Source organism: Neofelis nebulosa, chromosome 4 (genome assembly GCF_028018385.1).
Source record: "Neofelis nebulosa isolate mNeoNeb1 chromosome 4, mNeoNeb1.pri, whole genome shotgun sequence".
Classification (NCBI taxonomy): domain Eukaryota; kingdom Metazoa; phylum Chordata; class Mammalia; order Carnivora; family Felidae; genus Neofelis; species Neofelis nebulosa.
The window spans coordinates 159,081,563-159,153,651 of NC_080785.1; the positions used below are offsets into that span (position 1 = coordinate 159,081,563).

The 72,089-nt window shown below is 41.0% G+C and overlaps 2 protein-coding genes and 3 pseudogenes across 2 annotated transcripts; 3 read left to right on the plus strand and 2 right to left on the minus strand.

The window, feature by feature from the left end:
* The first annotated feature begins 13,475 nt into the window (after nt 1-13,475).
* Nucleotides 13,476-16,718, plus strand: LOC131510482 (olfactory receptor-like protein OLF4; annotated as a pseudogene).
* A 6,259-nt stretch (nt 16,719-22,977) lies between these two features.
* On the minus strand, nt 22,978-23,963 carry LOC131510484 (olfactory receptor-like protein OLF4). The gene has a single exon (XM_058727675.1). The coding sequence runs from the start codon at nt 23,929-23,931 to the stop codon at nt 22,978-22,980; it is 954 nt and encodes a 317-aa protein (XP_058583658.1). The 5' UTR covers nt 23,932-23,963.
* Nucleotides 23,964-34,189: 10,226 nt separating this feature from the next.
* On the plus strand, nt 34,190-34,419 carry LOC131510489 (NADH dehydrogenase [ubiquinone] 1 subunit C1, mitochondrial-like; annotated as a pseudogene).
* Nucleotides 34,420-35,923: 1,504 nt separating this feature from the next.
* LOC131508623 (olfactory receptor 7A10-like) lies at nt 35,924-39,766 on the minus strand (annotated as a pseudogene).
* Nucleotides 39,767-52,769: 13,003 nt separating this feature from the next.
* Nucleotides 52,770-53,639, plus strand: LOC131508624 (olfactory receptor 7A5-like). The gene is made up of 2 exons (XM_058723587.1): nt 52,770-53,117; nt 53,403-53,639. Exons 1-2 carry the CDS (start codon nt 52,770-52,772, stop codon nt 53,637-53,639), a joined length of 585 nt encoding a protein of 194 aa, XP_058579570.1.
* Nucleotides 53,640-72,089: the final 18,450 nt, after the last annotated feature.

Here is a 72,089-nt window from a genome sequence, read left to right on the forward strand (position 1 = left end):
CTCAAATAAGAAAATTCCACATATGAGTGAAATCATATGGTATTTGTCTTTCTCTGACTGACTTATTTCACTTAGTGTTATCCTCTCTAGCTCCATCCAAGTCATTGCAAATGGAAAAGTTTCATTCTTTTCTATGCCTGAGTAATATTCCATTATACACACACACACACACACACACACACACACACACACACCCCTCTTCTTTATCCATTCATCAGTTGATGGATACTTGTGTTGCTTCCATAATTTGGCTATTGTAGCTAAAACTCTTTGGGTAAATACCTAGTAGTGTAATTGCTGGATCATAGGGTAGTTCTACTTATAACTCTTTTGAGGGCTCTCCATACTGTTTTCCACGGTGGCTGCAACAGTTTGCATTCCCACCAACAATGCAAGTGAGTTCCCCTCTCCCCACATCCTCACCAATGCCTGTTGTTTCTTGTGTTGATGAACTACAAAAGACCCCGAATGGCCAAAGTGACCTTGAAAAAGAAAAGCAAAGCTGGAGGCACCACAATTACAGACTTCAAGTTATATTACAAAGCTGTAGTGATCAATACAGCATGGTACTGGCACAAAAGCAGACACGTAGACAATGGGACAGAATAGAAAACCCAGAAACGGACCCACAACCTGTGGTCAGTCTTTGACACAGCAGGAAAGAAAATGCAATGGGAATGAGAGAGTCTCTTCAACAAATGTTGCTGTGAAAACTGGACAGCAACATGCTAAAGAATGAAACTGGGCCACTTTCTTACACCACATGCAAAAGTAAATTCAAAATTGATGAGAGACCGATACGTGAGACAGGAAACCATCAAAATCACAGAGGAGAACCCAGGGAGTAATCCCCTTTGACATCAGCCTTAGCAACTTCTTTCTAGATGTGTCTCCTGAGGCAAGGGAGACAGAAGCGGAAATAAACTATTACGACTTCATTAAAAAAAAAAAAAGATAAGTGCCCCCTTAATCTCCTTTATCTTTCTCACCCATCCCCCTGCACAACTCTTCTGAGGAAGCCATCATTTATTCTCTATATTCCAAGAGTCTGTTTCTTTTGTCTCTTTTTTTTCTGTTTTTTAAATTCTACTTATCAGTGAGATCATGTGGTATTTGTCTTTCTGACTGGCTTATGTCAATTAGCCTTATACCTTTTAGGTCCATCTGTGAAAATGACATGATCTCAATCTTTTTTTGTAAATGAGTAATACTCCATTGTATACTATATACCACATCCTCTTTACCCATTCATCTATTGATGGACACTGGGTTGTTTGCATATCTCAGCTATTATAAATAATGCTGCAAAAAACACAGGGGTGCATATATCTTTTCCTATTAATGTTTATGTTTTCTTTGGGTGAATATCCAGTAGTGCATTTACAGGATCATATGTTAGTTCTATTTTTAATCAATATTTCATTCCACGAGGCCTCACCAATATACATTTTCACCAACAGTACACAAGGGTTTCAATTTCTCCCACCATCACTAATCTTTCTCTCTTACTGTAAGTTGATTAGCAATCCTGTTCAATCTGCCACCTTAATTCTCCCTCACTGTAAAAAATAACATGTTGATAGGTTCCTGGGGATTAGGGAGTGCACATATTTGAGAGGCCCTAATTTTGCTTTCTAAAAAGTGTTTTCAGAAGTGTATTAATTTGTGTCACCCAAGGATCTGTATATGAACGAAGCAAACAGAATTTACACAGCCTCTAAAATGAGTGGGTGCATTATTCCCTCAAAATGAGACGCAATGATGATCTTTGGTGCGGAAGACCGAAACTTCCTATGCCTATCTCTAACACAGGATCCCAGGCTTGCTCATCAAAGAGTGGTCTATAGACCAGGATTCATGCATCAATGTCATCTAGAAGCTTGTTCTAAAGGCAGAATCTCTGGGCCACCGGGACTTGTGATTCAGCTCCTGCATTTGTAGTGGGATCGTGTAGAATCATGGACACCTTGCAGACCAGGTGAAGTTGGAGAAGTGTTGGTCTAGAATAGGTGTTCTCACTTATTAACTTTGACATCTGGGACAGCATAATTCTATTTGTGGAGGGTGTTTTCTTGTGGACGTGGGTGTTGAGAGCATCAGGCATTACCAGCCATGCCCAGGGGAAAATTCATTTCTGGTTGAGGACCACTGTCCCCAAGCTTGAGAACTAGAAGCATCCTGACAGAATCACACTCATGGCCCATCGTATACTTGAGCAATGACTTTGGGCAGATCACTAGATGCCACCAAGTGCTATTCCTGCATGGAGAAGGGAGTTCAGAAACGTTGTTCTTCAGGGATAACATGTTTACAGAAAACTGAATCAAATAATCCCCATAAGGTGCTCATTACAAGTGATAGCACATACAAAGACCTAAGGATATATCTTATAATTAACAAACACTTTATAAGTGGGACCAAGGGACAGCTTTTAGCTTGAGATAAAGTAAGAAATTCTTAATTGTAATGGCAAACGTATCTTGAACCCAATGTGCGTAGTGCCCAAGGTTTATTATCAGAAGAACCAAGTTCTCCACCTCATTTAAAAGAAGAATAAACATGTCTGGAGATCTCTGGGTCCCCACCACAAGTCAGTGCCTTGAAGATAAAGAGACCTAGCCCTAGCGGGTTCCTCAGTCTTAGACCTGGAGGAAACTATAACTGGGAGCTGAGATGAGGTGCTAGGAGATTATCAGGAAGGAGGCAAGTTCAAAGAAAAGGAGTGAAAAAAAATCCACCACAGTTTCACCTTGAGACTGTCGATCATTTTATATCACAACCTGCATCATTCCTCCTGATGATGTGGACTCTAACAGTGTTCAGTTTCAGCCTCTGGCTATTGACACGGTGCTCTGGCTATTGAAAGCCCAGGCACTCACCTGTGCCCATGTGCCTGTGGACATTCCCATGCACATTCCCTGGCAGCCTATGCTGTGACTGCACTGGCCCTTGGGTTCTTATTGTAAGTGCAAGAAACACCTCAGGAACACCCATCAGAGAACTCTAAAAATGCAACGTTTATTACTCAGGGATCCTGGAGAGCCCGTGGGACACCCTAAGGCCATTTGAGGAGGTGTCAGTGGGAGAGGGAGACATTGAGAGGGAGGGAGAGAGAGAAAGAGAGAGAGAGAGAGAGAGAGAGAGAGAGAGAGAGAGAGAGAGAACTGCTGAGGCATCTGGTTTATTGAGGTCCATGGCCAGAGTGACTAGGGTTTTGTGTCTCACACCTTAGTGGACAATTATATATGAGTAGATTTTGACTACTGAAGGGGAAAAGCAGGTTGATTCATGGGAAGTTATTTGAGCTCGCCAGGGCTTTCTAAACAGGTACTTCATGGCAGGGGCAGTCTAAGTAATTGTATCACACACCTGACAATATATTTATTCAACATGGTTGTCTTTGAAATGGATGCCTCAGAAATCAAAAGCTTAATTTCAGGCACTTACTCTTACCATGCTACTGTATTTCATAACCGGTCTTCTGGTTTATTCTGTTATTCAGCTCAGTGTCCAGAGAGCCTACCATAGCCACTGGCAAACCTGATTAGCATAAGGTAACTCCCAGTCGAGTCTTCGGGGAAAGACACACTTGAATAAACAGATCAACCTGTTATTTCCTTAGTGTCAGGATGACATAAATATGAGGCCAAATTTCAGAACACGCATTTTGTTACTAAACAAAATTTTCTTTTCTTTTATTTTTTTCCTTTTCTCTTTTCTTCTTTCCTTTTTTCTTTTCTTTTCTTTATTTTCTTCCCTTCCCTTCCCTTCCCTTCCCTTCCCTTCCCTTCCCTTCCCTTCCTTTCCTTTCCTTTACCATCAGAGTTCAGGCTGTGCATCTATGTATTAAAGATTCGTGTCCACAACTGATGGGGCTTATTCATTGAGGTACAGGATTGCTTAATGTCTTCTATGTTTTATCACTGAATTCTCTTCCTGTTCCTATTTGAGAACTTCCAATGTTACCTGCTAATATGACTCTTTATGGTGTATATGAAATAATTTCTTTTCTTAATATTTGTCATAAATGCTAAGGGATCCAAATGAACACCATCAACATCATCCATTTCGTACCTCCATCTTGCCCTGAAATCTCTCCCACATGCATGACCAGAGGATGCTTCACACGAGAGCTGGATGTCCTGCTGGCGTGTGGGTCAGGGTCCCCAGTTCTTCTGCACAAACGTGCATGTCCTTCAAACTCTCCCAGTAACCCTGAGGGGAGCCCACATGTAGTCACTTGTTCATAAAGTCATGGGAAGTAAACTTGCATCTCAGGATGATCATGACTGCTCTTCTTGATTGTCAAATCATATGTCACAAATCAAAAGCAGCACATGTTCTGATCGCCTCAGTCTGTTCGTTTGGATTATTGTGTCAGTCAGCTATTGCTGTATAACAGGCTGTCCTCGTCAAACAGGATATCATGATGATGCAAGGTCACGAAGCACAATGGTGAAGAAAGAATTCTTGAGACATTTTATGGTGCACAATTATGCTTTTATTATGGCTTGTGGACAGAATCTGTGGGCAGAAAGAGCTACACTTGGATTGTGAAGAGTGACTGATGATATACTTTTAAGTTTGTGGAGAGGGGGAGTAGAGATAAGGAAATTTCTAAGGAATTTCTGTAAGCTGAAAGTGAGGTTGACAGGACCTTGGTGGTCCGGCTCTTTTCAAGATAAGGTTGCTGTCAATCTCTAATAAAACATAAACATGAAGGCAGCCATGAGTTCCTGTAGAAGTGTCACACTTTACATGTCTTATGGATTTATCAGTGGGCTGCAAGTTGACATTGACTTTTAGCTACATTTCTCTTGCTTTTGTTCTTCTCATCAATAGTAGCTTTACAGTCAAATGGCATTATATTCTTGGAAGCATTTCTGAACTCTGCTGGGCTCCTTATAAGTCTAGAGTCGGGTGTGAATCTCTCTGTTGTGTTTCTAAGGCTCATCCATGATGCTGTGTGTGGTTGTAGTGCTCTTCTGTCTTCAACCAATTTATAATCTTATTACTAAATTTTTATTTTTATTTTTTTAAATGTGAAATTTATTGTCAAATTGGTTTCCATACAACATCCAGTGCTCATCCCAAAAGGTGCCCTCCTCAATGCCCACCCCCACCCACCCTCCCTCCTACCCCCCATCAACCCTCAGTTTATTCTCAGTTTTTAAGAGTCTCTTATGGTTTGCCTCCCTCCTGCTCTAACTTTTTTACCCCTTCCCCTCCCCCATAGTCTTCTGTTAAGTTTCTCAGGATCCACATAAGAGTGAAAACATATGGTGTCTGTCTTTCTCTGTATGACTTATTTCACTTAGCATCACACTCTCCAGTTCCATCCATGTTGCTACAAAAGACCATATTTCATTCTTTCTCATTGCCATGTAGTATTCCATTGTGTGTATACATTTACTACATTTTTATATGTAAGTTATTCTTCTATTTATAAATTAAGTGAAATTATCATGTGTATTCTTGTTTTTAACTTTATTTTTTATTTTTTTAAAATTTACATCCAAATTAGTATATAGTGCAACAATGATTTCAGGAGTAGATTCCTTAGTGCCCCTTACCCATTTAGTCCATCCGCCCTCCCATGACTCCTCCATTAACCCTCAGATTGTTCTCCACATTTATGAGTCTCTTCTGTTTTGTCCCCCTCCCTGTTTTTATATTATTTTTGTTTCCCTTCCCTTATGTTCATCTGTTTTGTCTCTTAAAGTCCTCATATGAGTGAAGTCATATGATTTTTGTCTTTCTCTGACTAATTTCATTTAGCATAATACCCTCCAGTTCCATCCACATAGTTGCAAATGGCAAGATTTTGTTCTTTGTGATTGCCAAGTAATACTCCATTATATATATATATATATATATATATATATATATATATATATACCACATCTTCTTTATCCATTTATCCATCAATGGACATTTGGGCTCTTTCCATACTTTGGCTGTTGTTGATAGTGTTTCTATAAACCTGGGGGTGCATGTGTCCCTTCAAAACAGCACACCTGTATCCCTTGGATAAATGCCTGATAGTGCAATTGCTGGGTTGTAGGGTAGTTCTATTTGGTTTTTTGAGGAGCCTCCAGACTGTTTTCCAGAGTGGCTGCACCAGCTTGCGTTCCCAATCATGTGTATTCTTTGAATTTAATTCCACTGCCTTAACACTTGTTTTCCTTCCCTGTTAGAAGCTATCTCCCAAACCTGTAATGGAGAGTCAGCTTCTGTGCTCTCAATCCTACCCATAGCCCTGCACCATAGAGATTTTCCCAATTAATTAAATTATTAGCATATAATGACGCTCAATAATCTGTATTAAAGTATACAGCTAAACATAACTTCCTATGAATCTTGTAAGGCAAGAATGAAATGCATGGAAGTTAATTTTTTACTCCAAAGAAAACATTCAAGTGTAGTGGTTGTGTCTTAAGTGTTTGTGTGCATATACTTTTTTTTTTCAAGTAAGCTCAATCAGATGTGTACACCCACATATGATTTATGATTTTATCTTTTAAGTTGAAAGAAGACTTGAGAGAAAGTTAGAGAGGATAGAGAAAAGATTGGATGCTTGAATAAACATAAGATAAAAGGATGCAGAAATAAAGGCAAAAGTTTCCATTGCAATGGGTGACCTCAATTTTTGTTTTTAAATGTGTTTAATTCAAGTTAGTTAACATGCAGTGTAGTCTTGGTTTCAGGAGTAGAACCCAGTGATTCATCACTTACATATAACACCCAGTGCGCATCCCCAAAAGTGCCCTCCTTGATACATATCACCCATCTAACCCACCCCCCATCCACCTCCCCTCCAGCAACTTTCAGTTTGTTCTCTGTCTTTACAAGTCTCTTATGGTTTGCCTCCTTCCCTATTTTTATGTTATTTTTCCTTCCCTTCCCCTATGATCATTTTTTTTTAAATAATTTATTGTCAAATTGGTTTCCATACAACACCCAGTGCTCATCCCAACAGGTGCCCTCCTCAATGCCCATCACCCACTTTCCCCTCTCCCCAACCCCCATCGACCTTTGGTTTGTTCTCAGTATTTAAGAGTCTCTTAGAATTTTCCTCCCCCCAGATGGCTATCCAGGGGAATTCTACCAAAGATTAAAAAAGGATTAACACCTATTCTTTTGAAGCTGTTCCAAAAAATAGAAATGGAAGGAAAACTTCCAACCTCATTCTTTGAGGCCAGCATTACCTCGGTTCCAAAACCAGACAAAGAACCCACTAAAAAGGAGATTTACATACCAAACTCCCTGATGAACATGAATACAAAAATTCCCGATAAAATACTAACAAACCAAATCCAACAACACATTAAAAGAATTATTCATCAGTATCAAGTGGGATTTATCCCGGGAGGCAGGGCTGGTTCAATATCCACAAATCAATCAGTATAATGCATCACCTTAATAAAAGAAAGGATAAGAACCACATGATCCTCTCAATAGATGCCAAAACAACATTTGACAAAATAACTCATCCTTTTTCCTACGGATGGGTAATTCCCCAACCAAGGCCATTACCCCTTTGGAATGCATTATGGTTCATATTCTTTTGCACGAAGGCTTGGCCCCAATACAAATTGGAAGAGGGAACCTGGTCACCAGAGGGAAATATCAATGACAATACTATCCTACAAGTGGACATGTTTTGCAAATGTGAAGGGAAATGGGGAGAATTCCCCTATGTTCATTGTTCTTGGGCCTTAAGGAAAAAATTGAGATATATGTAAGCAACGTAAGGTGGATCATCATTTAATGGCAACCCTTTCTAGAGCCCAGCAATCAGGAGGGGACACAATTAAGGGCCCCTCACCTGTACCCAAAACAGACCTAGAGAAGGAAGAAGGGAACTCTCCCTCCTCCTCCTCCTCCTCCTCCTTGGGTCCTCAATCTACATATAAAAAAATGCAACTCTGTTCCCTGCTACCCACCTTATCCAGGCCCTCCCCATAATGTAACAGGCATGTTTCCCTTACAAGAAGCTAGAATGCCAGAAGAAAAAACCTTTACATTACAAGGTTTAAGACAGGTAAAAGGAGATCTAGGTACATTTTCTGACTGAATAAGTATATAAAGTCTTTTCAGAATATTATGTATGTTTTTGAGTTGACCTGGAAAGACATAATGCTTTTGTTAAACCAGACTCTTAGTGAGATAGATGCTTTATAAAAAAAAAAACAACTAAGGAAATCTAAGATTTGGCCCTTAAATTATGTTAAATTAGCCACTATTTTACAAACAAAAAATGAGAGCCAGAGGGCCTTCCTGAAAAGGTTGAGGGAGGTTCTCATTAAATATATGGCTATCTCCCCTGACACCACTAAGGCTGAGATGATTAAAAGGACAAATTTGTCGCTCACTGAGCCCTACTTATTCAGAGAAAATGCAAAAGTTGGCTGTTGGCCTTGAAGGGACCCTGGAGGAGCTCTTATGAGCTGCCAATTGGGTATATTACAACCAAGATCAAGAGGAGAATAAAAAAAAAAAACAAACAGAAAAGGAGGCTTAAAAAAATCTGAGGCCTTAGTTGTGGCCTTAGGTACTATGTGAGATCGGGCTTCCCGAGGTCCTGGCACCAAGTGCCATTTATATGGCCGCTGAGAGCACTAAAATGAGAATGTCTTCAGAGGGGACAACCAAAATGAAAACCCCAAAAGCCATGCCCCTTATGTGGAGACAATCACTGGAGATCTGAATACCCTGGGGGACCTCTGTCTGTGAGGGCTCAGATAACAATGTCCCTGGAAGGGATTAACCGGGGCCTGGGGCTCTTCACGGTGCCCCCCCCCCCCCAACCCAAGTGTCTATCAGAAACCCAGAACCTCGAGTAACTCTAAATATAGAAGGGAAGGAAAACTAGTTGATTTCCTTCTCGACACCAGAGCGACCTTTTCTGTCCTCCTTTCCACTCCAGGCCAACTATCCAAATGCAGCAGGACGATTAGAGGCATCTTCGAGAAACTTCTAACTAAAATTTTCTCTTAGCCCTTGGGATATATATGAAAAAATGTAATTTTTTCTCATTCTTTCCTGATAATGCCAGAGAGCCTTACTCCCTTGCTAGAAGGGGACATTAGAAGTAAATTAGAGACTATGGTGCTACCAACTCCAGGACAGATAAACAATTATGTGAGTTTTTGAAAATTACTGGATATTGTAGGCTGTAGATACCAGGGTTCAGGAAAATAGTTTGCCTGCTATATCAATTATTAAAGGAGACTCAAGCTGACCTACTGTCCCCCCAAAAATAATAAACTGGGGTCTAACTCCTAGACACTGTCTCCAGCCGTTGGAATGGTTACAAACAGAGCAGGACAATTACTCTTACAAAGATCTCAGAGCTAAAAGAGCATTAAAACACAGCATCAAGCCTTTTATTTAGGGAGGGACAAAACATCTCAAATGGCCCAAAGGATGTTTACCCTAATGATGTCTCATCCCCAAAATTTGTCAAGGACGGTTCTGCAAGCAGGATCATCCTGTGAAGTATGTCTTAGAAACACTCCTGTCAACCACAAACTTGTTATCCCAGGCAATCAAGAAACTGGAGGCTGTCCAGGAAAGACTGACAACTAAGTTTCACTCATATGCCAAGGTCAAAAAAAAATTCCAACATCTGTTGGTATGAGTTAATACTTTTACTAATTGGGCAAAGGCTTTCCCCTATGAGACAGGAAAGGCACAAAAAGTAATAAAACTTCTGCTTTATCAAATAATGCCTAGGTTTGACTTACCTAAATATTTACAAATTAATAATGGTCAATGGCTGCCTTGACTCTTTCTCTGGTAGCACTCCTGGCTCTTGGAAAAGTTTTACATCTCAAAATAAAGCAGACTGTCTGTTTACACTCAGAAAAGCTCTAAATAACACCTCACAAGCATTAGATGCTTTAAAAATTGTTTTTAAATTAAGTTAAGTCCAAACTCTTGGAAATAGAGCCACCGTTGATTACTTACTGCTCCTGCTTCTCCATCACCTGGGTCATGAGAGATTCCCTGACATGTGTTGTTTACAAAGGTTGTCTGACAGGTTTGGAAACCATAGACATGATCTTAAGATGCCATCTTGTTGGTCAGTATAATTTTTCCTTTGTGTTTTTCTCTGTGTCTGCTAATGCCTGCCAGCCTTCCTGCAGAACCATACTATGGGCCATTCCACCGACCCCTTGGGTAGACTCCAACTGCTGTACCCCCCACACCATCCCTTATCAGCCTGAAGAAGCCAGAACAGTCGTTGCCCCTGTTCCCTAACAGCGGTTCCAGGCCCTGTTCCAGCAGAGAAATAAATAGGGAAAGGGTTAACATTAGGCAGGGAGAGAGAAGGGACCTTCAGGGAGGCAGAGGGCAGCTGCAGGTGGGAGGCTGAAGAAGCGGATGGGGTTCTCCCCTTATGAAATCCTTTATGGGCGCCCCTCCCCCATTATCAAGGGCATGGGGGAGGGATCTAAATGAGATAGACCAACTAGCCCTGAGACAACAGATGCGAGGCCTTGGCTCTATCCTAACCACCTTACACCCCTGGGTCAGGGAGCGATTATCTGAATCTGACCACAGACGCTCATCCCTTTAAACCAGGAGATGCAATAGGGATAAAGGAGTGAAATGTCCAACCGCTAAAACCCCTCGGGAGGGGCCCGTTCACTGTCATTTTGTCCACCCCTACCGCAGTAAAGGTGGCCAACGTGTGTCCCTGGATTCACTACAGCAGAGTGAAGCCGGCATCTCAAAACTGGGAGTGCATTCCTGACCCATCAATGCTGTGCAAACTGACCATACGGAAGATTCTGCAACTCCAGAGGCTCCAGGAGACTGCAGCCCTGCTTTAGTCACTCCAGAAGCTGACCTACACATGGCAGAAGCTTGAGGAATCGGCAGTCTGGAGAAACAAAAGACCGTCGTTATTTTCTGTATGTTTCCTTGTTGTGATGCACTGTCATGCCTCGTTTCTCACTATTATCATGATTCTTGCTCTACTCTTTGCCATAGGATTGGCCGAGGCCACCCCGGCCAGCTGGAAACGTGGTGAGAGGTTTCTGTGAACACTCACCCTCCCTTTGTGGATCGGATACTTCGCTGGTACCAACACGGGGAAACAATGGCCATAGAGACTAGAAAATTGGATCCCCACAAACCTTATAGTAAAACAGGGTTTGGCTTCTCAGAAGCTCAATTATTGGGAAAAAGTGTCCTGCCTGGTGGGGAAAAAGTTCATTGTCGTCTCTTAAAAACTTAACATGAGTAAGCCAAAGATTTTATAACTCAACTGTCCGGAAAACCCAATGGTGGGGGACCCCAGATCACCTTGAGCCAGATCCCCACCCCTTGTCTAACTTCTCTCATCTCTGAGACGCCTGGGACAAGGTCAATACAGCTATCAAATGGCGGGTCCCAGGTGGACTAGCCTGGATATGTGGAAGGAAAGCCTATATATATAGTACTTCCCTCAGTCTGGTCAGGATCATACACTCTGGGAACTCTTCATCCATCTTTCTTCATGCTCCCACTTGCCAGAAGGAAACATTTGGGAGTCCAAGTGTATGGGGACAGGGAGATTCAAAGAAAGCGGTATGCTTTACAAATTGGCAACTAAAAAGATGATGAATGGCCTCCTGAGCATATAATCCAATATTATGGCCCTGCCACCTGGACAGAGGGTGGGTCCTGGGGCCACTGTGCTCCCATTTACATGCTAAACCGCATAATCAGACTACAAGCAGTTATAAAAGTTATAACCAATGAAACTGCCAGAGCTCTTAACTTACTAGCTAAGCAACAAACCAAAATGCACAATGCCATTATCAGAATCACATGGCCTTAGATTACCTGCTTGCTTCCGAGAGAGGTGTTTGTGGAAGATTTAACCTTAGCAACTGCTGCCTACAGATAGATGAGGGAAAAGTCATAGAGGAGATCACAGATCAAATAAAAACGTTGCTAATGTCCCTGTCCAGACCCCGGAAAAGTTGGGACCCCGGGGAGTTATTTGGAGGATGTTTTTCAACTCTCAGTGTATTCAAAACCCTCATGGGAATCTATCCTCCTAATTTTGGGAGAATGCTTAATCTTACCCCTGGTTGTACGGATGCTTACCCCTGGATGCTTAGCTCCCCTGGTTGTACGGTCTGCCTCCAGTCTCATTGAAGCCATGATTTAGAAAGGACGGCCACTCATGTAATACTGTTATAAAAATATTAACCTCTAAACCAAGATGATGCTCTTTGTCCCAAAATAGGGGGGGTCTGAGCATCAAAGGGGGGGATGTGGTAGGGTCCCCTCCCTAAGGAGAGAAGAAAAAAGAGAGAAAGGGAAAAAAACAAGATAGCCTGGCCATGTGCCTACGTGACAATATCCCTCATGACCTTGTGAACTGAGACTACTTAATCAGACTACATGTTTTTGTATGTTACCATATACAGGAGACAAAGAAATAAAAATATATTAAAAAAAACTATGCCACGGGACGTTGGGGGCTCAGTTCTTTGGGTACAAACCCAACTGAGCAGTGCCGGCCAGAATCGAGTTGCCTCCTGGAAAGAAAAGCCTTGGAGTCATGACTTTCTGTGCGAGAATCCTGCTACGTTATTTCACTCAGTATAGCACCCTATACTCTCCATCCATGTTGTTGCAAATGGCAAAGTCTCATTCCTTTTTACGGATGAGTAATATTCAATTTTTTGTATATAAATATATAAATATATTTGCCAATCTACTTTACACATTCATCTGTCACTGGACGCTTCCAAAGAGTGGCTAGTGTAAACAATGGTGTAATAAACATGGGGTGCGTATATATTTTCGAATTAGTGTTTTTGTTGTCTTTGGGTAAATATCCAGCAACAGAATTACATGATCATGTAATTGCTTTGAGGAGCCTCGATACTGTTTTCCACAGTGGCCGCACCAGTTAGCATTCCCACCAACGTGAATGAGTGTTCCCTCTTCTCCACATCCTCACCAACATTTGTGTCTTGTCTTCTTATACTAGCCATTCTGACTGGTGTGCGGCGATAGTCTTCTTCTTTGGGGTGTCACATAAAGGGAATTGTTTTATTTCCTTTTCAGATCATTCATTCTTTGTATGTAAATATGCAATTGATTTTTTGAGGGTTGGCTGTGTACCCAGTTTCTTGGCTGAATTAATTTATTGGAGGTGCTAGTTTTTTGGTGTTATCTTCAGGATTTTCTACATACAAGATCACATCATCTACATGCATAACTTTATTTCTTTCTAACCATTTTGGATACCTTTTCTTTCTTTAATTGCTCTGGCTAGAACTTCCAGTGTTGAGTAGAAGTTGTGAAAGCGGGCATCCTTTCCTTGCTTCTGATCATACAGGAAAATGCTCACTGTATCACCCTTGAGCACATGTTTGCTGTGGGGTTTTCATACAGGGCTTTATGTTGAGATAGTTTCCTTCTATTCCTAGATTTTAGTGTTTTTAACATGTTCCATTTACAAATGTAAAAATTAATTTCCTGACTGCAAAATATAAACAATGATGTATCTTCCAGATTAGCAATGCATGGTCATGTCATGCTTTTTTTCTCTTATTTTGATAGTCACATCGACTACATGGAACTAGGCAATGATATACGAAGTTCAAAATTTCTTCTTCTGGGATCTTTGGAGGAACCAGAATTGCAACCCTTCCTCTTTGGGCTGTTCCTGTCCATGTACCTGGTCACCATACTTGGGAATCTGCTCATCATCCTGGCTGTAAAATATGACTCCCACCTCCACACGCCCACGTACTTCTTCCTCGCCCACCTGTCCTTCGTAAACATCTATGTCGCCTTCACCACGGTCCCCCAGATGGGAATGTACAAACACAGAGAAGTTGTAAAAGTCATAACTTATGAAAGCTGTGTCATGCAGATGTACTTTTTCATACTCTTTGTAGGTTTAGACAACTTCCTCCTGACTGATGACTTATGACAGCTTTGTGGTCATCTGTCACCCGCTACACTACCCAGTCACCATGAACCCCTGGCTCTGTGGACTGCTGGTTCTGGTGTCCTGGATCATGAACATCCTGCATTCCTTGATACAAACCTTAATGGTGTTGCAGCTGTCCTTCTGGACAGGCATGCAAATCCCCGATTTTTCTGTGAGCTCAATCAGATGATCCAACTTGCCTGTTCTGACACCTTTCTTAATGACATGATGATGTATTTTGCAACTGTGCTGTTGGGTGGTGCTCCCCTGGCTGGGATCCTTTACTCTTATTCTAAGATAGTTTCCTCCATACGTGGGATCTCATCAGCTCTGGGCAAGTATAAGGCATTTTCCACCTGTACATCTCACCTCTCGGTTGTCTCCTTATTTTATTGTACTGGCCTGGGGGTGTACCTCAGCTCTGCTGCTACCCAGGGCTCCCACTCAAGTGCAATATCCTAAGTGATGTACACAGTGGTCACGCCCATGCTGAACCCCTTCATCTACAGCCTGAGGAACAGAGACAGAAAGGAGGCTCTAAATGTATTTTTCAGAGGGAAGCTATAAAAGAGCCATTTTCCCAGAAGTACCTGTGATTGCTGGCTCAAAGCTTAACAGCCAGAGATTGTGATCCTTTAATCAGATCATGGAAGAACTTAATCCCTCTATTCATATCCTGGAATTTCAATTTTTCCAAAGTTCGACTGCTTTATTAAATTTAAATAAGTCCCTTTGTTTAACTTTATGCTCCTTCTGGTACCCACCAGTTTTTCCTTTTTTTTGTTTTCTTACTTTCCAAAGTTAGTCCAACCTTGAATCAGAAACAGTTTGGAGATTCCCATTTGCTTCACATAGTGATGAACTGTACCAGTTTTATGGAATAAACTATATTTGGCAACTGAGGCCATTTATATAATTTTACTGTAGAGGAAATTCTGTGACTGCCCATTCCTTTCTACATGACTACCCTGAATGCTTTTCCTGATAATGTAGACTTTAACATATTAGTTTGTTTTGTAGTTAGTCATGGGGTTTTAGGATCCTCATTAGGATCCTGTTCTCTCTCTTATCAGCATCCACAGTATCCCTGGCACAGAATAGTAAGGCAAAAATTCCTTATGAAAAACATGCTCTGCTCCAAGTGTAAAGTACAGAAAGACAAATTTGCATAAACCAAGTGACTAATATGGGGTTACTATCCGAGGAGACCTGAAAAAATGATGACATAAAATTTTCAATCACGCCGTATTTTATTGCAGAAAATATGTTTTTGATGATGTATATCTTATTGAGGTGTGAGATATTTGGTGTCCATGTTTAAAGGGTTTTATTAATTGGAGTGAAGAATTTAGTGGCAGATTTTATATTATTTAATTGGATGATTTTTTTGTTTCTACTTGAAAATTTCCAGTGTTGCCTACAAGTATTGTTTCCTCCATTGTCCTAAACTTAATATCTCATCTTTAAAAATGTCATAAAAATTACAGTGTGAGTGAGTGAACCATATGTGTATTCTCTCTGGGATTAATTTCTTTACCTTTTTTATGCTCTAAACTCTCTTCAATCCTCATGATCAGAAGATGATGTGGACAGGAGCTTGAATTGCTGCCCAGTAATGCTCTGGGTATGGAGTCTTGTGACCAAGAGTCCCACAAATTATCCACACAAAAAACATATAGGTCTTTCCAATCTCTACCAGTTACCTAGAAGAGAACCTGAATGGTAGTCACTTTTTAGTACATTTATCTGAAATAAATGTGAATAACCAGGTCATTATGAATGCCGTCTTCAAATATCAGAACAAATGCCAAAAATAAAAAGCAGTAGATTATTCTTAATTGTCTCAGATTTTTTCATATTGGTTATTGTATCAGTAAGCTATTGGTGCGTAACAAGCCTTGCCAAAGGTAAATGATTTAAGATAATGCTTTCTAAATTTTTAAAATTTATATTTTAATTAGTTAATATGTAGTGTGCTATTGGTTTTAGAAGAAGAATTTAGTGATTCATCACTTACACACAACACCCAGTGCTCATCACAACAAGTGTACTCCTTAGTACCCATCACCCATCTAGCCCATCACCCACCTACCTCCGTCCATCAACCTACACTTTCTTCTCTATCATTAAAAGCATCTTGTGGCTTTTTTCCCACTCTTCTCTCCCCCCATATGTTCATCTATTTGGATTGTTACATTCCACGTATCAGTGAACTCATATGATATTTCTCTCTCTCTGATCGACTCATTTCAGTTAGCATAACACATTCTATCTCCAAAGATCACATGGGAATCTATGTTTGGGAAGTCTTCCCCTCTCTGTTGGTCTCCTCATGAGGTTGTGGAGGGCTGTGGGTCTGCTGGAAGTGCTCTGTTAATCCTGGCTGCATTCTCACATCTGGGAACTTGCTGGTTCCTAGATAGGCTAGGCTAGGTTGACCATCCTTACAGCAACTGGGCTCTGCTCCACATGATTTCTCCATCTACAGTAGGCTTGCTTGGACTTGTTTCAATGGCAGAGGCAGGGTTCCAAGAGAGCAGCAGAAACACGCCAAAGACCCTTGAGGCACGTTGTCATTTTTACCAGATAGTATTAGCCAAGGCAAATAAAATACTAAATTTAACCCAGATTCAAAGGTGGAGAAGTGGGAGTAGCTTCCCAGTCACATTGCAAAGTACATGGATACAGGGATAAGTGGTATTTGGGGCCATGTCTGCAAAAGGTGTACCACATGTGTAATTTTCAATTCAATAAAGTTGTATTGGTGCAGGGCAGAAAATCAACACACAGAACAATGTAGTTCAGTACAACATAGTGATTCAACAATTCTACATGTTACTTGGTGCTCATCATGGTGAGTGTGTTCTTAAGGGTTGAATCTAAAGGGTTTTCTATATTCAGTTCATATCATCTATAAATCAAGACAATTTTACTTCTTTCTTTCCAATTTAGAATCCAATGAAGAAATGAGCAGAAGACATGAATAGACACTTTTCTAAGGAAAACATCAGGATGCATTTTTTTTAATCTTGCCTGAATGCTTTAGCTAGGTGGACACCGTTGTGTTGCCGATGATCTCGGAAGAGAAGTTTTCTAACCTTTCCATGATGGAGTACAGTGTTATTGTGGGTTTGTCATATACAGCCTTTTTCTTTCATGTTGAGGTATGTTCTCCCTATACCCAGTTTGTTGAAGATTTTTTTTTATAATCGTGAAAGGATGTTGTATTTTGTCAAAAGCTTTTTGCATGTATTGAGATGATATGATCATGATATTTCATTCTATTAATGCGGTGTATCACCTTTATTGATTTGCTTGTGCTGAACCATCCTCTGTATGCCAGGGATAAATCCCACTTGATCATGGTGTATAATTCCTTTAATGTGTTGTTTGATTCAGTTTCCTGATATTTTTGAAAAATTTTGTGTGTGTGTTCAGCAGGGATACTGGTCTATATTTTTCTTTTTTTGTACTGACCTTTTCTACCTTTGGTATAGGGTAATGTCAGCCTTGGAAAATGAGTTTGAAAATGTGTCTTCCTCTCTAAGTTTCTGGAAGAGTTTGAGAAGACTTATCATTAATTCTTCTTTATATGATTAGTAGAACTCACCTGTGACACTCTCGGATTCTGGGTGCTTTTTTTTGCTGGAAGATTTTTGATTACCAATTTAATATCCCTACTTATTATTGGTCTCTTCACATTTGCTATTTATTCCTGATTCTGTTGTTACATTGTACATTTCTAGGGATTTATCTATTTCTTGTAGGTTGCCCAATTTGTTGCTGTGAGATAGTTCATAGTGGTCTCCCATGATTCTTTCTATTTCTGTGGTTTTGGTTGTAAAGCATCACCATTTGCTATTGATTTTATTTATTTGGGTCTTCTCCCTGCCCACCCCCCCCCCCCCTTTTTGGTCAAACTAAAGGCTTGTCAATTTTGCCTAGCTTTTCAAAACATTGGCTCCTCATTTTATTAATCTTTTCTACTGGTTTTCTGGTCTATATATCATCTATGTCTGCTCTGATATCTGTCATTTCTTTTCCTCTGCTGCTTTGGACTTAGTTGGTGCTTCTTTTCCTGGGTCTTTCAAAGATAAAGTTAGGTTATTTTCTTAAGGTCGTTTTTTCTTAATGTAGGCACTTATTACTATAAACTTCCCTCTGAGAACTGCTTTTGTAACATCCCATAAGTTGTGATATGCTATGTTAACATTTTCATTTGATTTAAGATTTTAAATTTGCTTTTTGATTTTTTTCTTTCACACGTCAGTCATTCACGAGTGCATGGCTTAATTCCCACGTATTTGTAGGATCTCAGGTATCTGTACTCTCACATCCACTGCAGCATGATTCACAATAGCCAAGACATGGAAACAGCCCAGCATCCATTGACAGATGAATTAATAATGATGACATCTATACAGTGGAATTCACCAATTCAAAAGGAAGACATGCTTTCCTTTGCTCAAAGATGGATGGACCCTGGGGGCATTATGCTAAGTAAAAGAATCAGACAGAGAAAGACAAATACTTTATGATCTCATTTATATGTGAGATATAAAAATCTGAACCATAGAAACAGAGAGTAGGTTGATGTTTTCCAGTGGCTAGGGTTTGGGGAAATGAGAAGGTGCTAGTGGAAGCCTAAAAACTGTCTGTTATAAGATGAATAAGTTCTGGGAACTTAATGTACAACGTGGTCATTATACTTAACTATATTGTGTTGTATATTTGAATGTTGCTGACAGAGTACATAGTAAATGTTCTTCCAACAAAAAGAAATGGTAACTATGTGAAGTGATGGATGTATTCACTAACCTATTGTGATGATTATTTCACAACATATAAATATGTGAAATCACCAAGTTATATGCTTAAACTTCCATAATTTTATTTGTCAATGAAATTTCAATAGAGCTGGATAAACGAAGAAAATATGTTCCAATGTCTCTGTCTTTTATTTACATTTCCAATGTAACCTCCTCCCAATGGAACCCTCCCAATAAACAAACAAACAAACAAACAAACAAACAGTACCAGGATGAAAACCTTTATGAGTATGTCAATGGGAAGGTCAATCAATAGAAAAACAGTATCTACAGAAGGATGCCATAAAAATAGCATCAGTGATACAATAGTTGCTAACTTCATTAATCAACGAGTTAGATACAGGGTCCCCAGTCTCTCTGAGGCAACTGGAAAGAAAACCTTGGTTTCTTTGTCCTTTTCTTTTAATAAGAATGTTGATCTATAGGCAAGTGGTGAGGAGGAAACTTACATTTGGAGGAAAGCTTGACCATCTGGAGTAGAACTTCCATAACTGATCATTAGACACCTAATTCTCACTCTCTTGTCAGATCATTGCACTGCTGAAGGTGGAAGTGGAAATGAAACCTACTGAATTGAAATTAACAACCATGGTAGAATATTTGCAGAGGTGGCCCCAAATGCCGTCTTTCTCTGTAGCCATATCTTTGACAATGTGCACAGTACCTTACATCAGGAGGTGGAGACTATTCTTCCACCTTTGATTCTGGATGGATTAGGATTTTTCATTTACTGCAGCCAGCATAATATGATAGAAGTGACAGTGGAACTTAAAGGCCTTGTGCATTTCTGCTGCTCTCTCTTGGAACTATGGCTCTGCAAAGTGAATAAAATGAGATGGCCTGCAGAGGAAGTGGGGACATATGGAGCACAGCCCAGTTGTCCAAGTCAAGGCCACCCTGGATCAGCCACAGATAGCTGGCCTAGCCCCAATTATATTAGAATGCCCTGGAAAGATCAGCAGAGCCTCCCCAGCTGACACACAGCTGACTCAAGACCCTTGAGGAGATCAACAGAGATTAGAACAACTCAGCACCATACAATTCCACTGAATTCTAAAGACATTCTACCAAGCCCTTTGCTTTCAGGATGGTTTGCTATGCAGCAACATTCATGATCATTCTGTTATTCAAGTTTATTTTGGATAATTATTAAAAAATTATTCCTTTTCAGTTATCAGTAGAGTTTGGAAGGATTTGCATTTGGGTGGAAAAAATATGGTGTCCTGGAATCACATAACTGAGCAGGAATTCAAGCTCTCTTGTGCCCTGCAAAGACATCTTGATTTTAGCCCAATGAGACTCATTTTTGGCATTGACCTCCAGACCTGAAAGAGTGGAAATTTGTTTCTTTTAAACCTTTAATGTGATAATTGTATAAAGCAGCAGTTGGAAATGACAAAGACATTCATCCAAAAAATTTTCTTTGAAGAAATAGAACCCAAGACTCTCAATTCATTTACGTAGCTTCCTTGACTAAGGGCATTTTGTGTTGAAACCCTACTTGAGTAGAAGAAACAAAACCTGAAGTCAATTTGGAGATACTCAGCCTTATGAGCTGGTACACAGGATTTCTCCTTACATAAATGCAAATATGATACAGTTTCTGAGACCTCTGGGCATTAAGATAAGAAACATGATTCATTGTTAAAAATAAGGCCACCTGTTCTACTCTAATTTTTTTGTCTAAATTTCTACATTCCTAGAATTCCAAGTTAAGGCAAACCTTCATTCTCTTCCTTTCTTTACCCTCAAGTTTCTCTCAAGCTTTCTTTCAACACAACATGTAAGTTATAATGAGTTACAATAAGGGTCATGAATTTCATGCATGTACATCTATGTATGTGAGTGAGTTTGTTTGAAAGAAAAATACACAAGTTAGAGATGGAGGGAGGCAAACCATAAGAGACTCTTAAAAACTGAGAATAAACTGAGGGTTGATCGGGGGTGGGAGGGAGGGGAAAGTGGGTGATGGGCATTGAGGAGGGCACCTGTTGGGATGAGCACTGGGTGGTGTATGGAAACCAATTTGACAATAAAGTTCAGATTTTAAAAAAGAAAAATATACATAAATACACATACATTTGTATGTACATTTGCATACACAACCCTTATTCTTGAACATTCTTTGGACTCAACAGTATTTCTACATGTCATCGTTCCTCACCACATCTCTTGAAGTTATGTTTATCTTCCACATTGCCTTCAGAAGAAAGCAATGGGTAGAGTGATCATATCCTAAATATCGCATAACAAAGCAGTTAAAACTTACCATGAGCCTTCTTGAGTACTATATAAATGGAATCATGCAGTATGTACCCATGATTTTTCAATGGCTCTTTCAATTTAAAGTTGTATACTTTAAATATGTGCAGTTTGTCGCATGTAATAATGCTCCAATAAGTTAATTAGAAATTAAAAATTCTAATGGTGCATGACTCAGGGTCAGATCTGGAGCACAGTGAGCTGAGTCACACCTAATGGGGTGGGAGATCTCTCTACCAGCTGTGAAAAAGCAAAGGTTCACATGTAAATATTAAAATAGTGGAACTAAATTAAGACAAATCACATTCAATAAACTCACGTTTTGTAGACTAGAAGATTAGCCCACATATAGAAAAGGAGTAAACTGACATAAGTCAGTTCAAGACAGAAAGACACTAGAACCACACACCTCATGGACGAGCCTTCAAAACACAATGTAGAGATTCACACCTGACTATGGACTCATGAGGAGTCCAGCAGAGATCCGAACAACTTCCTACCCTACAATCCCATTCAATAATAAAGATATGTAGTAAGCTATTTTATTTGAGGATGCTTTGGACACAGCAATAGCTAACTGATATAATAATCAAATTGGGCAGAAATGAGGCCATTTGTCATAATCTGATTCTTTTTATTCTAGGAGTTTGTAGGTAGCATAATTGAAGCATCAGGATTATTCTATTCTTCAAGTTTATTTCAGATAAACGTATTAAAAAATGACCCCACTGAGTCCCTTTCAGGTAACACGGAAATTTTGGAAGGTCATGTATGTTTTCACAAAGCTTGTGACTCCGATTCACCTACCTGGACAGGAATCCACACTTGCTGGGGAGTCATCCAGCGATTAAGAAGGAGGAAGATGTGAAACAGACAATATGGATAATATTCATTTGCTGCCTCCTCAGTGGTTTTGGCAAAATTTTGAATAGTGGGAGATATTTCATTTAGAGAAATGGAAGGGCTCACATTTATAAGTAGCACTGGACATTTTCAGAAACCAGAAAATAATTTAATAAAACCCAAAACATGCCACCAGCCTTTCGTCTTAATGAATACACTTTACACATGAACCCTGATATTCCGTAATTCAGTGAGCAGATAAAGTGCCTGAGAAGGAAATGTTTTGCATAGTGATAAATGCATGACTTAATATTTTGTGCCATCATACTTAAAGTCAAGTTTGACTTAAAAGGCCATATTATATCAATCTATTTTTTACATGTTTCTCTTTCTTTGTAGATTCCACTTGGAGACATGCATTTTATTATCATTTTTTTTTTGTCAGTGACTATGGTAAGCATGATGGACACAAGCTGTGTGACAGAGCAGGTACCTAATGTGTAGGAAAAAAACCCCACGATCAGCGATAACAACCAGTACATAAAAGTCTGCCTTATCAGGAAGAGCAGTTAATGTAGTGATATAGAAAAGAATGATGTTCAAAAGAGTGAAGTCTGGTGGTCTCAGATCTTTCTCTGTTTTAAACTTATATCAATAGCTGTGGTAGCCAAGACTAGACTTTCCATAGGACTAGTATGAGTCATGAATGGTCGTTTTGTTGTTGTTATTGTTGTTGTTGTTTTTGGTCAAACAAAAGAAAAAGTACTCCCTATGATACATTTCACATGAGAAGAAATTATTCTTAATATATCCATGTCGTCCTTTGAAAAATATGTAAGAATTTCCAAATATTTTAATCCAAAGTAAGGAATAACCTTGGGAGAGGAAGAAAATGACAACAGGAAAATCTCTTGGATGTAAGAGATATCAGAAAGCTTAATGAAGTGAGTTAAATAAATTGTGCAGAGAGGGTGAAAGAAAAAAATAGAAATTCCAGGAAAAAATAGAAGAGGCATCTTTCACCTCCACAATCTGATGAAACAATCTCAACATTTGGCTCAGACTTTGGGCCCTGCAATTATGGGAACTTCTTCAGCCCAGGACAATTGGCCCTTTTGTAGCTATCATCCCAGAGAATCTCAGCAGAGCCTCCTTTATGTCTCTGTTCCTCAAGCTGTAGATGAAGGGGTTCAGCATGGGTGTGACCGCCACATACATCACTGAGGATATTGCACTTGAGTGGGAGCTCTGGGTGACAGCAGAACTGAGGTACACTCCTAGGCTTGTACAATAAAATAAGGAGACAACCGAGAGGTGAGACACACAGGTGGAAAATGCTTTGTATTTGCCTTGAGCTGATGAGATTCTACATATGGAGGAAACTATTTTAGAGTAAGAGTAAAGTATTCCAATGAAGGGACCACCAGCCAGCAACAGAGCTCCAAAATACAACACCATGTTATTGAGAAAGGTGTCAGGACAGGCAAGTTGGATCATCTGATTGAGTTCACAGAAAAGGTGGGGGATTTCCACCTCTGTACAGAAGGACAGCCGAAACGCCATTAAGGTTTGTAACAAGGAATACAGAACACTCATGATCCAGGACACCAGAACCAGCAGCCCACAGAGCCGGGGGTTCATGATGACCGTGTATTGCAGGGGGTGGCAGATGGCCACAAACCTGTCATAGGCCATCACACTCAGGAGAAAGTCATCCATCCCCGCAAAGGTTATGAAAAAGTATATCTGTGTGATGCAGCCTGCATAGGTTATGACTTTGCTCTGGGTCTGGATGTTCCAGAGCATCTTCGGGATGGTGGTGGAGGTGAAGCAGATGTCTACAAAGGACAGGTTGGCCAGGAAGAAGTACATGGGGGTGTGGAGGCGGGAGTCAGAGCTGACGGCCAGGAGGATGAGCAGGTTCCCAAAGACAGTGATCAGGTACATGGAGAGGAAAAGCCCAAATATGAGGGGCTGCAGTTCTGGTTCTTCTGAAAATCCCATAAGAAGAAATTCTGAAATTCCTGTATCATTTCCTGGGTCCATGTGGTGGAGGTGACTACCAGTAAAGGGGAAAATAACATGACTAATTTTCACATAAATCGCTTGGCTCACATGGTTCAAATGCTACAATTTATATTCCCCAGTCAAGAAAGTAATTTCGATATTTTGTGAATGGATCTGAGTCCTTTGAGGGGATCCCTATTTCCTCTCTTACTAGGAATTTTCATCCCAACATCGATGTTTTCCAATAGGCTAGGTTTTGTACATTAAAATTTTTTTTCAGTTTATTTATTTATTTTTAAGAGGGAGAGAGAGAGAGAGAGAGAGAGAGAGAGAGAATGTGTGCATGTCAAGAAGGGGCAGAGAGAAGGAGAGACGGAACTCCAAGCAGCCTCCACGCTGTCAGCGCAGAGCCAGACGTGAGGCCCCAACCCACAAACCGCGAGCTCATGATCTGAGCCGAGATCAAGAGTCAGAGGCCTAACTGACTGAGCCACCCAGGCGCCCTTGTACATTTTTAATAAGAAATTATTTAATGCATTTGAGGAGTATATAGAGCGTCAATCATGTTTTCAGCATTTCCAAGTCATAAAGTAGAGGGGGCTGAACAGAAAAATTACCTAATATTCAGTGATGTGCATAGGATATATGCATACATAAAAATTAAATAATCTTGGGATGGAGATAGAGGTCATGAGGAAAATGAAGCAGGTACAGGAAGAGAGTGGTTGGGGTGTGATGTTGGGTGTTTAGTCAAGATTGGCTAAGAAGGTGACGTTTGAACAGAGACCTGAAGGACTAGAGAAAACTGCCTGGAGACTGCCAGAGCGTCGGCTAAGGCAAAGGCCTTGAGGAAGCGCTTTTTTTTCCCAGAAAATCAAGGCTCAGAAGGAAGCCAGTGTGTTAAGGACTAAAGGCAATGGCTGTGAATTTTGTAGAACCATGTTGCCTCACAGCTGCCTAAGTTCAAGACACAGGGAGCTCCTCGTCCATACTGTGTACCTCTTTTACTTTATTCATCTGGTTACTGTAGTGTCCTGTCCGTGGAACATCTCTTCTCAGTATCATCTATTGATTGAGTCTGGTCTGTGTATTATAGGGTCACCTTGGAATAGAGGAGCCCATGTACCCCTGCTTGGAGACCTGCTTTCACTGCACACACACACACACACACACACACACACACTTGCACATACACAACAATGCATCATATCCTCCTGGTGTGTGTTACTTCTCTGTCCTTCTCATGTCCCCCTGCCTGCCTCAACACACTAGGATATGAACGCAAACACATCACAATACCTTTCCCAGAAAGAAGGTAGAAATCGTACCCCGAAAGTCCTATTCATAGCTTCCCAAGGACAAATAATCCCGGGGCTCCATTTTGGAATGGTCACTTTCTGACCTGTATGTAATGAAACATAAAAAATTATGTGCGATGAGTAGAGAGAGAGAAAATGATGCTGGTGGCACCCAATCCTGGTCGTATCCCATCTGTCTCCAGCAAAAATGATGAAAGGACAAAAATAAGTTTGTCCAAAGGACAGAAGTAACGCTATCTTTATGGTGTGAAACATCTTACATATTGAACATCACAAAAGAATAGAACACTTCTCACAATTTGGGCATTTTTATGCCCAGAGAGCAGAAAGAAGAAGACTTGATTTTCCTGTGTCTATTCTATCTTCGTTTGACTGATCAGTTTTTATATGGCCCAAGAGAGGATGAGGCAAGCCTGTTTAGCATTTTTCTTATGTGACATCTTTTTTCGTGTCTTTGTTATTCTTACGCTTTGGGTTTAATCACTTTCTTCACAAGTCTGATGACCACAACTAGGGATGGCTTTGTTCCTTGTCCAACATGCAAAGACATCCCCAGACTCTATAAAACCCTACACACCCCATGACAGTCTCTTCTCTTACTCTGAATAATCTGCATGTGACTTATCTGAGGACACTATTTTGCACTCACATTTATTGGACTGCACTCTTGTCAGTCATTGTGATGTAATTATCAAAGGAACAGGAACTTCTCTTCATCTTCTTCTTTCCAAAATATGTGCATGTATAGGCACTTACATGGAAACAAAGTCAAGAACATGAGACATTATGAAATACAAAGAGTGATTGAGGAAATAAAACCAGGTTAAAGAGAGCGGTTTCAGTACAACTGTATTAAACAAAATTGAATGGAGTTTTGAGAACTAACTGAAACATGATCTACAGGACCAGTAAGTCAACAAAATCAACCCAGATGAATCATAAAATTCCCCAAGACCTGGAAATAAAAGAGCATAACATATAAAGTTCTGAGAAATTTCTGGTACTAGCAGATGCACTTTTCGTATTGGTTGAATGAATCAGGAATTAGGTCTTATCATATATGTACTTTTAACGCGACAAAGCTGAATTTAAATGTGGTTAAAAGACCGGATTGTTGAGTGAAAGCTGGCACAAATGGCTTTCTACGTGGAAGGAAGTGTGGTGCTTCCTTATTTCACACATCTCACAAAAAAATCCAAAAGAGTAAACCCTCAGTGTAAGAGTATCCGCTGCATTTTAGATGCACATCTAGAAAACTACATGTCAAAAAAATCTACAGGTGGACAAACCATCATAATTAAGGCAAAAAAACAAATAAACTCAGAAACAAGAAGACAAATACATTTCAATGAATAAAATTTATAACTATTTTATGGCCGAAAATACCTAACTAAAAATCAATACAGAAGTGTGATTTACAACAAGTATTCGAAATGCTGATACTTATAGATAAATAGGCATATAATATGTGGACATATAATAATAACAGACAAATGAACATAGTGATCAAATATATGAATCTTTACTGGAGCTCACTAATAGTTTAAAAAATCAACAAGAAATCTCTTTCACACCCATTTCCCTGAGAAATCACTCAAAGGGCTGTCACATTGAGTGGGGTCGGAAATTTTAACCAATTAACAAAGGGGCACTTTCTAATTTTGCTGTCATAATTGTGAAGCGTTATAACATCTTCGGAGGCTGTGAAGACAATTACAAATATTAAAAATACAGATCCTCTTGGGGCGCACGGCTGGCTCAGTTGGTAGAGCACACAACTCTTGAGCTTGGGGTTTGAAGTTCAAGTCCCATGTTGGGTGTAGAGATTTTTGAAAAAAAATGTTTAAACAAAAATACAGATATTTTTTAACTCAGGATTTCTCAGTCTCTCCTGTATGGACATTCCCAGCCAGATTCTTCCCTGTGGGGTGTGTCCTATATATTGTAGGATTAGAACATCCCTGGCCTCCACGCACCCCTCTCCAGTGTCACAGCCAAAAATGTCTTTGAACATTGCTCAATATACTCTGGGGTACAAAATCACTTTTGGGTGAGAAACATAGTATTAAGTATTTAAAAATATTTTGAAGCATTGATATAATAGTAATTTAATGAGAAAAATATGAAAGACTATCAAAGGTGTAATGGCACAGCCACACCATGATGCGTCATACCGGCCTTGAAATAATAAATCAGGGGTGCCTGGCTGGCTCAGTAGGTAGAGAGTGAGACTCTTGATCTTGAAGTTGTGAGTTCATGCCCCATATTGGGTGTAGATATTGCTTAAAAATAAAATCTTTAAAAGAAAAAGAACTAATGAATCAGCATTATACTACTTGACTAGAGGGACATAGGTAAGGTACTACTGAGTTAGAAGGATGGGCAGAGAAAAGCTAGAAAGAACGATGGTGTCAGAACATAAAGAGTGCTTCCAATATGCATTGCTGTCTTCCTATACATTTGAATTGAAAGTGTGTGAATATGTATGTGTGCGTAACAGAAAAAATTTAAAAGCAATGAAGACTTTTAAGAAAGAGAAACAGCGAAAATGCACTTGGGTTAGGCAGAGTGGTTCAAAAACCACCGCATGAAACAAAATTAAAGAACCAAAGCAACTTCTGAATAAAAAGATTTAAAAGAATAATAATTTAATGATAGTTTCATGGGTCCAAATCTAATTTAGATTGCTAGGGATTCGGGAATAAAAGAATATGAAAAAGTCTTTTCATGTGGAGAGAAAGTGATATCTAAGGTTTTAATTTCACGTCACATAGAGATAGATAGACCAGCTATGCTTATGGAAGATAACAGTTGATTCTTTTTTTAAAAAAAATTTTTTAAAAATATTTATTTATTTATTTTTGAGAGACAGAGAGAGACAGAGCACAAGCCAGGGATGGGCAGAGAGGAAAGGAGACACACAATCTGAAGCAGGCTCCAGGCTCTGAGCCATCAGCACAGAGCCCGACATGGGGCTCGAACTCACAAACCGCGAGATCATAACCTGAGCTGAAGTTGGAAGCTTAACCGACTGAGCCCCCCAGGTACCCCAAAGATAAAGGTGATTCTTAGTGAAACATAAAAAAGAATGCCTTACAAGTGTTGGAATTCTGATTGTAGAAATAGATCCAATAATAAAAGGCCAAAAGCAACAAACGAGGAATACAGAGAAGTGAAAATTAGTTGGAAATATGTAGAAGGGGTGATTTATGAGCACTAAGTAGCAGAAGGACATTGAATTTAATTTTGTGGACAGTAGTGTCTTCACGAGGGAAGAATATTAAGGTGACAGATCAATTCTTTCAGATCAATTCTTTCAGGAAAATGTAAATAAATAAAAATAGAAAAAGCTGTGGAGGGAGTATGACTACGTCATAGACTACCACACAAAATTTACACACTCTCATACATTCTGCACAAATACATCTATACGTGCATTAAAAAATAAACAAAATGGCAAGTAGTTCACGAAATAAATGCCAATTCTTTTTCTGAAAAAAAAAAAAAAAAAAGGAGTAAAAAAACCCAGAAATAAAACCATTCCAACCCCACTATGCAAACACCAAGGACTCCCACAGACAGCTTTCAATAGAGAAAGTGGGTGGCTAGCTAACCCAGAATACATTCAGACTCACAGGTTGTGAGCTGATTGTGAAGGGAGCTCATTAGCATACCCCGTTTCACATAGTACACTTAAAATTTTTATTTTTTTAATGTTTATTTATTTATTTTGACACAGAGAGACCATGAATGGGAGGGGGCAGGGAGAGAATGAGAGAATCCGTAGCAGGCCCCGTGCTGTCAGAGCAGAGCCCAAAGTCGGGCTCAATCTCATGATCCCTGATATGAATTGAGCTGAAATCAAGATTCGGACCCTCAACTGGCTGATTCAGCCGGGTGCCCCTAAAAAATTTCATTTGAATACTCAAGGAGAGAAGGTGCTGTGACATGTATGTTTCAAGTACTGCTCTTGCAAGGATGCACTTGCAAACATTCTTTCATCCGGGTTTTTCTCATCAGTATGGAATTGTGGTGTAATATGTCCCATCCTAAAAATGAAAAGACATGTCCTCACTTCAATGTACATCCCTCAACAACCAGTACTAGACTTTTCTACTCTGGTTAATTGCAAAGATCCTCGGTCTCAGGTTCTACTTTTGTGCTTCCCATCCCCCCTCTAAATGAGTTTCCATTATTATCACTTAGTTGTTAACGTTGAACATTGCATTTCTGACTTCAATATTTACTTCTATTTATAGCATCATAAATACATCAATCAATCAATCAATCAATCAATCAACTTACTAATCAAGCCAGCAAACAACTACAGCAAACTCTCAGCTCTGGCCAGGCTAGATTGGCTCTCAGGTGACCTCAGGTAAATGTTCTTGACTTTCATTCTCTTGACCTTCTCCTGCAGTACTTACTGCGATGTAAAACTCATCTAGATGGGGTCTCTGGGAGGAAGGTCTCTACATGCAAATCAAAATACCCATCTCGTTGGTAGATGGTGGAGGATGAAGCTCTGTCCCAGACGCGACAGCCGGGATGGGTCAAACTTCAGTGTCCCATCCAGACTTAGGACTGCAAAAGAAACGACCATGTCTTGTCCAGCCCGAGGTGTACACACTGTGAGGCTGCAACAGAGGAGGTATTTGCAGCCTCTTAATTCTGCTCATTAGGCACATTTCCCTCTTGTCTCTCCCACCTTTAGGCACGTGATTACCCTACGGGACACCAGGGTGGACAGAAAGGAAATTTTCCCTGTTGAATTTCTGTTGCTAGGAGACCAGGTGATAAGGCAGCTGAAGTCCATTTTTCCTACTCTTTTTCTATTACTTCTGTCTTTCAGAGATCTAAACTCCCAGCATGTTATCTCAATCCTGAATGAACGTTTTCTCCTGTTTAAGACTGAGAAATCAGTTTTTGATTAGGTCCCTTGGACTCTTCAAAGCATTGACTTGGGTTAAAGACATAGCCCCTAATATCTTTGGAAAGTAACTTTTCTCTTTTTCAACAAAGATGTGAGGTTTGCTCCTTTGATATAAAACCTGGGGCACTACACTCATGGGCTTCATGATAGTTTTGCCAAAACAATTAGGGATTTCCTATTTACATCACCAGTTTAAAGGCATTACTTAAAATGCCATTATAAAATGTTTGTTAATTGTCAGAGATATATTTACATCTTTTTATGCACTATAACCTGAGTTCAGCAGCTCTAGGAATAGCCTGATTTTTATAAAAGTATATTCTGTAAGAAAGTACTAGTGTGAACTCCATTCCCCATGGAGAAATGGGGCTTGAAGAAGTTAGTGATCTTCTCAAAGTTATCATTGTGGAAATAGATGGGTGTTCATTGGATCCTGTCAAGACGTTCCCAGTTTTCGAACTCTGCACCCGTGGTTCCCTCCCAGAGATGAGTCTTTCCCCCTGGGGTATTTGACAATGTCTGAGGGATGCTGCTAAACACCTGTGGTGAGCAGGACAGCTCCCAACACAAATAATCATCCTGCCTCAAAGGCCAAATTGAAAATGTGAGAAAACCTACTCTAGCCCAGCACTTCTTCAACTTCAAGGTGCATACGAATCACCTAGAATTCTAGTTTAAATGCAAATTATGACATTGCAGGTGCTGGTGGGCCAGGAGTTTGGTGTGTCTAACGAGCCCCTGAATGATGTTGATACTGTAAGTCCTGGTCCATGGACCACTCTTTGAGTAGCAAGGTTGTGGTCCTGGGATAGAGCAAGGTGCAGGTGGTCGTAGGTCTTCTTCACAAAATAAATTGTGTTTGCATAAGTTTTGGAATGCTAAGCATATCCAGTCATTCTAGGGGCTGTGATAAATTCTGTGTTTGTTTCTTTTACATAAGGGCCTTTGAGTGACATGAAATAAAATACTGTTGGTAAAGGGCTTTCCAGTAGGCAGAATAAGAGCCTTCTGATGTCCACATTCTAAACCCTAGAAACTTTCAATGTGTTTATTTTTATAGTAAGGGGGGGAGATTAAAGTAACAAGTGGAACAAGGCTGGTAATGAGCTGACCTTAAACTAAGGTTGGCCAAGATTGTGCAGGTGGCACTAATGTAATCACCATGGTCCTCCAAATGTAGGAGAGGAAGGCAGAGTAGTTGGATCAGAGAGAGATGTGAGGACACCACATTGCTGGCTTTCAAGATGCAGAAAGGGCAATGAGCCAAAGGATGCTTGTTGTCCCTAGAAACCACAATAGGAAAGAAGATGGTCTCTCCTGGAGCATCCATGAAGGAACCAGGCCCTGCAGACATCTTGATTTTAGCCTATGGAGACTTACTTCAGGCTTCTGACCTCTAAATAGTAATAGCAAAGATGTGTTTCTTTTGAGCTTCTAGTGTGGTAATGTGTTAATCAGAAATAGCAATGTAATATAGAAATTCATCCAATAAAATGGTTTTGGAGGAAAAGGCATTTTAGTCTCTCAGTTAATTCATTTCTCTTCTCTTGGTAAGGGCATTCTGTGTTGAAATCCAACCTCAACTGGAAGAAAAAAAATAAAGTCATTTTGGAGCTTCTGCTCCATTTCTTAAAAGGAATGGAAAAAGTGAACTCCTCATTGATAAAATATAAATGTGACTGTATCTATCTATCTATCTATCTATCTATCTATCTATTATCTATCTATCAATCAATCTATCTATCTATCTATTTTATATAAATACGTCTAACATAGGGATTGAACTCATGACCCTGAGATCAAGTGTCACATGCGTGCAGCTCTTGGTTGGCTAGGTTCATGGAGGGTGGGAATCTTGATCTCAGGTTTGTGGGTTTAAGCCCAATGTTGGGTGCAGAGATTACTTAAAAATAATATCTTTCCCCCCCAAAAATTGCATGCTCTACCAACTGAGCCAACCAGGCACTCTGTGACTTTAGATTTAAACATAAGTTCTGGTTTTGAGGCCTTTATGCATTGATATAAAAAAAGGTAATCTGGGGTGCTTCAGTACCTCAGTCGGTTAAGCAACTGGTTCTTGATTTTGGATAATATCATGATCTCGTGGTTGTGGGATCAGCCCCATATTGGGCTCTGGTTTGACAGTGTGAAGCCTGCTTGGGATTCTCTCTCCCTCTCTCTCTCCCCATTCCCCATCCACCTTCTCTTTCTCTCCCTCTTTCTGTGTCTCAAAGTAAATAAGTAAACATTGAAAAGAAGAGCAAAAATGTCATTTATTACTAAAATTAAGTTCACCCATTATACTTTAAGTATTTGAGTCTAAATTCCTACACTTTTAAAACTCCATATTAATTCAAACATTCATTGGTTTGATTTCTATCCTCTCCAAATATCCTTTCAACACTGAAGATGGGATTCTTGTGTCTGTGTCATACATACATCGATAAGAGTGCATTTGTATGAAATAATATACAAATGCATAGATATGTGCACGTACATACACTCCCTACTTATGAAAGACTTCTTGGACTCACCCAGTATTTCCAAACACTGTACTTATTCCTAAACACAGCTGCCTGAATTAGACGTATTAACCCACATCACCATCAGAACTAAGGAAACAGAGGTTTCGGGTGGATCACAATGTTTACGATTATGTAACAAAGCTTTAAAGCTTTTGTGCACTTTCTTGAATTACATTTAAATGGATTTAGGCAGTATGAACTCGGTTTTTGTATGATTCCTTTAATTCAGAATATTTTGCATTTTACTATTTTTTTTAAAATTTATTGATTGATTGATTGATTGATTGAGTGCAAGAGCAGGGGAAGGGCAGAGAGAGAGAAATAGAGAGGATCCGAAGCATGTTCCATGCTGTCAGTGTAGAGCTCAGTGTGGGGCTTGACCCCACAATTGTGAGATCGTGATGCGAGCCGAAATCAAGAGTCAGTTGCGTAACCGACTATATGGCATTTTAAATATGTTTAGCTTATTGTGTGCCATTGTATTTCAATGGATTATTTAAAAGAAAAAAAATCCCTTATAACTGAAAAATGAATTCAGCAGGCTATAAAGTCAATATACAAAAATTGGCTGCATTTCTGCACACTAATCACAAACTATCAGAAAGAAAAATGAAGAAAACAATCTCATTTACAACTGCATAAGCAAGAATAAAATACCTGAGAACAAGGTTAATCAAGGCAGTGAAACACTTGTATACTGAAAACTATAAGACAATTGCTGAAAGAAATGAAGTCACAAATAAATGAAAAAATAGGCCATGCTCATTGACTGGAAGAATGAATACTGTTGAAATGTCCATATACCCAAAGCAATCAGTGGATTCAGAGCACTCCCTGTCAAAATTCCAATGGCACTTTTTTTTTTTAATAGAAATAGAACAAGCACTTCTACTATATGTCTGGAACCACAAAAGAACCGAATAGCCAAGCAATCTTGAGAAAGAAGAGAAAAGCTGGAGGCATCAAACTATGTTACAAAGCTATGGTAACCAACACGGCATGTTATTGGCATAAAAAACACACAGATCAATGCAACAGAATCAACAGCCCAGGAACAAATCCATTGTATATATGGTTAATTAGTTTATGACAAAGGAGGCAAACATATACAGTAAGGTAAGAACAGTCTCTTCAGCAAATGGTGTTGGGTAAACTGGAGAGCTACACGCAAAAGAATAAAACTGGACCACTGTCTTACACCACAGGCAAAAAGTAACTCAAAGTGGATTAAAGACTTGAACATAAGACCTGAAGCCATAAAACTCCTGGGGAAAAAAACATTTTGATTTTGGCAATGATTTTGGGATCTGACATCAAAAACAAGAGGACAAAAGCAAGAATAAGCAGGGTCTACATCAAAGTAAATCTTCTGCATGGCAAGGAAACCATCAACAAAATGAAAAGGCAACCTCTCGAGTGGCAGAGAATATTTGCAAATCATACATATCATAAGAGGTAAATATCCCGAAGTATATAAAAAACTCAATAGCAAAGACAGAAAAGGACCCCAGCCCAGGAAGATGGTCCTGACTTCATTGTTGCACCCCTTCTCCAAGCTTCTGGATCTGGCCAGACTCCCAACTGGTCTTCAGTGCCATCAAGGTCCTACATTCAGGAGCTGCCACGTGACAGACCCGACTGGATGAAAGTTGGGCTGACCTTGGGCACCTCCAGCTTCTTGTGGATCTATCTGACCAAACAGCATAATGAAGATGTTTTAGAGTATAAAAGAAGAAATGGGTCGGAATAAACGACTGAAACACTAATACAATATACTCCACATAGTAATGGCACCAGCTCCTTTGGATTCAGCAGTGTGTTGAGCTGTAGACATGGGAGAAAAGGTTCTATGCGGATGTATGTCAAATCAGCTTTCATGAATGAAAAATAATGAAATGAAAAAAAATAAAAAGAAAAGCAAACAATATGATTCATACATGGGCAGAGGATCTGAATAAGCATTTTTCCACCAAAGACATACAGATGGCTAACAGATACATGAAAAAATGTTTGCCATCACTAACCCCCAGGGAAATACAAATTAACACTGCAATGAGATATCTCTTCATGCCTATTATTAAAATGGTTACTTTCAAAAAGACAAAAACAACATGTGTTGGTGAGGATGTGGTGAAAAGGGAACCCCCGCGTACTGTTGCTGGGAATGTAAACTGGTTCATTCACTGTGGGAACCTGTGTGGAGGTTCCTTGAAAAATTAAAAATTGAACTACCATATGATTGAGCAATGAAACTTCTGAGCATTTATCTGAAGAAAACAGAAACACAGATTCAAAAAGATATACACACCCCCATTTCATTGCAACATGATTTACAATAGCCAAGACATGGAAACAACCGAGATGTTCAAGTGGATGAATGAATAAATAAAGTGTTACTAATGTAACACTGTAGGTTAATGATACTGGAATTAAAACAAATTAAAATTAAATTAAAAAAGAAATTGTTATATATGTATGATATATGTCATATATACATGTGATATATATTATTTGAGATGAAACATTTCTTTTTTAAAAAAAAATTTTTTTTAACATTTATTTATTTTTGAGACAGAGAGAGACAGAGCATGAACGGGGCAGGGGCAGAGAGAGAAGGAGACACAGAATCGGAAGCAGGCTCCAGGCTCTGAGCCATCAGCCCAGAGCCTGACGCGGGGCTCAAACTCACCGACCGCGAGATCGTGACCTGAGCTGAAGTCGGACGCTTAACCGACTGAGCCACCCAGGTGCCCCGAGAAGAAACATTTCTAAGACATCATTAAAGCTGTCCTATAAAAGATATGGAAATTTGCTTTTTTTAAGGTTTAGTTATATTTTTTTGAGAGAGAGAGAGCAGGTGAGGGGGAGATACAGAGAGAGAGTGGAACAGAGGATCCGAAGTGGTCTCTGTGCTGACAGCAGTGAGCCTGATGTAGGGCTCAAACTCATGAACCATGAGACCATGACTTGAGCTGAAATTGGACACTCAACTGACTGAGCCACCCAGGTGCCACAAAAAGATGTGGAAATTTTCAAATATGTCTGACCCAAGGCCAGAAAGAATTGTGGGAACACATGAAAACGGACAAAGGGAAAAACTTGTGTATATATTGGACAGAGCAGACAGCTTAGTAAACTGAGTTTTCTGAAATTGTATAGAGAAGCTGATTTCTAAGAAATGGAAATTTCAGGAAATACATAACAGCAAATTCTATTTCACGATGTTCAAAGAATCATGGCTTTGAGCCCTGCAATCAAGGGCACTTCTTCACTAGCAGGACAATGGTCCCTTTTACACTTGCCATCCCGAAGGATCTCATCAGAGCCTTCTTTATGTCTTTGTTCCTCATGCTGTAGATGACGGGGTTCAGCATAGGAATGATCATTGAGGCTGTTGCACTTGAGCGTGAACTCTGGGTAGCAGCAGAGCTAAAGTATACTCCCAGGACCATACAATAAAGTAAGGAGACAGCCAAGAGGTGAGACGCACAGGTGGAAAATGCTTTATACTTACCCTGAGCTGATGGGATTCTATGTATGGAGGAAATAATCTTAGAATAAGAGTAAAGGATCCCAGCAAGGGGACCACCAGCCACCAACACGGTTAAAAAATACATCACTGTGTCATTAAGAAAGGTGTCAGAGCAGGCAAGTTGGATCATCTGATTAAATTACAGAAAAAGTGATGTGTGTGCAGAAGTACAGCTGCAGCACCATTAAACTTTGTGATAAGGAATGCAGGACACTCATGATCCAGGACACCAGAGCCAGCAGCCCACAGAGCCGGGGGTTCATGATGCCCGTGTAGTGCAGAGGGGGTGACAGATGGCCAAAAATCGGTCATAGGCCATCACGGTCAGGATGTAGTTGTCCAGTCCCATGAAGAGTAGGAAAAAATACATCTGGGTGATGAAGTCCTCATAGGTTATGACCTTACTCTGGGTCTGGATGTTCCAGAGCATCTTCAGGACGGTGGTGCAGGTGAAGCAGATGTCTACAAAGGACAGGTTGGCCAGGAAGAAGTACATGGGGGTGTGGAGGCGGAAGTCAGAGCCAGGAGGACGAGCAGGTTGCCAAACACAGTGATCAGGTACATGGAGAGGAAAAGCCCAAATATGAGGGGTTGTAATTCTGGTTCCTCTGAAAATCCACAAAGAAAAAAATGAAATGTGTGTATCATTGCTGAGTCCCATGTGGTGGAGTTGAATACTAGGAGAGAAAATAATAACATGAGTATTTTTCAAGCAAATGAGCTTTACTCGTGTATTACCATTTATTTATTTTTCATTTTTTAAAGTTTTGATTTAAGTTCCAGTTAGTTAACATGCAGTGTAATATCAGTTTCAGGTGCACAGTATAGTGATTCAACATTTCCATAAACAGCCGGTGCTCATCACAACAGGTGCAACCCTTAATCCCCATCACCTATTTTACCCATCCCCCCACCTTTCTCTCCTCTGGTAACCATCAGTGTGTTCTCTATCGTTAAGAGTGTGCTTCTTGATTTGTGTTATTTTTCTCCCTTTTCTTGTTTTTTGTTGTTTCTTAAATTCCACATATGAGTGAAATTTTACGGTTTTTGTCTTTCTCTGACTTATTTTGCTGAGCATACTACTCTCTAGCTCCATCCACATCATTGCAAATGGCAAGATTTCATTCTTTTTGATGGCCGAGTGTGTGTGTGTGTGTGTGTGTGTGTGTGTGTGTGTAAACTCTGCTTCACCCGTTCACCAATCGATTGACACTTGGGCTATTTCCCTAGGTTGGCTATTTGAGATAATATTGCTATAACATCCTTGTGCATGTATCCCTCTGAATTAGTATTTTTTTATCCTTTGGGCAAATACCTAGTAGTGCAACCTACGGAATGGGAGAAGATATTAGCAGAAGACCTATCTGACAAAGAGTTAGTATCCAAAATCTGCAAAGAACTTATCAAACTCAACACCCCCCAAAATAATCCAGTTAATAAATGGACAGAAACTTCAAGACACAGGGAGTCCTTCCTTCCCATGGTTCTTTGCATTTTATTAATTTTTTCCCAAGATATTCTGTGAATAGAGATATTCCCTTTCTTATTTCCATCTGTTGGTTGACATCCTGGCATTTAAGGGTCACATGTTGGAGTATATGAACTCAGGTACAATTCATTGCCCTGAGGACAACTCATACCCTACAACACAGACATGCACACACATGCACGCACACACACACACACACACACACACACACACACTGAGTGCATTATGGCATCCTGGCACTGATTGCTATCAGGCTTTTCCCACCCTCAACCACCATATTTTTGAAAGAAATGGTACAAGGCAAGCTGTCAACATCAGATTACCTTTATCCTAGAGAATGTGTAAATAGTACTTAAATTTTGTTGAGTATGCCTCCAATGGACATGTAAACATGGGAGCCCTTTTAATATGATCATCTTGTGTTCTGTATTTTCTTTAAAGTATACTTATTTAAGGGACAGAGAGAGAGAGAGAGAGGGGGGGAGAGAGAGAATCCTCTGTGCTGGCAGCACAGAGCCCGACACGGGGCTTGAACCCCCAAATTGGGAAATCATGACCTGAGTTGAAACCAAGCACTGAGTGCTTAACAGACTGAGCAACTCAGGTGCCCCTTGTGTCCTGTATTTAAAGAAACATAAAAAAGCAGTTCCAAAAACACAGACAGGAAAGAAATGGAACAGGGGAAAAAAGATCTAATAAGCTCCAATTGTCCCTGAGAGACTGTGATGAAAGGAAAGCTTCCCTGGTTCTGGCAGCATTCCAGCCCCAGTTACATCCATTTGATGCCCACAATAATTAAGATAGCTGGGAAAAAATGTACCTAAACAAGAAAGGAGGGGTATTTTTTATGATGTCAGGATCTTTTACTGATCGCATGTCTCTCTAGAAAATGTGCTAAGGGAATAAACCTGCAATTGACAACAGAAAATATACACTGTACAACAACAGAAGGGGATTTTTCAAAATGCAATAATAAAAGGTTTTTCTGAATGATTTTAAATGCAAAGCATTTGGAATCAGAAAACCAGGCTTCGAAGGTCAGATCTATCCTATTAAGCTATTTGAACTTGGGAAAGACAATGAATCCATTCCAAATGTGAATATCCTTACTCAAAGAGTGGGGAGAGCAGTGTCCATCCTCCTAGGGTGGTAGACAGCGTTAGTCAGTGTATGTAAAAGGCTTACAATGGTTCCTTCTCATTAGTAAGTGGATGATTATCACTGGTGAAGAGATTGGCTGAGTTTTTTCTTCTATGTTGAACAGATATCTTCCTAGTTTCTATACAACTTGGTAATGAAGTATTACGCAGTAAAGCTAGTTAGCATACACTCTTTTGCAAATTAAACACACATTTTTATGTGAATACTCACCGTGAAAGATGATGCCAAGAAGTGTGTGTCTCAAGAAGTGCTGTTTGAAGGAAACAGCTACCTCTATGGCTCTGGGTCTTTCTATAAATACAGAGCGTGCTCAAAACCACCATTCCTTAAAAAGCTCAGGGCACATGCCTCTAAGCCTAACACTCTGTTTTCCTACTCTCCTTGGCTGCAAAACTCCTTGGACATGTTCTAATTTCACTGGAACCACTTTATGCCCCTCTATTCCTTCCTCAGTCTCATCCAACTGGACTTCCGTTCCCACCGCTCATTGTCAACATTGATCCCTGTATTCTGAGTCCAATGGACGCTTCTCTTTTGAACATACTATGTAAATTAATTATAAATGAGTCTACCTAGTCTCAGGTAACCTCAGGTGAAAGCTCTCAGGTTCCAATCTCTCAGAACCTTGCTTGAAATACCTGCTGAGCTCTCAGACTCATCTGGATGGGGTCTAGAAGATGAAAGTCTCCACGTGGAGGTCTGACTTCCTCCCTGCATGATTGATCACGGAGACCGAAACTCTTTTCCCAGACAGGACAGCAGGAAGGAGTGAAACATTGGTCCCTCCTCCCCCAGACTTGGGAGCCCCAAAGCAACAACCATGTCCTGGCCATTCCAAGGTTTCATATGCTATGGTTTTGCAGTGAAGGAGACATTTCCAGCTCCTTACGTCTGCTCATTAGACACTGTTGCCATTGTTACTCCCACCTTGGAGCACATCATTTCTCCATGGGCCACTGGAGTGCACAGAAAGGAAAAGTTTCCTGCTGACACTCTGTTCCTGGGAGTTTAGATTAGAAGTCAGGTGAGTCCAGTTTTGTATTACTCACGCTCATGAACTTGCCTGCCTTCCAGACGTCTAACCAGCTTGCACTTCACCTTCGCCTTGAGTTGATAGTGAATTCATTGAATTGAGGGTTTACTTTACCATTTATAGTTTTGAAGTAATTTTAATAAATGAGGCACGTGATCCTCTTCATGTATGGTTTTGAAAGAAAAGTCTAAGGACTCACCCTAGAGTCTGAAATAAAGTCTGTGTTTGATTCTTTAATCTGAGGGACCCTGAGCTGACCCCAAATATACCCCTGAAAAAGACTTTTAGTAGGCAGAATAATGTCCCCCAAATATGTCCACATCTTAATCTCCAGACTTTTCGAATATATCTGGTGTCATGGCAAGGGAGAATTAGGGTGACAAAGGTATTAACATTGTTAGTCAGCTGACCTGAAGATAAACTTGTTCTGATTATCCAGGTGGGCTCAATAGATCACAAGGTACCTCCAGATATGGAAGACAGAGACAGAAGAGTAGGAATCACAGAGAAATTTTGAGATGCTATGTTGCTGGCTTTGCAGATAAAGGGAGGGACCATGAACTAGGGAATAAAGGTGGCTTTCATTCCCCAGACCTCCAGAATGAACTCTTCTCTGCAGCGTGATTTTAGCCCAGGGAGACCTACTTCAGACTTCTGACTTCCAGAACTATCAGAACATAAATGTATTTGTTCTAAGCCTGCAGCATGGAATTTGTCACAACCACAATAAATATCTATTCCAGATAGTTATCCAATAACACTCTCTTCGAGGGAAATGAAATTCAGCCTTGGATATTATTCATTTATATTCTCTCAGATAAGGACATTTGGTGTTGAAATATCAGTTTATGTTGATTAAGAAATCTAAAGTCACTTTGGAGTTGCTCAACCCCAACAGCTGGTAGAGAAAATCTCCCAAGCTATGAGCCATACTGACGTGCAGGCACTGAGGGACAAAACCTGAAATATTAAGGTCGCTTGTTCTATCTTAAAGTTTTATGTCCAAATCTTTATATACTTTTACTTTCATGTTAATCCAAGTTTTCATTCTTATCATTTTTATCCTCTCCCACTTTCTCTCCAGTTTATTTTTGACATGAAATATTGCCTAATAATGAGTCTGTGTGTATGCACATATGTTTACTTGAAAGAAAAATGTGTATAAACACACACGCACACACACACACACACACACACACACACACACACACACACACCATACCCCTTGAACATTTTCTTAGGAATTGAAATAATACTACCACACATTTTTTTATTCCCCATAATGTTTACTTGAAAGAAAAATGTGTATAAACACACACACACACACACACCATACTCCTTGAACATTTTCTTAGGAATCAAAATATTACCACACATTTGTTCATTCCCCACAATATTCCTCTGAAATTAGTTTTGTTATCCTGCATTACCTTCAGAAATAAGAAAACTGAGACTCAAGAAAATTAAATTTTAATAAGTTACAGAACAGGGGCATCTGGGTGGCTCAGTCTGTTAAGCGTCCGGCTTCAGCTCAGGTCACGATTTCACACTTTGTGGGTTTGAGCCCCGCATTGGACTCTGTGCTGACAGCTCAGAGCCTGGAGCCTGTTTCAGATTCTGTGTCTCCCTCTCTCTCTGCCCCTCCCCCCACTCGCACTCTGTCTCCCTCTGTCTCAAAAATAAATAAACATTAAAAATTTTAATAAGTTACAGAACAAAGTAGTTAAAGCTTATTGTGCACTTTCTGGAATTACATATAAATGGAATCATTCACAATATGCTTCTAAATATTTATGACTCCTTTAATTGAGCAAACTCTACAATTAATTTAAAAAATTTTATTGAAGTGTCATTGATAGTTTCAAGTGTACAACATAGTGATTTGACAGACGACTCTTTATGTTGTGCTCACCACAAGGGTCCAACTGTAAACTTTAAATGGGTGCAGTTTATTGTATATAATTACACCTCAGTGATAAGGTTAAAAGGAAAAAAGTCTAGAGAAGCATGGCTGATGGGAGGATCTAGAACATTAGTAGCTGATTCACATCGAACCAGGATGGAAGGTCTGTCCTCTAACTAGAAAGAACTAGAAAGAAAACAAAGTGTCTGTATGGATACAGGACCAATGAAATGAAGTTAAGGCCATTCATGTTTGATATGCCTGCTCTAAATTACTATCAGGTACTATTTTGTATTCAAAATATTCTTTCCTGAAGACTAAACAAAGTCGAATGTGAGCAAAAGAAAGGAAATAATAAAGATCAGGGCAGAAATAAATGATACAGAGACTAAAAAATGCAATGGAAAAATACCAGTGAAACCAAGAGCTGTTCCTTTGAAACGATAAACAAAATTGACAAACCTTGAGCCACATTCATCATGAAAAAAGAGAAAGGACCCAATTAGTAAAATCAGACACAAAAGAACAGAAGTAACAATTGACACTACAGAAATGCAGAGAATGGTAAGAGAATATTATGAAAAATTATATGCCAACAAAGTGGACAACCTAGAAGAAATGGATAAAGTCCTAGAAACATACAATCTTCCAAAATGGAACTGGGAAGAAATAGAAAATCTGAACAGACCAATTGTCAATAAAAAATGGGATTGGAAATAAAACATTAAAAAAAAAATTTTTAAAAAGGGGCGCCTGGTTGGCTCAGTCGGTTAAGCGTCTGACTTCGGCTCAGGTCATGATCTCACGGTCCGTGATTTTCAAGCCCCGCGTCGGGCTCTGTGCTGACAGCTCAGAGCCTGGAGCCTGTTTCAGATTCTGTGTCTCCCTCTCTCTCTGACCCTCCCCCATTCATGCTCTGTCTCTCTCTGTCTCATAAATAAATAAAACATTAAAAAATTTTTTTTAATGGAATTGGTAATCAGAAAACTACTCAAAACTAAAAGTTCAGGACCAGATGGATGATTTACAGGTGTATTCTACCAGACATTTAAAGAGTTAATATCTATTCTCCTCCAACTCTTCCAAAGTATAGAAGAAGAGGGAAGGCTTCCAAATCCATTCTATAAGGCCAGCATTACCCTGCTACCAGAACCAGAGACCCCACAAAAAAAGAAAACTATAGGCCACTATCCCTGATGAAGATTGATGCAAAAATCCTCACGAAAATACTAGCAAACCACATACAACAATATATTATCATAATCATTGACCTTGATCAGGTGGCATTTATTTCAGGGATGCAAGGATGTTTCAATATTTGAAAATCAATATCATATACTACATAAACAAAATGAAGGATAAAAAACATATGATCGGGGCGCCTGGGTGGCGCAGTCGGTTAAGCGTCCGACTTCAGCCAGGTCACGATCTCGCGGTCCGTGAGTTCGAGCCCCACGTCAGGCTCTGGGCTGATGGCTCGGAGCCTGGAGCCTGTTTCCGATTCTGTGTCTCCCTCTCTCTCTGCCCCTCCCCCGTTCATGCTCTGTCTCTCTCTGTCCCAAAAAAAAAAAAAAAAAAAAAAAAAAAAACGTTGAAAAAAAAAAAAGAAAAAAAAAACAAAACATATGATCATATCAATAGATGCAGAAAAAGCATTTGACAAAATTCAGCATTCATTCATGACAAAAACTCTCAATAAAGAGGGAACATACTTGAACATAATAAATGCCATAAGTGAAAAACTCACAGCCAGCATCATACTCAGTGGGGAAAAACTGAGATCTTTCCCCCTAATGTCAGGAACAAGACAAAGATGTGCACTCTCACAGTTTTATTCGACATAGTATTGGAAGTCCTAGCCTCAGCAATCAGACAAGAAAGGGAAATAAGGGGTATCCACATTGGTAAGAAGTAAGTTAAGCAGCCACTATTTTCAGATGATAGGACACTATACATAAAAATTCCAGAAAATTCTACCAACAAATTACTAGAAGTATGGATAAAGAAGATGTGGTATATAACATATGGTAGAATATTACACAGCAATCAAAAAGAGTGAAATCTTGCCTTTTGAAACAAAGTGGATGAAACTATAGTGTATTATGCTAAGAGAAATAACTCAGTCAGAGAAAGATAAATGTGATGATTTCACTCATATGTGGAATTTAAGAAACAAAACAGATGAATATAGGGAAAAGGAAGGAAAAGTTCAATAAAAACAGAGAGGGAGAAAACCATAAGAGACTCTTGAATACAGAGAACAGGCTGAGGGTTGCTGGAGGGAACCCAGCAACCATGGGGGATGGGCTAAATGGGTGATGGGTATTGAGGAGGGCACTTGTTGGGATGAACACTGGGTGTTATATGTAAGTGATGAATCCCTGGGTTCTACTCCTGCAACCAATACTACACTGTATGTTAACTAACTTGAATTTCAATCAATCAATCAATCAATCAATCAATAAAATTACTAGAAGTAATAAATTAATTCAGTAAAGTACAAGATAAAAAATCAATACCCAGTAATAAGCAACATTCTTATACACTAACAGTGAAGTAGCTGAAAGAACAAAAAATGTTTTTAAACACCATTTACAACTGCACCAAGAAGAATAAAATCTTTAAGAATAACCTCAACCAAAGAAGTGAAAGACCTATACTCCAAAAACTATAAAACACCGATGAAGGAAATAGAAGATAAATAATTGGAAAGATATTCCATGCTCATGGGCTGGAAGAATCAATATTGTGAAAATGTCCATACTACCCAAAGCCATCTACAGATTCAATGCAATCGCTATTGAAATACCACCAGTAGTTTTCACAAAACTAGAACAAATAATGCTAAAATTTGTATGGAACTATAGAAGACCCTGCATAGCCAAAGCAATCCTGAGAAAGAAGACCAGACCTACCAAATTTCAAGATATACTACAAAGCTGTTGTAATTAAGACAGTATGGTATTGGTACGAAAGTAGACACATAGGTCAATGAAACAGAATAGAGACTCCATGACCATGATTATATGGTCAATTAATCTATGACAAAAGAGGTGACAATATTGGGCAAAGACAGTCTTCTCAATAAATGGTGCTGGGAAAACTGGACAGCTACATGTAAAACAATGAAACAGAACCACTTTCTTATGCCACACACAAAAACAAACTAAAAACAGATTAAAGACCTAAATGTGAGACCTGAAACCATAAAAATCCTAGAAAAGAACACAGGCAGTAATTTCTCCAACATCAGCTATAGCAACATCTTTCTAGATAGGTCTCCCAAGGCTAGGGAAACAGAAGTAAACATAAACTATTGGGACTGCATCAAAATTAAAGGCTTTTACACAGCAAAGGAAACAATAAAACAACAACAAAAAAAACCCCTAGTAAATGGAAGAAGATATTTGCAAATGACATATCTGACAAAGGGTTAATATCTAAAATACATAAAGAACTCATACAACTAAACACCAAAAAAAACCCCGCACAATCAAATTAAAAAATAGGCACAGGATCTGAATAGACATTTCTCTAAAGAAGACATCTAGATAACTACAGACACATAAAAGATGCTCTGCATCACTCATCATCAGGGAAATGCAAATCAAAACCACAATCGGATACCACCTCACACCTGGCAGAATAGCTAAAATCAAATACACAAGAAAAAACAAATGTTGGTGAGGGTGTAGAGAAAAAGGAACCCTCATGCACTGTTGGTGGGAATGCAACCACTGCGGATAGCAGTATGGAGGTTCCTCAAAACTTAAAAATAGAAGTATTCTATGATCCAATAATTCCACTACTGTTTCCAAAGAAAACAAAAACGCTACGTTGAAAAGATATATGGACCCCTATGTTTATTGCAGCATTACTTATTATAGACAAAATGCGGAAGCAACCTAAGTGTCTATAAATAGACAGATGGATAAGGAAAATGGGGTACGTACACGCACACACACACACACACGTACACATATGCATACACACAATGGAATATGTATCCCATATGTTAATTGAAAATATCTTCTCCATTCCTGAGGCAGCCTTTTAGTTTTCTTGGTTGTTTGTTTCACTGTGCAGAAGTTTCTCACACTGATAAAATCCCAACAGTTCATGTTTTTTTGGTTGTCATTGTTATTTCCCTTGCCTCCAGGCAACATGTCTAATAAGAAGTTGCTATGGCCAAGGTCAAAGAGATATTTCGCTGTGTTCTCCTCTCGGTATTTTGGTTACTTCCTGTCTCACATTTAGGCCTTTCATCCATTTGGAATTTATTTTTGTGTATGGTGTAAGAGAGTGGTCCATTTTCATTCTGCATGTTGCTGACCAATTTCCATCGCTATTTGTTGAACAGACTGCATTTTTTCCATTGGATATTCTTACCTTTTTTGTCAAAGATTTGACCATATCATTGTGGGTCCATTTCTGGGTTCTCTATTGTGTTTCATTGATCTGTGTGTCTGTGTTTGTGCCAGTACCATACTGTCTTGATGACTACAGCTTTGTAATATAGCTTGAATAACCAAACGTCTAATAAATGTCAACTTAAAAATACATAACTCCTACTTGACTTGTCAAAAGAATTATGAATCCAAGGATTGTTGTACCCATGATTTCATAGCAAAGGAACCTACCTTTGCTTGTTGAAGAAGGAATAGAAATTTTCTGGAGCTAGTAGGAGTTGTGTTGTCACCACAACTCAATGTTTTGGAGACCCAGGTTCCCGAGTCTTATATTTGGAAAAAACTTTCACTCCGGGCTGTGAAAAGTTTCAATGTTAGAGCTCTGGAAGCCAGGAAAGTTCAAGGAGGAATAATAAAAATTGGATACACCTGAATTTTTTTTTTTTTGAATTTTTAACATTTTACTTATTTTTGAGAGACAGACAGAGCATGAGTCAGGGGAGGGACAGAGAGAGAGGGAGACTTAAAATTTGAAGCAGGCTTCAGGCTCTGAGCTGTCGGCACAGAGCCCAATGCAGGGTTTGAACCCACCAACCATGAGATCATGACCTGAGCCAAAGCCAGACACTTAACTCCCTGAGCCACTCAGGCACCCTGGATACACCTGGATTCTAACCTGATCTCCTGGGAACAGAGAACCTATAGGAAAAAGTTCCATTCTGTCCAGATAAGTTCCCATGGGAAGATGTGCTCAGAAGTTGGAATAATAATGGGAAATGTGTCTAATGAGCAGTTAAAGAGAACACATACAGCAAACATAAGAGACTATAAATATCTCCTCTGCCCCAGACCCTGAACATGTTCTACCTGAAGCTGGAGGAGACATGGTTTTTGCATTTGGGGTCCTAGCACTCCTTCCTGCTGTCTGGAAATAGAGCTTGCTCTCTATCATCAACCAACAGGGAGGAATTCTGACCTCCACTTAGAGACCTTCCTCTCAGAGACCCCAAGCAGGTGAGTCTCAGAGCTCAGCAAGTATTTCAGGAAAGGTTCAGGGAGAATGGATGAGGTCACCTGAGAGCCTAACCATCCTGTCCCAGATCTGAGAGATTGTTGTGTTTGTTGGTGTGGTGAACTCATTCATTCATAATCAATATATTTAAAATGTTTTTTAAAAAAGGAATGTCTGTTGAAATTGCTAATGCAAGGATTATTGTCGACAACTAAGTGGTGGGAATCAAAGTCCAGTTGGGTGAGACTAACGAAGGAGTGGGAGGTACCGTCTTCCTGGAAACTTTGAACACTTCCAAGGAGTGTTGCAGTAAAAGGGAATAGGAAAATACACTATTAGGTATGGAGGGGGGTGCAGTGCAGTGAGGGAATTTAAAAAATATTTTTAAGATGGGGTATTTTGGAGCATATTCTGTATCCGTTAGAAAGATCCAGACCAATGGAGGGAGTCACGATCTTGCAACCACAGTTCTGGAGACATACATTTCACAGAATCTTCTCTCCATTAGATATTCACTTAAACAGTTTATTTAAAGCACAACAGGAATATGTTAGAGGGCTTTACTTGACAATTTTTTCATTACCTAGAGACGGAATACAGTTTTGGGGTGTTAGCCATTTACTTTCTTTGCAGCAAATTATCTGCAAAAATTCTTTGCCTGGTTTCCTAGGTTCGGAGCATTCTTATTCTTGTTTTTGTTTGTCATTCTTGCTGAATCATTTTCTTTCTTCTTTTTGATTGCATTCTTTCAAATGCGTGATTTGACTCCTGAAACCAGTATCACACTAAGTTAACCAACTAGAATTTAAACAAAAATGTGAAACAAACAAAAAACACAATTGCAAAATTTTAAGCCAAGTTTGCTATTTGCTGTTTAGTTCTTGTATGTATGTACAGATGTATTTGTTGAGAGTTTATAAATTGTGAGTGGCCAAACCTGTCAACTAGTCATAGTTTGTCCCTCACCCATTGTTTTTTATGTGCCTTGTAGTAATAAACTGCCTTTTGTATGTCAGGGTTATCAATGTGGGCTACCTCCCATCTGTGCTTCCTCACTGCTACCTTTTTTTTGTGATTGGATCTATTTTCTAAACTAGCAATCGTCCTTTTGCCGTCCTGCGGAAACATGAATTCCTCTCTCATTCAACTTATATCCTTCTCACAAGGATGCGTGATTCCACCTATGTTTATTATATAGGATGAAATTAGAATTTTAGATACTGCTCTCTGCGCTATTTTAAAAAGCAGTGATAATTATAAATGATATTTTCCTATTCTTTTTTATTAGTTTTTTTCCCCATTCCATTTTGATTTAGACACCTGTGTTAATGTCATGAACTTATTGTCATTGTCTATCTTTTATGGCAGAAGACAGTCTTTTTAAAATTGGATTTGATTAACAAGGTTGTTTGGAATCCACTGTGTTTATTCTGCTGGTCCTCTCCCTGCTATTCTTTTTATTTTATAAATTCCATTTTCTAAAGATGTGTTTCTGCCTGAACGCACACCTTTATGAAATAGCAAAAATGAACAATCAGGCGAGGTCCTGCTCATTTGGATCTGACATTAAATGAAGAAAGCAGAGGGGGTGATGTAAATGTGTGTGTGACATGATGTCCTCAGGGATATACAGACGAAGAAAGGAAATAGGTTTTGGGGGCACGTATAGGATTTTATAGAGCATATTGTAGGGACGCCTACACACGTTGGATAAAACTCAGGAAGAGTGGAGCCGCCCAATGAGTTTGTCAAAAAAGAGATTAAAACCCAGAGCTCAGGAATTACAAAGGAATGTGAGAGAAGGGCCAGCTGCGTCTGTTCCTGGGCCATATGAGAGCAAGTGTGGTCCGATACATAGGAATAAATAGGGAATAAAAGCCAAACAAGGGCCGGATGTGGACACTGTATGAGGCGAACGGATGTTCGCTGAAGTGACGCCAGCACCCGCCCTGGCTGCCCACTGTCTCTGCAACCTGGCTTCTAGAATAGGCTCCTTATTCAGGTTGCTTTCCCCTCCTTAGCAGGAACTACCCTTCTTTTGAAACTATTCTTGCATGTACTGCCACGGATAAGAGAACTTTGACTTTACCCCGGAGCAAAACATGCCATTTACATGTGACCCAGCACGTTGCAGGGGCAAACACAGAAACACATTTGTGCACACGCACGCGCCCATGCCTACGGCTCTACAAGGAGAACCACGAAATGGCTGCGTTTGCAGCCTGACCACGTCTGATGCGCCCTGATATTTTCTACTGTGCCTTATTTTTCCTACTCTAGTTTATTCTTGCAGACCAAGCTTGACCCCACAAATGCTCCCATTCTAAGAACATGGACAACATTCTTCTCTCGCGTCCTCTGTTCTGGTGCTAGTAGCTTCCTGATTCTGTTCTCTTTCTCATCACTGGCAACTTCTGTGAGCGCAGAGCCTCTCATTCCTTCATGCAATATGTATTTATTCCTGGTGATCCCAACTAAACTATATCTGGGGGTAAAGGGTGGGGGTATGCATAATAGCCCCAGGGCGCCCACAGTCCAGCAGGGAAATGAATGGCATTAAATAAAAGTTGCACATTGATAACCCTGACATCTAAATTATCACAAGAGAAAGTCTTTTTTTTCTGTGAGACTATTAAATAGGCTATTTAATATTCTATGAGACTATTAAAGGGAACTACACCCACGAAGATTCATGAGGGAGAGGACTCCTTGCTTCTGAAAGAGGAGATGGGATTTTCAGGAGAGAGAAGAGGTGAAAAACTCCAAACAGACCAGGGGGGTGACTCCAAGCAGAGGGAAGCAGGGGTGTAGAGGCTCCGAGACCTGAGCCGGGCCTTCCGGGGAAGCTACAACTCAGGCTCGGTGTGTGTGAGATCGAAGGGGTGAGGTGGTGTGAGTGTGAACGAAGGCAGTGGGTCGGTCAGGGGAGGCAAGCCAAGTGTTGGAAGGTATGGAATTGGGGGTTCATTCTCCAGGGGGGAGTCACTGGGAAGGGGTTAAGGTGGACAGTCGTGTAATTGCAATATTAGAAAGACCTCTTGGGTAATTGTGACTATTGGCTAGAGAGGCGCCAGCCCATGATAGGTGGAGACAGGACAAGGAACTGAAATAAGGCGATGGATTTGGGACCCCAGAGGTGGGGAAGCGATGGGGACTTTGAGAGAAGAAAAAAAATCAGCCAAATCTCCTCACCAGGGGGAAGCACTCATTATCAATTGAGGGAACTATGCTAAGTTCTTTACAGTGTATTCACTAAATCTGCCAACCACCTGAGCAGGATAGATACCTCTAGCCCTACCATTTGGGGGAAGGATATTAGCATTTACAGTAGTTTGGCTGGGAAGGTGGGGGAAGAGAAGAGAGGGAAACAAACCACAGGAGATTCATAGGGGTAGAGAGCAAACTCAAGGTTGATGGAGGCAGGTGGGTGGGGATGGGCTAGATGGGTGGTGGGATTAAGGAGGGCAATTGCTGCCATGAGCACTGGGTGTGGTAAGTGATGAATCACTGAATTCTGCTCCTGAGACCAATATTACACTGTATGTTACCTGACTTGAATTTACAGGGGGGGAGAAAAAGAATAGTTTGGTTGGTTCTCCAAGTCCAAATAGCAAACGTGTGGAGATCCCCAGTTCAAAACCGGTTTCTGATTGTAAAAGCTTAGCATTTTATATCATTTAGAAAAGTTGTTCTTTAGCAAATAATTTTCTAAAACCCCCCACTTTTCTTGTACCCTGTGTATTTCCTTTTGTGAATTGGGGGTGTCTTCCCTTGTTATTCTGGTGGGATGTCTTGGTAACATGAAGACATTCCTACTTTTTCTTTTGGATAAATTGCTTTTTGCTGTTTTATTATTCTGGGCATCAAGGAGATGTGCCTGGGGTTGGGGTGTCGCCAGAACCAGGGTCACTTTCTCGTCACCATCACCAGGGGCCACCTGAGCTCATTAGATCTTTCTCCCCACTTTTCTTGCTGTCAGTTTTTGAATTTGATTTTTATGTTTCTGTAAATACTGGACACAAAATGATCACCTTAAAATCGAGACCCAGGTCTACATGCTCATGGGAGACTTAACTACTAGAATTTGGATGTTTTTGCAACTTATAGGAAAGACAATCTGATATTGCACAGCTTGCCTTGTATCATTGTTTGCCTAATTATTGCAACTGGAGGTGAGAATAGTCTGGTTGTGACATGGTCCAAGGAGGCTATAGAGCATGTGTGTGTGTGTGTGTGTGTGTGTGTGTGTGTGTGTGTGTGATGAGCAGGTCTCAAGACAGAGGTCCTGGAACCCATACCTCCAATACGTGACCCTTAAAATACAGGTGCCAGATTACCACCGACAACGAATATAAGAAGGGTGCCTATTTCTATTCAAAGATTCCTTGGAAACGAAATTAATAAAGTGCAAGGAACACCATGTGAAGGAGGTGTTCCTTGTGCCGGGAAGTTTCATCAGTGTCCGGGAGGCCACCTCATTCCTCCACATTCCCTGCCACCACCTCTCATCAGTCTTCCTCTCGCTCCTTCCCCTGGACACACTGGCTTTCTTTTGAGCCTGGGTCTTTAACACAATATGCAAACAACAAAAGGCAGGATGGTGAAGGGGAGTGGGAGACACTGGCTTCCGGTTAAGGAATTCCTTCCATGTTCAGGAAGGGGAGACTCACAGGAGTGAAAGGCCCAGCGGAGGGAATACTGTCAGTGATGCTGTCACAGGCTGTGTGGTGACAGATGGCAGCTCCAAGCCTGGTGAGCAGGGCGTGATGTTGACACTTGTTGAATCACTGTGTGGCGCCCCCCAAACTAACGTGACCTGGTGTGTCGACCACCCTCATGCTTTAAAAAATTAATTTAGAAAAACCCACGTCTTTCCTCAGAGCCGTCGCACTCATAGTTCCCTCCGACGGGCATGCTCTTCCCCAGAGGATCTTGTGTCTCCTGTCTCCTCGAGGGCTCTGTTTACATGTGTGCCTGTGTGCCCGAACAACCAGGAAGAACCATCCCTCCATCCACGCTTCCCTTTACACAGGCTTTGTTTTTCTTCACATCACCTGTCACCTCCTGACATTTTATCTGGTCTCATTTGCTTATCCCCTTTCTCCATCACTGAACCCTCCAGGCTTTTGTTTCTAGACACTTACACACTTTGCGTGAAGTTTAGTCAGTGCTCAAGGTTATTCCTCAAACGGGTGACAGATTTCAGAATTTCTCATTAAAAATATATAATAGATGAGTAGATGGGGAAAAAAGCTAACTGGGGGATGTGAAGTCTTAGTTAGAGCTGGCATAGGGAGGGGAGGAGATTTTTCCCTGAGAGGCGAAAAATTCTGCAAAAAACCTATGGAAATTGATCTTCTGAATACAATATAAAATTGTAGAATTTCAATGATATTTGCAATGTTCATTTTGAGAAAATTAGTCATGTTATTTCTTTGTTCCCCGGTAGTCATCTCCAGCATATGGAAACAGGAAATGATACACAAATTTCAGAATTTTTTCTTCTGGGATTTTCAGAGGAACCAGCATTACAACCCCTCATATTTGGACTTTTTGTCTCCATGTACCTAATTGCTGTGTTTGGGAACCTGCTCATCCTCCTGGCCGTCAGCTCTGATTCCCACCTCCACACCCCCATGTACTTCTTCCTGGCCAACCTGTCCTTTTCAGACATCTGCTTCATCTCCACCACCGTCCCGAAGATGCTCTGGAACATCCAGACTCAGTGCAAAGTCATAACCTATGCAGGCTGCATCACACAGATGTATTTTTTCATACACTTTGCAGGATTAGAAGTCTTTCTCCTGACCGTGATGGCCTATGACCGCTTCGTGGCCATCTGTCACCCCCTACACTACACAGTCATCATGAACCTCCGGCTCTGTGGGCTGCTGGTTCTGGTGTCCTGGATCATGTGTGTCCTGAATTCCTTGTTACAAAGTTTAATGATGTTGTGGCTGTCCTTCTGTACACATTTGCATGTCCCCCACTTTTTCTGTGAACTCAATGAGATGCTCCAGCTTGCCTGTTCCGACACCTTTCTTAATGCCATGGTGATATATCTTGCAGCTGTGCTGCTGGGTGGTGCCTCCCTGGGTGGGATCCTTTACTCTTATTCTAAGATAGTTTCCTCCATACGTAGGATCTCATCAGCTCAGGGCAAGTATAAGGCATTTTCCACCTGTGCGTCTCACCTCTCGGTTGTCTCCTTATTTTATTGTACGAGCCTAGGAGTGTACCTCAGCTCTGCTGCTACCCAGAGCTCACGGTCAAGCGCCACAGCCTCGGTGATGTACACGGTGGTCACGCCCATGCTGAACCCCTTCATCTACAGCCTGAGGAACAGAGACATAAAGAGGGCTCTGAAGAGAATCGTTGGTGTTCCAGCCATGCATGGGACAATCGTCCTGAGGCCAAAGACGTGCCCATGATTGCAGGGCTCAGAGCCTCAGAGCCAGGAACTTCTAATCTTTGATCAGTCTGGGGAAGTAGAATCTGCTCCTTCTATTTATTTCCTGGCATTTCCGTTTGTGTGAATTCAACTTCTCGATACATTGAGGTAACTCACTTTATCAAGCTTCTGCTCGGTCTGATATACCATTTCATCTTTCTCCACTTTCATACGTTCCCAGTGTTTTCCCAATTGTTGGAACATAAATGCCTGGAAATTTCTGTATCTTACAATGGGCAAGTTGGTCTCCTTAAAAATAATTTCATTTCAAATGATTTCTACCATGCCACATAAATTTTCCCTAATTTTCCCCAAAGAATAATCCCAAGGTGGGTTATTCATGTGGAAAAACACTACACTTGGCCCCTAGGCCCTCTACATAATTTTCTTGTAGATGAAAATACAAAACCACTGCTTTCACCTGGAGTCCGTCAATCCCTTTTAAGTCCCTTCCTTAAGAACTCTTTGATGATGTGGACTCTAGCAAGGGTCCATTTAAGCCTCAGGCTATTGACACCAATGCTTAGGTAGGAAACCCCAGGCATTTGCTTATGCCCTTGTGCTTGTGGACATTCCCACAAGTGTTTCCCTGACCAGAGCCTATGCTGTGACTGCCTTGGCCTTTGGGTTCTTATTTGGGTCACAAGACACACCTCAGCAACACCCACCGGAGGACTCTAAAAACACAAGGTCCATTGCTCACAAACGTTGAGGGCACATGGGATTCCCAAAGGCCATCCAAGGAGGTCTCAGAGAGGGAGAGACTTTAACAGGGAAGGAAAGAGAGCACTATGAAGGATCTGGCTCTTGGGGGGTCCATGGGGGGAGTGACTATGTTTTTCTGGGCTCATTTTTTATGGATGAATTTAAAACACGAGTGGAGTTAGAGGATGGGCCGAATGGGCCAAGGAGAGGGGGAATGGAGTTATGGAATGATCAGTAATGAGAATGGAAGAAACAGTGTGTGGAATATAGTCATCGATGATGTACTAGCGGTAATGGGACAGTGTCAGTACACCTGTGTGAGCCCCGCATAAAGTACAGAGAAGGTGAACCACTGTATTGCAGACCTGAAACTAAGGTAACATCGTGTGTCAACTACACTCATGTAAACAGTTAAAGAAAAAGAATAATAGAATATTATCCCCCAGTACTCAAAAATAACAACAGCAAAGACCAGACAAAAAGCCCAGTAATGGAATGTGGGCACCGAACAGGAAAAGCAGGGTCACTCACAGTTGTTACCTAGATTACCAGGGCTTTCTAATGGGGGGATTTGTGAGAGGGGGGGCCTGCATGATTGTATAGTAACTGAATCATACACCTGCCAATGTGTTAATATGAATGGTGGTCTTTGAAATGGATGCCTCAGAAATCAAAAGCCTAATGTCAGGCAATGACTGTACAAACAGGCTTCTGTGTCTCATAACTGGACTCTGTTGTTGTTGTTGTTGTTGTTGTTGTTGTTATTGTTGTTGTTGTTGTTTTTCTGTTATTCAGCCCGACGTCCAGAGGCTTATCATAGCCACTGGCAAAAACTGATGAGCAAATATATACCTCCCCGTGGAGTCAACATGGAAAGACAAATTGGAATAAACAGATTGTTGTAATATGTTCTTGGTGTCAGAGGAGACCATAAACCCGAGGAGGCAAAACACCCATTGTGTTCCTAAGCAAAATATTTCTTTTTCATGCGCTGCCTCTATTTATTGAAGCATGGAGGCTTTTGTTCGCAGCTGGGGTGGTTTGTTCACTGAGGTAAAGGGTTGCTTAGTGTCTTCTGTTTTATCTCCGAATTCACTTCCCGTTTCTTCTGAAAGCTTTGCAATGCTACCTACTATCATGAGTCTTCCTACTGTCGCATGAAATAGGTTCCTTTTCCCAGTATTTGTCACAAATGATGGCAAATGAACAGTATCAGCCCCACCCCTTTCGTGCCTCCGTCCTGCCCTGAAATCTCTCCCACCTGCACGACCAGAGGATGCTTCACACGAGAGCTGGGTGTCCTGCTGGCATGTGGCTCAGGGTCCCCAGTTGTTCTGCACAAACGTGCATGTCCTTCAAACTCTCCCAGTTACCCAGAAGGGAGCCCACTTGTTCGTAACGTCGTGGGAAATAAACTTGAATCACAGAACGATCATGAGTGCTCTCCTCAACGTCAGATCATTTGCCACAAATAAAAATCAGCACATCTTCTAAGTGTCTAAGGTCCGCTCGCTTGGGTTATTGTGTCAGTCAGCTACTGCTGTATAACAGGCGGTCCTTGTCAAATGACGTATCATAATACCTTTACAATCAAATGGAGTCATATGCGGGGGAGCGTTTCTGATCTCTGCTGGGCTCCTCGTGGGTCTGGGGTCAGGTGTGAATCTTTACATTGTGTTTCTCAGGCTCATGCGTGGTGTTGAGCTTGGCTGTAGTGCTCTTCTGTCTTCAACCACTTTATGGTCAGATACGGTTCCCATGTGGAGGTTAATCTTCTTCTATTACAGAAACAAGTTTCTTTCTCCTGTGGTTTACTTAAATTTAATTCCATTGTTTGTGCATCCATACTAATGATTTCCTCCCCATTAGAAGTGGTATCTCCTAATCCTCTTAAGTGAGAATCTACTACCTGTGCTCTGGATCCTACCCTTACCCATGCACCATCAGATTTTTTTTCCACCGAATTAAATCATCGGAGTGTATATGTAAAGTGTATACTTTGGTGAATTAAAGGAGCCACATGCAAACGAACAGTAGATATTTCAAGTTTCTTGTTGTGTATAACTTAAGACTGTCACATAACCTTGAACTGCTTTACTGGGTAATTTCTTTTTTTTTTAATTTATTTATTTTAAGAGAGAGAGAAAGAGAGAAGGAGAGGGAGAGAGAAAGTGCAGGGGAGGGGCAGAGAGGAGAGACAGAGAATCTCAAGCAGGTTCCATGCTATCAGCCCCGACGTGGGACTTGATCCCAAGATGTTAGGTACTTTCTAAAATTGAAGCATCCTGAGCCTCCGTCTCCTTATTTCTGAAGGCAGAATGGCATACTGAACCGTGTGGAGGTCGTGAGAATGAATAACATGTGTGGAACTTCCTTTGTAACTCAGAGAAATCATTTGAGGGTAAAAGGTTTGTCGTGTGTGTGTGTGTGTGTGTGTGTGTGTGTGTGTGTGTGTGTGTTTGTGTGTGTTTATATCCAATTTTCTTTCAAATAAGCAAACTCACCACACATGTACACACACAGATGACTTGTGATTTCGTCTTTTATGTTGAAAGGAGGTGTGAGAGACCGTTGGAGAGGATAGCACGGAACAGATGAATGGTTGAATTAACATGAAATAAAAGGATGCAGAAATACAGACACAAAATCTTAAATTACAAAGGGTGACCTTAATTTTGATCATGGGTTCCTTTTCCGGACTTGCAGCCTCAAAGGCCTTGTAGTCAGACGACACTCACATTTCTACCCTGAGGAAATCACTGTACCAACTGATGGGGCAGAATATATCCAAATCAATTTCATTTTTTTCCTACTTACTGTGGGTTCCTCACATGTCAAATAACCTTTTCCCAGGGAAGATGATGAGTGAATTCAGAGTCTTAAACTCAGTTTCCTCAAATAATTGTATTGACTATGTCAGAATGAGAGTTCTACCGCTGCTGTAAAATATCTCCACACTAGCTGCTTAAAACATACACACCTTTACAGTTCTGGAGTCAGAGCTCGGAAGGAGTCTTATCGGGCTAATAGCAAGAAGTCTGCAGGGTTGACTTCCTACTGGAGGCTCAGGGGAGAATCTGTTTCCTTTCCATTTCCAGTCTCTGTCGCTGGTCACCTGCATTCTCTGGTCATGGCTCTCTCTCCACCTTCAGAGCCAACAGGGTAGCAGTTTCAAAGTCTCTCTGACACCAACTCTTTTGACTCCCTCCTCAACATTTGGAGGACTGTCGTGACTACCTGAGTGCCACCTGGACAATCACAGCTAATCGTTGTATCTGAATGGCAGCTGATTGGCAGCCCTGTTCAATCGCCTACCTTGATTCCCTGAGCTCTAGAAAATACCATGTTCGTAAGCACCGATTACGATGTGGACCTGCTTGGGAGGCTCCTCCTCTGGCTTCTAAAAAGTCTTTTTCAAAAGTGCATTGTTTTCAGGTGATTTGACTAGTTTATACATTATGCTCTGTCACCATGAGAGCAGCTACCATCTGTCCCAGGGCTGCACCGTTACAATAAATTGGCCGCATTCCTTATGCTGGGCCTTTTATTCCCATGACTTATTCGTCCCATAACTGGAAGCCTGCACCTCCCACTGTTGTAACCTTGTGTGTCAACTGTACTAAAACTATTACAAAATAATAGACACATGAAAAAAACAAAACCCGGGTGTATTATTTCGTGTCACACTAGTGCCTGCCTATAAAAGAAACAAACACAGAATTGACACAGCCTCTAGAAGGAGGGATACACTATTCCCTCCAAATTACATGCAACGATGATTTTTTGTATAGATCTCTAAAACTACCTACATCTGTCTTTAACACAGGATCACACCCTTGCCAACCAAAGAGTGGTACACGGGCTGGAACTTGCACATAAATAATAAGTGAGAGCTTGTCAAAAATGCAGAAGCTTTGGGCCACCCGGGGACTATCACTCAGATTCTGCTTTTGCAGCAGGATCCGTGTGGATTCATAAACATTTGTAGACCATGTGAGGTTGGAGAAGGGCTGGTCTAGAATAAGTTTTCTCACTTGTTACACCAGACCTTTGGGGCAGCTTAAGTCTATTTTTGGAGGGTGCTTTCTTGTGGACGAGGTGTTTAGCAGCATCCCTTCAGAAGTCACCAGACATCCCCAGGGGAAAATTCATTTCTGGTTGAGAATCACTACCTCCAAGCTTGAGAACCAGAAGCATCCCGACAGAATCCCACTCAAGGCCCACATCCTCGAGCACTGACTTTGAGCAGATCACCAGATGCCACCAAGCACATTCCCGCCTGGAGAATGGAGTTTAGAAATGGAGTTTGTCAGGGACGACACGTTTACAGAACATTGAATTAAACATTCCCTGTAAATGCTCGATACAGGTGATAGCATGTGCAAAGACCTAAGTATATCTCTTATGATTAACAAGGCCTTTATAAGTGGGGCTAAGTGACAGCTTTTAGCTTGAGATAAAGTAAGAAAGTCCTAATTGCAATGGCAAACGTATCTTGAACCCAATGTGCATAGTGCCCAAGGTTTATTATCAGAAGAACCGAGTTCTGCACCTCATTTAAGAGAAGAGTAAACACGTCTGGAGATAGCTGGGTCCCCACCACAAATCAATGCTTTGAAGATAAAGAGACCTAGTCCAGGCAGGATCCCTCAGTCTTAGACCTGGAGGAAACCGTACCTGGGAGCTAAGATAAGGTGCTGGGAGATTTACTCACCAGGAGGGAGGCAAGTTCAAGGAAAAGAGTAAGAAAACCCAACTGGATTCACTACTTTTAAACTGGTCTCTTAGGAACATGATTCATTAGAGAAATTTCCTTTGTGTGCAAAAGTGTTCCACTTGGGAACTGTGCTGGAGTAAGAAGAAGGAATATACCTAATGAGCACACACAGGGACCTTTAAATACCTCCTGGTCTCCTGTCTGTCAGCCCGTGCAACCTTGCACAGGAAGGGGCATGCTTTTCTGTTTGTTCTAAATCCTAGTTCTGGCTGAGGACTGATGTTTCACTGCCTCCTGCTATCTCAGGTGAGGGCAGAGCTTTAGTCCCTATCATCTGCTATCCAGGGAAGAATTCAGGCTTCCACAAGGAGACCTTCCCATCAGACACCCCAGCCAGGTGAGTCCAACAGTGCAGTGGACCATGGGTGAGAGGGTCAGAGAGAATGGAAGCCAAGATCATTAACTGTCACCACTTGAGAGCCAATCCAACTTAGCCCGGAGCAAGTGGTCACGGTGTTTGTTTGCTTAATTAAGTAATTCATGTATTTATTCAGTGGCTGTGTCAGTTTCAGAGGGAGTGCCATTCACACTCTTGAAGAGCTTTCTTATTCTTTATCATTCAATCGCTATTATGGCCATGCTAGAAAAACTATGTTGAGATTGTTAAATTCAATGTGTGTTTCTAATCGAGTACAATTTTGTCCCCCAGGGGACATTGATCAATGTCTGGAGACACTTTGTCTGTCAGGCTGGAGAGGGGTGCACAGAGGTCAGGGATGCTCTGAACATCTTACAGGGCCCAGGATGCTCCCCACCACAGGGCAGGCTCTGGGCAGGATGGGTACAGAGACTGGGAAACTCCTGGTGAAAGAATGTCTGTATCTGTAATACAGCTGCTTTCAGGTTCTGCCTTCAACCTTGTAACACTACTCTTAGGCCAACAAATTCAGAATAACCCTTTGGCTCCTTTTTGAAAGTTTCAACCACAAACAATGTAACAGCCCTGTAAGTTTTTTTCCAGGCTTCTGGGTGAAGGAGACAGTTCTTGTTATTTTCCTAAATCTTGTTATTTTCCTAAACTATCCCTCAGTTTCAGCCAAGGTCATATGTTTGATGACCGTCTGGTTGGTTTTATTATTATTATATGCCCATAGGTTTCTCTCTCTGTCCCTCTGTCTCTCTCTCTCTCTCTTTTTTTAAAACACTATCAGCATTTCGAATGATTTCCTGAGATCATTGTTTCTCAATTGATTTTTGCAACATATTTTGATCATAAAATTTTTTAATTTTATTTAAATAAATCTATCTTCCTACTTCTGAGATTATGGCTTTATTTAGTGGGTTTGCTCACCTGTGAATGTTGTATGTAGTTTCCTTGATGTTCTGCTATATTGTATGGTTACACTTACACTGGGGTCATAATCCCTCTGAATTTTTGTGAAGCGTCTGAGGAGGGGACCAATTGCATATTCTTCCACATAGATATCCATTGCTGCCAGCACTGGTTTAGATATTCATTTATTCTAGCTGTTATATACCAGTTCAATCTTTTCCAACTAAACAGAAATTAAACCTTGTGAACAAAGAAGGTGAAATCCCTTCACTAGTGTATGTTTCTGTGTAGCACCAAGGACAGAGAACAATAATATAAATATACGGATGGCATCATGCAGTCAAGCATAATCATGTGAAACAAGTTATTTGGTACAAAACTGGACTGTCGTGATGTCGGGAGCATTTACAGAGCATGGTCTGGGGAAGCCTCTGTCCACTGGCTGACATACAGAACGAGGATTCGAGGTGTCCCTTGGGTTTGTGAAAAAGAGACCAATACCCAGAGTCCAAGAGTATCGATGAGAGGACCTCACATAGGGAAGGGAGACGAGTGCCTGGGTGGCTCAGTGGGTTAAGAGACCTCTTCTTGCGTTCGGCTCAGCTCAGATCTCACCGTTCGTGAGATCCAGACCCTTGTTGGGCTCTGTGCTGACAGCATGGAGCCTGCTTGGGACTCTCTCTGTCCCTCCCCTGCTTGTGTTTGCTCTCTCTCTCCTCTCTCTCTCTCTCTCTCTCCCTCCTCCCCTGCTTGTGCTTTCTCCCTCTCTCCCTCCCCTGCTTGTGCTCTCTCTCTCTCAAAGAAATAAACATTAAAAAGCAAAAGGGATAACAGGGCTGCCCTCACCTGCTGTCAGCCCCCATGAAGATGAATTGCCCAAGTGAAAGCAAAGTCTTCCGTGGTTGACCTTGTAACTGTAACTGTGCACCTTGCAGCCAATCGTGTGTGCTTCCTTTTGTGAAGTATTGGCTTATCCTCTTGCTCATTTTTTCCCTTGGGCCCGCCATATGTAAGGTGTTTGACATTAGGAAGATTTCAGCACTTTCGTCTTTGGGGGGACATAAATGTGTTCTCACATAGTTTTTGCTGGGCACCAGGGGAGGTGGTCGGGTGCAAAGCTGCCAGAAGCGAGGAGGTTACTGGTCGTCACAGTCCCTCGGGGACCCCCTGAGCTTACTGGATCCTTGCTCTGCTGTCCTAGACTCTGGGTCTTGTCTAGCAAGGGAAGATTATAATGCGAGTGAGGCTAATGTCAGGGAGGAGACCAGAGCCCCAAGTAAGTGTCCTTGCTCTGTTTTCATTAGGATCAGGAGGCTTACAGGCTTGATGGGTGTTCACAGAGACAATGGAGCCGTCCATATTAACCCCTGGGTGTGGGGGAAGCGGGGCTTTGAAGACGTGTGGTGTTAGGGGTTTGGGTCAATGCAAAACAAATCCTGGGGCCAGGCAGAAGGTTGTTTACAGCAGACATGAGGCGCCACCTCTGTTTACCTAAACTGGCCTAGGGGCAAGCCAGACAAAGCAGGCTCCTAGGGGTCATCAAGGCACCTTTCTTTTGCTAATTAGCTCCCTTTGGGGCAACTTCCCCTTGCTGAGGTCTACAGCCCTGTTTACCCATTTACCTAATTTTAGTCCTTCCTTCCTGGAAAGCAGCTTTCTGCTATTGTATTCAGTTGGGGGGCATTTCAGTCCTGAATACCTTTTTTCCCTCATTTTGGATGCTTCTGTGCAGAGATTTCCCATTCCTATACTTTTGTCCTATGGTGGGGACCTTTGCCCTGTTTACCTAATGTTGGATGCCTTCATACTGTGTCTCTTTATGCCTTGTTAATACATCTGTGCAAGCTCAGGGAATTCCTAAGCTTATTCCCCACAGTTCCCCCCTTTTGTTTTTCTTGGTTCTTCTAGTTTCGTGTTCCAGGACTGTCATGATGAGCTCCTGGTCCTTCGTTTGCTGTCGGAAGGCTTGGAGGGTGATTCCGCAAAGACACAAAAAGAGCCTCAGTGGAAGCATTCTGCTTCCCAGAGTTATCCAGAATTTGAGATGAGTGTTGGCTGTAAGTGAGAAAGGATTTAGGTCGCGTCACATTGCCCAGGAATCAGCCCGTTCATTTTTAAGCTGATCTTCTGCATATTGTAGCTGTCGGCACAATGTCACATCTAGATTTTCTATATTGTTAGAGTTGTAGGAAGAGAAGACACTGCAAAAGTGTGTCTGGACAGCATCCCAAGCTTGGGAGTGATTATAAGGAATGCCAGCCATGCAAATATGCTGGTAGTTAGGGTCGCAGGACAGTTTAGAGCGGAGGGACAAGGCCTCCTGTCTTTTTCCAATAAATTCCACTGACGCCTGAAGAGCTTCGAGGCGGGCCAGAACTTGTTTATCAATGGAAATCTGGCTTATAAATTCTTTCGTAGTGTTGACCATAAATTTATTAAGGACACGGGCTGTCTGGATAATATGATGCAGGCTGAGTCCAGCTACAGTGGCAGAAGCGATAATGCCTGCTGCTGCTAGGATGCCCGTGATTAACAGGCCAAAAAATCATTTCTGCCTTGCAGCTGAGTGCCAGTGTTGAACAAGCTTGGAAAGAGCTCCTAGTCCTGATGGATGCCTATAGGGCTCAGAGCTATTAACAGGAAGCCAGGCCGAGATGTGCTTAAGTGCTAATAAAGAGGAGATGTTTAATTGGGTGATATTATCATTATTTACGCAGGACATAAGCCAGCCCTGGGAGGTAGAGATATTGTAATTATTGTTATGCCCAGAATTCGTGATCCCCAAAGACCACTAGGGAGCCGAGTCCGATGCAAAAGCAAAAGAGCCTTTATTCGAGCTAGCTCGAGCTCAATCCCCTACCTGCACCGACGCAGCGGTGAGATACCAGGGAGAGAGAGCGAGTTTCAAAAGGACAAAGGTTTTATTGGGGCCTAGGGGCAGTTGGTGAGGTAATGGCTATGGCCTCAGCCGACTGGCTGGGGAAGGGTCCGAGTCCTGTTAGGCAGGTGAGGTGGGGAGGGGGGGTGGTTACTCAAAGGGAGGAGTGTGGTCAAGGTGAAGGACACAGAACAAGATGGAGTCGGCTGGCGTAGGCTCGCCCTTTCATATTTTCTAGTTGTTTGATCTATAAAGTGGAGGTAGCAAAGAGAAGGTAAGAAGAAGGGATACAAATAGTGGTCCCTGCAAATTGATGGTTGTGCAGGGAGGCCCAAGTTATGTTAATATGTCAATTTACATAAATTTCACCTTGGCTAACAGTATGAATGAAGAAGGGAAGGCCTAGCTTCCAAAGATTAACAAGCCCAGGTCCTTTTAACTTCCTTTTATGTGCAGAAATTATAGGGCCAGACAAGCCTCTGTCTTTCAAAACAATATTCTCCCTACTAGGCTGGCCAAAAGGTACGGTCTTATTACAGTATTTTGTTTCACGATGTCCTCTAGGACCCCTGTCAATAATAGTTCAATTGCCCCAGCAAAGATTATGCCATTTCTCCATAACAGTTTGTCCAGGGAGAATGTTCCAGGGATGGTCTGAATATTTGAGAGTAGAGCAAGCTAGAACATTAGGAGTGTGAGATACGTTTGTTTGTTTGTTTTTTTTGAGGTATATGAAGCTTGTGGCTGAGAAGGAGGTAAAATTGTCTGGCCTTGTAGAGGTTTTGGGCTGTACATATAAAAGCCAGCTGATTTTTAGTTGGAGACAAGCAGATAAGTTGCTAAGTTTAGTAACACACACAGGAGGTGCTGGAGGAAGCCACCATCAAGGTCTTGGCATAGAAAGCCAATGGTCTTGTTCCGTTTGGAAGGGCGGGTTAAGATTGGCTCCTCCCAGGATCTCAGTGTCATAATGGCCAATAGGAATATCCCAGTCCAGGAGTGTTAGGCTGTCAAATATAGGTGGGTTAAGGAGATGAGCCCAATATGAATACTGAGGTTGGCTTGGACAAATGAGAGCAAGGAGGGGAATCAGGGTTACACATATCAAATTCCTGTTAGTGATGGAAATCATGGCCATCAGATGTGAATCAGGCTATATGCAATGTAATTTTCTTGTGAGAGGATGCCACAGACATTTAAGGCCTCCCCATGTTCTATCAGGGGCAGGAATTTGTGTTTGTGGAGTGGCTTCGGGATGGGGAGTCCACCAAGAGGCTTCTTCCATCTTGAAGAAGGGGGGCAGTGGCTGCTCATTCAGAATCATTCTCTGGATGCCCTGGCTCATGGGAAGATATCCTGGGTGTCTCCATCATGCCACGGTCAGCCTTCACCAACCGAGAGGGAATCCACAGAAGTCCAGAATCTGAAAGTACGCAAGCATATCCTCGACCGCAGGTGAGAAGTCGAGTGGGCCCAGTCCGTGTGGGCCCCCGTTCGGGGGGTTTGTGTAGCGCCATAGGGTGAAAGGGTTTATCTGGTTTTGAAGAATGTCACTCAGCTGTAGTTAGTCCTCGAGGATTAAGATTTAAAAAGTGAAGAGTAATCATAGCATGATCAAGAAGGAGCTGAGGTTGTCATGCAGACTGATGAGGTTTTTTGGGGTGATAGTGGGGCTCGTGGGGTCTGGAGCCGACGACCAAGAAGGAATTCTCGAAGACGTCTTTTGTGCCAAGAAGTGATTTACTGAGGCATGGGGACAGGACCCTCGGGCAGGAAGAGCTGCCCAGGGGCCGTGAGGAGAGACTGGTTTTGCACTATGGAGCTGGGGGAGGTAAGGTCCAGGGGAAGTTTCCAGTGAGATTTTCAGATGCTAAAGACAGCTCCCAGGTTACTGGAGGCCTAGCTGGTGTCAAGTGAAGATAGTTCTTCCCTCTAGCAAAGCAGTAAGACAGCAAGGAGTTCCTGGAGAAACGTTTTACTTTGCCAGCCTCACGTATTTGTCAGTGGGCTGCAGGGTGTAAGGAAATGGAGTTCTGTTAGCCATTTACTTCTGCCATTTCCTTCTGCCTTTGTTTCCCCCATCACTGTGGAGAGGTGAGGGAGACTCAGGTCCTGCTGGACTGTGATCTCCATCAGTTAACCCTCTGTTTACCCCTTTCCTTTGTTCTTGGGCAGCGGGAGTGCCCAAGGAATATCACACACATCCCACCTGGTTGGGAGGGGATGTTTGCGGCCGGTCAGCTTGCCTTAGGCTCCCTCATCACAGACAGCCAGGGGCCTCTCCCCCTTTTGGTTTGTGTAACATGCTTTTTGAGTGTATGATGTGCTCATTTTACAATTGCTTGGCCTTGTGGATTGTAAGGAATGGCTAATGCCAACCAAGGCTTCAGTAAAACAACTTAAAAGGGCACCTTGTCCTTTTTTTCCCCCTTTTAGTTAAAATCTTATTTATTTATTTATTTATTTATTTATTATTTATTTATGTGGATCCTGAGAAACTTAACAGAAGACCATGGTGGGGGGGGGAAGGGGGAAAAAAAACTTACAGAGAGGGAGAGAGGCAAACCATAAGAGACTTAAATACTGAGAACAAACTGAGGGTTGATGGGTGTGGGGGAGAGGGGAAAGTGGGTGACGGGCATTGAGGAGGGTACCTTTTGGGATGAGCACTGGGTGTTGTATGGAGACCAATTATAATCATAATAAAATAAATTTGTTTATTTCATCTGCAATAAATATGCAAATTATTTCTTTAATTTATAAGACAATAAGTTATATTTAATAAAAATTATTTATCTATAAAATATAAATATATATTTATTTATAAATAAACATGTTTATGTATTTGTTTATTACCTTTAACAAACATGTATTTTCATTTTTTAATCTTTCTTACATCTCTTACTTTTTTATATATGAAGTTACTTATTTCCATCAGCCTTAATAACATTTAGCAGAATTTTAACTCTTAGAAACCTTTCGTCTCCATTGAAAATTAAATAGTAACCAACTGTGAATTGTCTGTTACATCAGAAATTTTTTAGGTGGCCTACTTATGAATCCATTAAGCATAATGCATGTTTTTTGTTTTTTTTTTTTTAATTTTTTTTTTCAACGTTTTTAATTTATTTTTGGGACAGAGAGAGACAGAGCATGAACGGGGGAGGGGCAGAGAGAGAGGGAGACACAGAATCGGAAACAGGCTCCAGGCTCCAAGCCATCAGCCCAGAGCCTGACGCGGGGCTCGAACTCACAGACCGCGAGATCGTGACCTGGCTGAAGTCGGACGCTTAACCGACTGCGCCACCCAGGCGCCCCAATGCATGTTTTTTTAATGGATTTACCTGTTCTTAGTTTTCTTTTTTCTTTGCCATAAGAAGTCGGAAGCATAAACCATGTTTAGCAAGCAATGTTTCAGCGTTCTGTTTGATGTGGAAGAGGCCTAAATGTCGGATGAACTTAATTCAATTTATCCTTTGAGCAAAACGCTAAAGTTTTAGGTTGCCAAAGACCCTGAAAGCTATTTTAACAATTACCCATGAAAACTGTGAGACAAAGTTAACTATTACTGTAAGTCGTCCTTTTGCTAACAAATTGGAACAGAGATCACAGGAGCTTATTTGGCCTTCAGTAAGCCTCAGTAGAATAAAGTTTTAATATTTAATTTTAATAATTTAAAAGACATGTCTATCTTAATTACATTTTATCTGTGTGTCCCCCATTCCCCCCTCCCCACCCAAGGACACCGGAATAGCAGTGTCAAAGTTCTGCATAGCGGGAGCCATGCAAGCAGCATGAAACTCTTGGGCACAGACAGCATACTGGGCTGGGGTCAAAATGATGCTCATAAGAGAGCCCCAGTCCCAGCCACCCATGGAATAAGTACCCAAGTATTTTCTAAAATGTCGATTGTAATAGGGCTGTGATGGACATACAGCTGAATTGATTTTTGCAATTCTTTTGCTACTGGAAAGAGCAGGCCTCCATGGACCTATTGCCCACTTTGCCTGACATCGGGAAACCACTGGAACTTACCGGCCTTACAGGCTTCCTTAAAGTACTTTCGCATTGGGGTGCAGACTTTATCAGAACCGGTCGGTGAGGTTTTTAGAGGCTCCATATCTTCCCACCCTTTTGGGAGAGGAGGAGTATCTTTTGGCTGCAAAGGCACCGAAGGCACAGGTTGACTATGAAAAGTTCAGGTTTTTCCTCTATTTTGGGTAATTTTACATCTTTAATCTTTCTTTTAAATTATTTTTTTAATGTTTATTAGTTTTGAAGGAGAGAGAGAGAGACAGAGCATGAGCAGGGGAGGGACAGAGAGAGAGAGGGAGACACAGAATCTGAAGCAGGCCCCAGGCTCTGAGCTGTCAGCACAGAGTCTGACATGGGGCTTGAACTCATGAGCCGTGAGATCATGAACTGAGCTGAAGTCAGACCCTTCACTGACTGAGCCACCCAGGAGCCCCTGGGTAAGTTTACATCTTTATCTACATCCTCTGAACTCAAGGGCAGTATGGACAATGGGCTAAGTGAGGATTACCTTTGGGGGACATTAACCCCCTCAGAATGCCCAGCTTTAAATGTTTTCCCTACTTGTTCCCAAATATCAAGTCCTTGGGACTTAACAAGTACCTTGTTTTGGGAACCAAGGGCAGTGTTGCTGGGTAATCATTAGTTATTTAAGGAGTGCTTTCTGATTGAGGATAGTGTCGGCCACCTTTCCCAATGATTATAAAATACGAATGCATTGTTCCTGTTTTGGGGAGAGGGAGTTTCCTATAATAAATCTCTCAAAAGTTCCTCAGCAGCAAATCGTAATATAGTTGCGCTTTATCTCTTACCTTGTCAGGAAGAGACTGTAACCCCGTGCATTTTCCTTGGAGCTCTTTAGTCGTTCCGCGGGTCCTGCAGTCCTTGAGTTGCACCGCCTCCTGGCCACCCCAGGTTCTGCCCACATCAGCCTATAGTCCTCTTGACTCTGATCATGTCGGGGTCACCATCTGTCAGAGACTCTGGGTCTGGAGTTCTCTCCTGTCCAGCAAGAGAGTGGATGCAGGGTTAAAATGCAAGAGAGGCTAATGTCTGGGAGGAGACAAGAGCCCCGAGTAAAGGTCCTTGCTTCATTTTTATTAGCATCAGAAGGTTTACAAGCATGACGAATGTGCACAAAGAGACAATAAACCATGAACATTAACTCAGGTGTGTGAGGGAAAGGGGGCTTTGAAGATATCCTGGCACTGGGCAAGTGGTTGTTTACAGCAGACACGAGGCACCACCTCTGTTTACCTAAACTTGCCTAGGGCACAAGACAGAGCATGCTACCTTGGGGTCAATAAGGCAACTTTCTTTTGCTAATTAGCTTCCCTTGGGGCAACTTCCCCTTGCTGAGGTCCATAGCCCTGCTTACCTGTTGACCTATTTGGGTCCTTCCTTCCTGGGAAAGCAGCTTTCTGCTATTGTACTAAATTGGGGGGCATTACAGCCCTGAATATCTAATCTTTTTACCTCATTTTGGATGCTTCCATGCTGAGTTTTCCTATTCCTATACTTTTGTCCTATACTGGGGACCTTTGCCCTGTTTCCCTACTGTTGGATGCCTTCATCCAGTGGCTTTCTCTTTCTTTATGCCTTGTTAACTCATCGGTGCAAGCTCAGGGAATTCCTAAGCTTATTCTCCACACTCTGCCTCATCCATTTCACTCACCATCCCTATGTCTTTCCACTTATTAAACAAATGTATGCATGCATATATGTGTATATATATATGTGTGTATATATACATACATACATTTGTTTAATATGTTTAATACATATGTTTAATATGTATATATATATGTCTTCAATCTAGTTTATTTTTTTAAGTTTTTTTCAATTTAATTTTTTATTTTTTTTAATTTACATCCAAATTAGTTAGCATATAGTGCAACAATGATTTCAGGAGTAGATTCCTTAGTGCCCCTTACCCATTTAGCCCATCCCCCCTCCCACAACCCCTGCAATAACCCTCAGTTTGTTCTCCATATTTATGAGTCCCTTCTGTTTTGCCCCCTCCCTGTTTTTATATTATTTTTGTTTCTATTCCCTATATTCATCTGTTTTGTCTCTTAAAGTCCTCATATGAGTGAAGTCATATGATTTTTGTCTTTGTCTGACTGACTAATTTCATTTAGCATAATACCCTCCAGTTCCATCCACGTAGTTGCAAATGGCAAGATTTCATTCTTTTTGATTGCCGAGTAATACTCCATTGTATATCTACATACCGCATCTTCTTTATCCATTCATCCATCGATGGCCATTTGGGCTCTTTCCATACTTTGGCTATTGTTGATAGTGCTGCTATAAACATGGGGGTGCATGTGTCCCTTCAAAACAGCACACCTGTATCCCTAGTAGATAAATGCCTAGTAGTGCAATTGCTCGGTCATAGGGTAGTTCTAATTTTAGTTTTTTGAGTAACCTCCATACTGTTTTCCAGAGAGGCTGCACCAGCTTGCGTTGCCACCAACAAAGCAAAAGAGATCCTCTCTCTCCGCATCCTCGCCAACATCTGTTGTTGCCTGAGTTGTTAATGTTAGCCATTCTGACAGGTGTAAGGTGGTATCTCATTATGGCTTTGATTTGTATTTCCCTGATGATGAGTGATGTTGAGCATTTTTTCATGTGTCGGTTGGCCATCTGGATGTCTTCCTTGGAGAAGTGTCTATTCGTGTCTTTTGCCCATTTCTTCACTGATTATTTGTTTCTTGGGTGTTGAGTTTGATAAGTTATAGAATTTGGATACTAACCCTTTCTGATATGTCATTTGCAAATATCTTCTCCCATTCTGTCGGTTGCCTTTTAGTTTTGCTGATCGTTTCCTTTGCTGTGCAGAAGCTTTTTGTTTTCATGAGGTAGGTCCCAGTTCATTTTTGCTTTTGTTTCCCTTGCCTCCAGAGTTGTGTTCAGTAAGAAGTTGCTGTGGCCAAGATCAAAGAGGTTTTTGCCTGCTTTCTCCTCGAGGATTTTGATGGCTTCCTGTCTTCTATTTAGGTCTTTCATCCATGTTAAGTTTATTTTTGTGTCTGGTGTAAGAAAGTGGTCCAGGTTCATTCTTCTGCAAGTTGCTGTCCAGTTTTCCCAGCACCACTTGCTTAAGACACTGTCTTTATTCCGTTGGATATTCTTTCCTGCTTTGTCAAAGATTAGTTGCCCATAAGTTTGTGGGTCCACTTCTGGGTTCTCTATTCTGTTCCATTGATCTGAGTGTCTGTTCTTGTGCCAGTACCATACTGTCTTGATGATTACAGCTTTGTAGTATAGCTTGAAGTCTGGGATTGTGATGCCTCCTGCTTTGGTTTTCTTTTTCAAGATAGCCTTGGTAATTCAGGGTCTTTTCTGGTTCCATATAAATTTCAGGATTATTTGTTCTAGCTCTGTGAAGAATGCTGGTGTTACATTGATAGTGATTGCATTGAATATGTAGATTGCTTTGGGTAGTATCGATATTTTAACAATATTCTTCCTATCCAGGAGCATGGAATCTTTTTCCATTTTTTTGTGTCTTCTTCCATTTCTTTCATAAGCTTTCTATAGTTTTCAGTGTATAGGTTTTTCACCTCTTTGGTTAGATTTATTCCTAGGTAGTTTATGGTTTTTTGTGCAACTGTAAATGGGATCAATTCCTTGATTTCTCTTTCTGTCGCTTCATTGTTCGTGTATAGGAATGCAATCGATTTCTGTGCATTGATTTTATATCCTGCAGCTTTGCCAAATTCATGAATCAGTTCTAGCAGTTTTGGTGGAATCTTTCGGGTTTTCCACATAGAGTATCACGTCATCTGCGAAGAGTGAAAGTTTGATCTCCTCCTGGCTGATTTGGATGCCTTTTATTTCTTTGTGTTGTCTGATCGCAGAGGCTAAGACTTCCGATACTAAGTTGAATAACAGTGGTGAGAGTGGACATCCCTGTCTTGTTCCTGACTTTAGGGGGAAAGCTCTCAGTTTTTCCCCACTGAGGATGATATTAGCGTTGGGTGGTTCATATATGGCTTTTATGATCTTGAGGTATGCTCCTTCTATCCCTACTTTCTTGAGGGTTTTTATCAAGAAAGAATGCTGTATTTTGTCAAATGCTTTCTCTGCATCTATTGAGAGAATCATATGGTTCTTGTCCTTTCTTTTATTGATGTGATGAATCACGTTAATTGTTTTGTAGATATTGAACCAGCCCTGCACCCCAGGTATAAATCCCGCTTGGTCGTGGTGAATAATTTTTTTAATGTATTGTCGGATCCAGTTGGCTAATATCTTGTTGAGGATTTTTGCATCTATGTTCATCAGGGAAATTGGTCTCTAGTTCTCCTTTTCAGTGGGGTCTCTGTCTGGTTTTGGAATCAAGGTAATGTTGGCTTAATAGAAAGAGTTTGGAAGTTTTCCTTCCATTTCTATTTTTTTTTTTTTTGGAACAGTTTCAAGAGAATAGGTGTTAACTCTTCCTTAAATATTTGGTAGAATTTGCCTGGCAAGCCATCTGGCCCTGGACTCTTGTTTTTTGGCAGATTTTTTATTACTACTTCGATTTCCTTACTGGTTATGGGGTCTGTTCAAATTTTCGATTTCTTCCTGTTTCAGTTTTTGTAGTGTATATGTTTCTAGGAATTTGTCCATTTATTCCACATTACCTGTTTTATTGGCATATAATTGCTCATAATGTTCTCTTATTATTGTTTTTATTTCTGTTGTGTTGGTTGTGATGTCTCCTCTTTCATTCTTGATTTTATTTATTTGGGTCCTTTCCTTTTTCTTCTTGATC

Excerpts from the sequence above, each read along its gene's own strand:
- LOC131510484 (XM_058727675.1), bottom strand. The coding sequence starts at position 23,931 with ATGGACCCAGGAAATGATACAGGAATTTCAGAATTTCTTCTTATGGGA.
- LOC131508624 (XM_058723587.1), top strand. The coding sequence starts at position 52,770 with ATGTACCTAATTGCTGTGTTTGGGAACCTGCTCATCCTCCTGGCCGTC. Across the intron at positions 53,118-53,402 it reads TGCTGGTTCTGGTGTCCTGG|CTCTCGGTTGTCTCCTTATT; the intron begins ATCATGTGTGTC and ends TGTGCGTCTCAC.